Source organism: Esox lucius, chromosome 17, assembly GCF_011004845.1.
Source record: "Esox lucius isolate fEsoLuc1 chromosome 17, fEsoLuc1.pri, whole genome shotgun sequence".
Classification (NCBI taxonomy): Eukaryota; Metazoa; Chordata; class Actinopteri; order Esociformes; family Esocidae; genus Esox; species Esox lucius.
Window position 1 is genome coordinate 26,931,323 of NC_047585.1, and position 60,982 is coordinate 26,992,304.

At 40.4% G+C, this 60,982-nt stretch overlaps 3 protein-coding genes across 3 annotated transcripts; 2 read left to right on the plus strand and 1 right to left on the minus strand.

The window, feature by feature from the left end:
• The first annotated feature begins 10,894 nt into the window (after positions 1–10,894).
• On the plus strand, positions 10,895–15,540 carry LOC105017140 (G-protein coupled receptor 61). Its single transcript, XM_034287072.1, has 2 exons — positions 10,895–11,277; positions 12,489–15,540. The coding sequence occupies exon 2, from the start codon at positions 12,691–12,693 to the stop codon at positions 14,086–14,088; it is 1,398 nt and encodes a 465-aa protein (XP_034142963.1). The 5' UTR covers positions 10,895–11,277; positions 12,489–12,690; the 3' UTR covers positions 14,089–15,540.
• A 2,946-nt stretch (positions 15,541–18,486) lies between these two features.
• LOC105017141 (guanine nucleotide-binding protein G(i) subunit alpha) lies at positions 18,487–32,477 on the plus strand. The gene is made up of 8 exons (XM_010881510.3): positions 18,487–19,331; positions 21,104–21,146; positions 21,361–21,502; positions 21,768–21,925; positions 27,469–27,597; positions 27,796–27,925; positions 30,241–30,394; positions 30,977–32,477. The coding sequence occupies exons 1-8, from the start codon at positions 19,214–19,216 to the stop codon at positions 31,165–31,167; spliced, it is 1,065 nt and encodes a 354-aa protein (XP_010879812.1). The 5' UTR covers positions 18,487–19,213; the 3' UTR covers positions 31,168–32,477.
• Positions 32,478–47,515: 15,038 nt separating this feature from the next.
• LOC105017142 (guanine nucleotide-binding protein G(t) subunit alpha-2) lies at positions 47,516–55,831 on the minus strand. Its single transcript, XM_010881512.3, has 9 exons — positions 55,464–55,831; positions 51,118–51,160; positions 50,628–50,769; positions 50,276–50,433; positions 50,002–50,130; positions 49,729–49,858; positions 48,912–49,065; positions 48,614–48,820; positions 47,516–48,425 (listed from the first exon to the last, which is right to left on the minus strand). Exons 1-8 carry the CDS (start codon positions 55,579–55,581, stop codon positions 48,630–48,632), a joined length of 1,065 nt encoding a protein of 354 aa, XP_010879814.1. The 5' UTR covers positions 55,582–55,831; the 3' UTR covers positions 47,516–48,425; positions 48,614–48,629.
• Positions 55,832–60,982: the final 5,151 nt, after the last annotated feature.

A 60,982-nucleotide genomic window follows, 5' to 3' on the forward strand; every position in this document is an offset into this window, starting at 1 on the left:
GAATATAGACAAATAAAATTGCACCCTCTGACTTTACAGCATGTGGAGACAATATTTTTAAGTTAATAAAATTCTGATGTTTGCAGAACTTACTGGTTTAGGGCTAGCTAAACACACATATTTTCATTACATACTACTTAAATAATTGAGAAAGCATACACAAATAGTTTCAACCAGATTTGGCTGTATTTTGAAGTTTTGCTTTGCATAGTACAGTGGTCAGAAACTCATGGTTGCGAAATTCCTATAATATTCCCAAACTTGAATGAATTGGGATAACTAGAAAACCTGGTAACTTTCAAAGTTGTGGAACACTACTTGCAAAATAATAGGTGAATCTGTAGAGATATTTTCATAAAATGTTATTTCATATTAACCTGATGATGAGTAGACAGAACGTCTCATGTGATCTCTTGCATATCAATTGGGTGTTAATGAAACATTTAACCAGGGCTCATATAATTTTCCCAAACAGTCCAATTGTCTTAGATTTTTCCACATTTAATTGTTAAGAGAGACTGATGAAGAATAAGGTACACAGTTTGGATTTCTATGTGTGTCAAGGTCAACAGCTGTGATCAGTTTTTCTTCTTATTATACTGATTAAGAAGCAACATTGACTAAGAAGCAATAGTTTATTTCATCTTGATTTCAGAATTACCTGTTGCTTGTCCTTGAATGCCTTGGGAGGATGAGTGAGCTCATAGATAAGGGAATCCTTCGACTTCAGTGAATATGCTGAGTAATGATGAATAATGGCTGGGGGAGCGAATCCCAGAGGTTTGTGAAAAACATTGATGGAAGATTCAAGAAGGATCCATACAGAAATAAGCATAATGGGAGGACCTAATATCATTGTATTACCATACTGTAAAAAAATGTGTGTTTAAGGTTTGGAAGTCAGTTGTTCACAAGTTCCTGAGTTTTTGTGTTTTCCACAACAAATCCAGTTTTAGTTTTGATGGAAGTTTGCTGGGGTTATCGGTTTGCAGTGTAGTTTGACACTATTTGAAAGAAAACATTGTCTTTTCTTGTGTTGAGCAGTATTGTAGCTGTCAGTTTAACACTGCCAAAGTCAAACCAAAGCGTAAGTTTAGGTATTTTTCCGAATTATTAAGGATAGGCTTAAGTTTCGGTGTAGTTTTTACTTACATTTTACAAGTGCAAGTTTTGGGTAATCTGTTCCCGCTTGTACTAAAACTGTACCTAGAAGATTTCTGTACTGAGCCGTGAAAGGGGATTCTAGTCTTTATCTATTGTCTGGTACTGTATCTTGCAAGTTTGGAACTGTTGATCTGTAGTCAACAAGATCGAGTTAATCTCAGCCTATGCTGCCCTTCAAGGCCCTTGACTTTGAGCCCTAATGGAGACATGGATCACTTGAGAAAACAACCCAGTCTACAGCTGCTCTCTCTTCATCTATGTTTTCCCATTCTACCCCCCCCCACCACCACCACCTGTCTTTCTATTTCACTATAATGGGTAGCCTAGGCACTGCAACTAAATGGGTGAGCTTTGGACAAATGCCAGACTGCTGGAGAGCAACACAGTATCAGTTTATGATTAGCAGACATTGCCAACAATAAAGTGAGGTGGAGGGATCTAATGCTGCTGCAACAGTTTTCCATGACAGCTACTGCTGTTACTCACGTTTCCCATGGACAATGTATATGATCACATGAAAACATTATGGTTTACAGTGCAACTGAAAGACTTACCTTTCTTAAGCCAGGTGGAGCGAGCCAGGTGTTGGTGAGCCAGATGGAGCGAGCCAGGTGTTGGTGAGCCTGAAGCACAGCAGCTTTATGTGTAGTACAGTCAAATTGTAAGTCACCTGGTTTAATTTGCGTGTGTCGTAGAGGTACACATTATTCTGCTATACCAGCTGAACTCAATGACAACCTGGCAGCGTCTGCTGAACTTGTTATGCTTGAGTTGTTTTTGACTGATATGACACATGATATCATATTGTTTGTTCTTATAGCTGCAGTATATTACTGGACAGGCCACTGTACAGTACACCAGTGAATCATGGATGATATACTAGTTGAATTTCTCTTTGGAAGAAATGACTAAGTCAAAACAAGTCCAGATTAGGTTTTAATAGCGGAAGACTCTGAAGGAAGAAGGAAGAATGGGCAAATATTGTACAGTCTAGGTGTGCGAAGTCAGTAGAGATGTATTAAAGAGCTTCATGGCTGTACTTCAAGCATATGGTGGTTCTACCAAGTCTTAACTCAGGGAGATGTTCACTTATCCAAATAGGTGATTTTACTGTTTTATTTAATTCATACATTTTCAGAATTCTTTAGAATTTATTTTCCCCTTATATTGTATCTTACTGTGTGTAAATAAGTCTGATTTAATGTGTTTTAATTTCAGGCTGTGAGGCAACAAAAGGTGAACTCTTTCAGACGGGCTGGTGACTTCCTATACCCACTGAATTCCCACACCAAAAAAATTGGTGTATAATTGCCAGAAAAAAATAAAATTATTCTATGAACATTGTGGTTCGAAAGAGTACAGATACCAGTAAATCAGTATGAAATGCCATTTGTCTGTTTCACAGCCTGCTCTGTTCTCTGAACGGCATGATGAATATTTAATGCTCGGTGTGTGTGTTCTATATGCAGACTTACCGCCATCCAATGCAGGCACTGTAAAGTCTTCAAGAAAAGACTGCTCACAGTGGGTTAACAGTTCATGACATTTCAAACAGCAACAACATTTGCTGCACTCAAAATGACCACACTCTCCCCAACATCACCACTGTTGAGAGGATATGCAGTGAAAGCCAACAACAAATTAGCAGCGATGTTTCGTGCAGGTCCTAAAGAGGAAAGGGACCTGTTACACAGTCAAAGTTTGAGTAGCCCACAGATTCAGAGATCAATCAGCAGATGTCACATAGTGCTTTTACAAAACACCTGGCCTTAAAATCATCTATCTTATGCTGCGACAATATTTAAAACAATATTGAGAAACAAAAGCTAGCATTTTAATTGTGAGAAAGACAATTCATTGAAATACAAATGATTGTTTGACTGATGAATGATAAATGCAGAAAGTAAATGTTAGCTTTTATGTCAAATATAGCCTGCCTTCAGAAGAGGAAATTATTCATGTAGGGGTTTGGATTCAGGAGGAACCGCAACAGTTTATTTGTTTGATTAGCTGACTTTCAGACTCAAAATCTCCATAATAATGTTGAGTTGATTAAATTGCCTCTGTTTTGAATGAGAATAGTAAAACATTCCTTAGGAACATTTTCAGGGATTTATTAAACCCTAGACTGAACGTAGGGGAACAGTGCACCATCTACTGGAGGTTGAAGGATGTTGGTCTGCAAGCTGTGTTTTTGGACTGGATTTTTGCACTTGCGTTTTTAGAGTGTTTTTTTTTAAATAATTTATGGGAACATTTTAAGGCATCTGTTAACTATACTATGCATTCCTAATAATGAATGTTGTTGTCATACTTTACTCTGCTTTCCCCTGGATATATATGGCACTGCTTGACCTCCCAGACCAAGAACCTGTTCTCACATTGTATTATTCATATTATTGAACACATATACAGTTACTGGACTCCGCTTCTTGAAAAAAAGACATTAACAAAAAGCATGTTTAAAAGAAATTTACCAGCACTTTCTGATAATCAAAGAAAGTTGATAATGTGTTCAAATTTGTCTGGGCATATATCCTATTTTATGGAACCAGCCAGCTTGAGAGAGCAGAAGTTCCCAATCTCTACAGGTTGCTTCACAGGTTAAATATGAAATGTTTTTTCTCTTTTGAAATGTAAGATTAATTATATCAAATTAATAAAATGTTGCTGTTTCCACTGTACATCATGTAATCAAGAAATGCATTTAACCTCCCTGGACCGAAAGAGACACCTTAATGGAAGATTGCAGTGAAGAATTGTTCACTTGGTGGATAAATCAACTGCCACACAGATTCAAGCAGACCTTCAGATGCAAATTATGACAGCTTCACACCATCTGTAGCCAACTTACTAAAACAGGGTTGCATGGAAGGAAACCCAGAAGGAACCCACTGCTGACAAAGATATTAGAAAGTCAGAGCTCAATTTGCCAAATCACACCTGATCAAGCTAAAACATTGTGTGAGGAGATTAGACCAAATTAGAGTTTTTAGATAAAGCACACCATCTTTATGTTTCAAGCCTTCCAGGAAAACAACCTAACAGTCAAACATGGAGCAGGTTCAGTGATGTTTTACGGTTGCTTTCCAGCCTCAAAAGTGCCTTGAATATGTGCACTGTATCATGAAATCAGGAAAATACAAAGGCATTTAGGAGCTCTGGAAAGCTGGGTCTCCGCCCAAAGGTCATAGGTCTTCCGGCTAGACAATGACCCCAGGAACACTTAAAAAAAGCCTCCAGGAATCTTTCATGACGAAACACTGGACTGTTCTGAAGTGACCGGCCACGAGTCCAGATCTAAATCCCCTTGAAAACCTGTGGAGAGATCTGAAAACCACATATTGGCACTGTTGAAACCTTGGAGAACTGTAGCGGTTTATACAAGAAGAGTGGGCCATACTGCCAGGACAGAGGTGCTGCAGGGAGTGCTTGATCGAAGTTATTTTGGCCAAAGCCTACGCTACCAAATATTGAGTCTAAGGTATTAATACTTTTGTCAGAATGTATTTTCTCATTTCTAAATATGTATTAGGTTCTTCATTAAAACCAAAGGTTCTGTAATATTTAGAATGATCATTTGCAATGATAACGAATTGTGGATTAATTTGAATACATCTTTTAGAATTTCGCAAAGATAGATCAAACGCTTGATGTAAGCAGCGGTGGCTTCAGGTCAGCAGAATTCACCATGCCCACGAAGGCATAGAAGTATGAGAAGAAACCTTAGGACATCGCTCTGGTTAACCTGTTTAACAGATGCAATTGGATAGATGCTGCCTTGTATGTGAAGTAAGTGCTGTATGTGCTCAGCTCGTCATCCTCAGAATCACAACTAATTATTCCACGTTCCAACGGCTAGTTATTTCAGAACCCCTTTGGTCTAGAACCCCTTTGGTCTGAATGATTTACTCTGTTGTCAGCTGTTGCCCTGCAATTCCCACATTGTGTGTACTTCACATGGGATGACTGACCTCTTAAACCAGACAAACTGCTTTTTGGGAAAGAAGAGTGGCCAATAGACTGTGAGGTAATTGCAAATGGAAGGGTTGGGCTCCTTGGGGTTTACAAGTCTCAAGAGTAGAGCTTTATGACATCACACATCTGATCAGATTATGGCTGGTATGGAAAATGTGTGCACTCCCCTCTCCCACTGCTGTCTAATACAATGTGCAGTGTATCCATTTTCCATGTAATGATGACTTGCCCATCCCCATTACTGAGACACCACTGGGTGCAGCTGCAGATCCCTGGGTAATACTGTAAGCTCTTCTAATAGCAGTAATTAGCCATGACTGACAGGCAGAGGGGTAATATTAGGACCAGAGACAGAGACACAAAATGACTCTCCCTCTCTTTCCATTTCTTTCTGTTTTTATGTCTGTCCATTTATCTCTCTGTCAGTCTCTCTCTCTCTGCTTGTGTGTCTGTCTGCCTGTCTCTGTCTCTCTGTTGGTCTCTCTTTCTGTCACTCTTTCTGTTTCTGTTTCTCTTTCTGTCTCTGTCTGTCTCACTGTCACACATAGAAGACACAATGCATTGAGTTATACTGATTACATTCATTTGAAAACTCTATCAGTAATTTCTCCAACCTTCTTTAATCTGTGCAGTACTGAGGACATTCTTAATTGAGAACTGAAAAAGAACACATTTGAATGAGTTTCTTTAATAAAACCTCACTAAAATGTAAATTATTAATGACTTCTGAAGTATTTAGTATTCAGATTTGGGAATCAGATTACATCAGGCACTGGTTAGAGGAAGCTTGGAACACAATGTTAACCTAGTAATGGAACACTCTTACAGTCACAACAACAGCCAGAGAACTGGGACAGGGGGATGTGTTATTTTTCCGTGTATTAGTATCAGCAGAGCCAAAGTATTGTTCCCATCCCATAAGTGGTTTTGGCAGCAGCATGGTGGAGGGAGGGGCGACACAACACTCAAGTCCTGGAGTTTTACTATTCCCTGGTAAATAATGGATGAGACTGGCTGATCCTGCCTGTGTGGTGGCGATTATGCTGGCCCTGTGAGTGGAATCATACATCCCCCTGACCAGCACTCCGTCAGCTAAATGAGATGGGACTCAGAACACTGTGCTCAGCTGCTCACACTCATCTCTATTTGAGGGTATCTGGGTATTTTAGCTGGACATGTTATAAATGTTTGATTTAGGTACTATTTCGGATGTACTATTCCTACAGTATCCCATTCATTATGATTACGAAATGATTATCTATGTTAATTGTCTGCAATCATTTTTCTGTATTCAGCTAACACAAAGAACCACTCCAGTCACATTATCATCCATTTGAAATCTCCTTCCAGCTGAAAAGTCTCACTTTGCAAAACAAGTGTTGGTGCAGAAGATAAAATAAGACTGATTTTAGTCAATTGAATTAGACAGAGCACCTTAAAAATAGCCATGGCAGCTTTTTTAGTATGCACATATCACATTCAAGAAAAATGGACCTAATTGGCTAACTATACTTTGTTGTGTTTTCCAATTTGTTTTGGCTTGGATACCAAAGCAAACAAGGACTTTGAATTAAAAATAGATAGATTTCATGCATCTCAATCCAACATATCGAAACCTTGGAACTTTGAAGGTTCTGTCTTTACAAAGAAAAAATTCAGCCCCCCTCACTTCACCTTTTGTTGTGTTTTATAACTGATTACATTAATTTTTTCAGTCAATCTCCACAATATACCCCATAATGACAAAGTGAAAACACACAGTGTCGTAGCGTCACTCCAACAGACCCAGGAAACATTTCTTGGTGTTGGCCGTGAAGCTGGCTCATCGTAGATCCTCCAAACCCAGGTGAGAGTGGTGTTACACCCAGCTCCCAGCACGTACGATGATGGTGCTTTGGGTATTTGGTAGCTCTTGACTTTGATGAGGTCCCAGGTTCTCCTCATGGCGACCTCCTCCCAAATGACGGTTGCAAGGGTTCTGACATGGGCCAGGAGTTCTGGCGCTTGAGGAGCTTTACATGGTATATTTTCTTTCCGGACCCGGAAACTTCACTCCAAGATGGTGGTGCACACCTGTAGGAATAAAGAAATGTATTCACTTGGTTTAAAAAGAAAACAAATACCCACGATCTCACAAAACGGATAAAGGTTACCAGTCAAAACAAACAAATGCTATCTTGTAAACTAACCTCTATTACTCGTTCTTGGAAATAACTGTTTCATTATAGTGAGAAGACAACAGTCTTCAAGAATTAATAATAATTATTATTATTCATTTGTAAAACCACAACTACGTCAGGTAGAAACAAATGTGACAGAATATGAAAGCTACAGTACAGTATTGTTAGTTTTCACCTGTGACTTTCAAACACTGTTTTCATCGCACAAAATATTTTTCCAGAATTTGTCTTCTTATAAAATCATCTGTTGCACAACATTAAGTGGATCCATGGAGCACAAAGGTGTTAAAATGTTTTCTCTGTGGTAAACACAAGCTTCAGAGGAACTACTTGACGGCAGGCATATCAATTCATTATATTAATGTAATGTGTTCAATTACTGATAAAGCATGAAAATATGAACATGTAGGAAGCCCATTTAACATAGTGGGTCACTTTTTTTACTTTTGTGTTTTTGAAATCCATTGTTATATACATAGTAAAACAGTTGTATATATGAGTTTAGTACAAATCAGAAGTAAAGGACACTGACTGGTTAAATTAAAATAGTAAAATAGGTAAATATTTCATTAATAAAACGTATATTACAATCATAACACCCATGGAGCCATCCTTAATGCATTTCACTGCTATCACTGGCAGCCTTGTGTTAAGTCATACAGTTTGTTTATATTATTATTTAGCATTCTATTCATGCTTTTGGAAAAGACAATGTTATTGGCAAATGAAAAGACTCCATGAGTGCTTTTTTGTAATTAAGGTTATGCTCAGTTCAGATGTTGGTATTTTTGGCTTATAACATTATATCTATTTATTGTGTGCATTGGTGGTGTGTTGTCAAGGAAGCCAGGGGGAGGTACTCATCTTGGAAGAAGGCAGACCATCTGTCGCTAAACATCATAGACCTTTGCTGTCAAGGTTTCAAAAATTCCAGCCCTGTTTGTCCCACCTGAACAGCCTCGGGTATCAGTGCAGACTGGTAGGTATTTGGAATTTCAGCATGTTCACTGTCTAACAGTGCATGGCCTCCAGATTATATGCTCGTCTATGAAACCAAGAAAATGCAATTTTAAGGAATATCGATAATATCACTCAGCTATGGTTGGGTCAGCAGCACACATGCAAAGCAACACAAGAATGAGGAGATGCCTAAAACCTGCACTCTAGCCATCCGTCCTTTACACAAGCATACATTTTCTCTTTTAAATTGCTGATTGTTTCTCAATGGCAAAGTTCATAGGCTAGTGATTCCCAACTATACCTTCTTCATTAAGCTCCTAGAGCTCCTCCATAGTGGTAATCATTGAGTTCACACAAGACACAAAGGAGAGCCACCCACTTTGATTTGGTTACATACAGTAATTAACAAAATAGAAAATTAGAATATCTCAATATTAGATTTACAATTATAAGTTTGACACTTTGTGACTTCATTCATTCAGACTTAGAGATGGTTTGGGTTCAGTAAACCTCTTAATTTCATTGAACTGAACTAAATCTTAATGGCATAGTTCAACTGCCTAGAATCCACATTCCCAAAATGTCTGCTCTGCTTCACTTTCATCAATCTTCATGAAGTATTAGTGCTGGTTGATGGTTTGGAGACAGAGGGTTGTGTGTGTGTGTGTGTGTGTGCTGCTGACAGAGTTATGGTCAACAGTAAGCTAAGGCCACCTCTCTCCCTGACTCCTTGGCAACCCAGATCACACAGCCTTATCTTTCATTACTTCAAAGGACCACCTTTTTATTTATGATGTATCATGGGGGGTGGTGGATGGGTTTCAAGTGGCAAGTATACATACTTGGTGTTTAAGGCGTGTGCAGAAAATACTATGAATACAGTGTTTCTGTATGTTTATAAACATGGACTCTATTTTTATGCTTGTGTGAACAAGAAGCGTGTTCACTTTTATGCATGCATAAGTCTTGTGTTTCATGCATGCCTGAACTGTTTTTCTGTTTGTGCAGGTTTGTGTTTTGGTTATAAGTGCTTGCAAGATTGTATAAGTGCAGTTCTTACTTGTGCGTGCGTATTTATGGCTGGTTATTATTGTCTGTGGGGGCTGCAGGGTTAGTGCGCTGCCCTTTGCTATTTCTGAGTGGGAATGTGGAGTCTATTTTCAAGGTTGCCATGGAAAACCATTGTATTTGCAATGGCAGTGATTGGTGCTGCCCGGCAAGAAGGAATCTGCTATTTCTGTCATTAGTCAACCACCTGACACACACACACACACATTCAGGCATGTTCAAAGGCAGACACACATGAATTCACACAAAGTGTATGCATACATGCACACTCATTTGGATATACAAAACACTTTCCCTGGCAACTAGCCATATTTTTAAAATCTAATTTCCCATCTCTCTCAGCTAACAATATACTAATTGCTAAAAAAGTCTGTGTCTCTAAAATAAAACCCAGTTTTGCAGCAGGGTTCTGGGTGCAGCCTGCTGGTGTGTCTGAGAGGACACAGTATTCCGGTCCAATAAGACTTATTTCGTGTTTAGACGAGTACAACCATCATCTGATTATTAGATCACATTATCATGTTAACATCAGTTTGACAGTGAAGAACATTATGATGCATATCCATTTTGATGTCATCAGAGGATATGACGCTGACTACTATCTGATCATTTCAAGTAGGCCTGTATGAAACTCAAACATATTTAGACTCTGAACCCAGCAGCACTTCATCTTACACAAACAACACCAGAAATAGTAAATCAGCATATTTATACAACCTTTGCTGGCAATGGACTGTCATCACTGTTATTACACCAGCCAGAAGTAGATAACTTTGCGACTTCCATGAAATACAAATGCATGTATATGATCACACTTGTATCACTTTTAGGAAAAGCATTCACAAACCAGAGAGCAGCGAGCTGTAGGTAGTATTGCATGCTATAGGCCTCCATAGACACTGGAGATGATTCTGGCAATGCAATGATAGGGACTTTATATGAATACGTCCATCAGCCACTGTCTTCCTCATTTCAGTGAAGATCACGTGGCAAAGGGGACTAACGCTGCTGTGTTATCCCAGTATGTCGGTCTGGGTGGACTGGAGGATGATGCCTCAGCACGAGGACTTGAGGTGATCGATACTCCTTTGTCTCAGTTACAACCATGATGTGAGAGGGCACAGCAACCTTCACACACATTACTTTCCCATCTGTAATTACTGAGCGATTACAAGACAGCTATAGTAAACTGTTTACGGTTGGCATTGTTCTTTTGTGCCACATTATGAGTCTGACTGGAATCTACAACCAAGAGGGCACAGCAAAAAGGTCACTGGAGGGTAATGGTCAAATACTTTTGGAGTGTTTGAAGTAATGTGGTGTTTACTAACCCCAAAAAGAATAACATTTCCCAGAAAAACTCAACTGCAAGAACAACTCAACAGTTCATTCCCACGCTGTTTTCAGCTGCTTAGCTACATTATTCCGCAGCTTACACCAAAACAAGACAAGAGCCAAGGTGGCACTAGGACCCAGCAGACCGAGTGGCTCTAGTCCTGAGCTTCTGGCTCCCATCTCCATCTCCGCAGTCACCTGTGTGTGAGGTGTGCAAGGCAGATAGGGAGAGGGTGAGCTCATGTGTGTGTGTGTGTGCGCGGCGCTGTGTGTTGCTGTGCGTGAGCACAGTTCACATCAGCAAGAGGAGGGAGACACCGTTTTCCTATTCTTTCTCTCACTAATCTCCTTGAATGTATCTCTGTCAACACAGCTACAGTCACCTGGAGAAGAACAGAAGGAAGAGGCAGAGGAGGGGCAGAGCGGCGGGCGGATGAAGAAGGGGAGTGCCTCAGCAGCAGTCGGCATCACACACAATGAGTGCTGCTAACTGATGTCCACCGTGCAGCCCAGCACGGGGAGATAACACAGCCACTATCACATCCAGGACGGACAGCAGGCTACGGCATCACGCAACCTGCCCTAAATTCAGGTACGCCGTGGATCTGTTATCTCGTCCTGACTGGTCGGTCTGACACCGTCCATGGCTGTCTTCCTTGCCTGAGGAAACATGATGTGATCAAATGTTGGGAAATGGTGATGTTTTTACGCATGTAGGGTACAAGACCATACATGGAATAGATTTGTTGTGATGGATAAAGGACTGGGGTCTAAGAGACACAGGGCCCTAAAATGTAGCACGTTTGTCTGTAACGCAGTGTTATGGTTGTTTGACAGAAATGGATCCTAGAGTAGGAGGAAAAGCAAGCAAGCATACTGTACGCTGAATTGGAGACAGTCTTGATAGAATGGAGATGATGAAGAGGAGTGTTGGAAGGGAAAAGAGACAGGAACACATCGAAAAGAGGTCATTCTCAAGGCAATCTTCCAGGTCCAGGGCTGTGTTGCCGTCAACGGCATATCATATTCTGAAAGCACAAAAACAGCATCCCAAATGGAGGCGCGTGAGAGGGTTCCTAAGACTTGCTAAATGAACACAATCCCAGACATTAGTCGGCAACTCAACATAACAACAGTGTTTGAAGCCAACAAGTATAGTGATGAATCAATAATAGAGAGGTCCGGTTATAGCTGTAAGTTTCACAGTTGAGGGATGTGGGTGTGGTTAAGGTTGACCGGTAGCCTCCACTTCCCTCTGAGTGAGGGTGACTCTAACGCACTTTCAAACTGTATGTATGTCGCTGCACAAACAGTATGATGGAATTATTCCACTCTGAGGTTTATTTGGGTAAACAAGAGTTTAAGAAACACTACATGGACATTGTGATCTGACACTGAACAGTAGGTATGAAGCCGCTTTGTTGTTTCCTCTCTTTTTCAATCTCAAAAAAGTGAATAGGATAGCATAGAGAACACACTGCAAAATGTCCTCTCCTTGAATCAGGAATTAATCCCTTCAGACACTGGCTTTGGATTAACATATTGGCTTTGCATTAGCTCTCCACAGATTTGAGTTGATAACAATCTTAGAAAATGTCACCCTTCTTAAAGTAACTGAAAAGAAAGCTTTGACAATTTTGGTTAGGACTATCACGTAAATCTACGTCCTTCAATAACCCACAAAAATTGGGCTGTAAGCGATTCCTCATTAAACCATCAACATAAAATGTTTCTACTATCCTTTGTCAGCCAATGGGAATTTTAACCCTTTCCTTCATTCTATCTATGTCTCTCTGTTCCTAGGACAAGGCCTGCATTGCTGAGAAAATTAAGGCAGGTTGAGTTTTCCCAGGGTGAGCCAGGTACTCAGGTCTCCTTTGCAGAGCTGTTGCTGTCTGACCTCCTCCCAGAGTGGGCTTCCGCATCCTGGCCCCACCCGCTGGCTGTGAAGGATGGGTAATGGGCCTGTGACTGACACCGCCTGCCTGCTTCGTCCCACCCTCCAATGGAGCCGTTGTGGAACTCCTCCCCCCCCGTCCCACAGCCCAACACCTCTGCCTCAGAGTCACCCGAGGGCATGGCTCTGTCCCAGTCCCTAGCGCTGCTCGCCATGCTGCTCATGGACCTGCTGGCCGTGGTGGGCAACGGCGCCGTAATGGCTGTCATTGCCAAGGCCCCACAGCTCCGGAAGTTTGCCTTTGTCTTCCATTTGTGCCTGGTGGACCTGCTAGCGGCCTTGGTGCTGATGCCCCTGGGCATGCTCTCGGGCCGGGCCTTCTTTGGCGAGGCCCTGTGCCGGAGCTACCTCTTTCTCAGTGTGTGCCTAGTCAGTGCCGCCATCCTCTCCATCTCTGCCATTAATGTGGAGCGTTACTACTACGTCATCCACCCCATGCGCTACGAGGTGAAGATGACCCTGGGCCTGGTGGCCTCGGTGCTGGTGGGGATATGGGTCAAAGCCCTGGCAATGTCTGCCCTGCCCCTGCTGGCCTGGGCCTTACAGGGTGGGAGGACTTCACTTCTGGAGGGAGCTGGTGTTGGGGGAGGGGGTGTCCCCTCACCCCCTGCTCAGGGTAACAGGCGCTGCTCCTTGCACTGGACGGGGGGTGGTTCGAACCGCGTGGCCTTCATGGTCTTGTTCACACTGGTGTATTTCCTGTGCCCGCTGCTCGTCATCCTGGTGGTATACTGCAGCATGTTCAAGGTGGCACGGGTGGCAGCCATGCACCACGGCCCCCTGCCCACCTGGATGGACACGCCCCGGCGGCGGCGCTCCGAGTCGCTCAGCAGCCGCTCCACCATGGTGACCAGCTCAGGGACGGGCACAGGGACCGGGGCGGGCCGAGACACCCCCCAGCGCACCTTCGGTGGGGGCAAAGCGGCAGCGGTGTTAGCAGCAGTGGGAGGACAGTTCCTGTGCTGCTGGCTGCCCTACTTCTCCTTCCACCTGTACTCAGCTCTGGCCTCGAGCCCTCCAGCCACGTTAGCCCCTTTGGAAGAGGTGGTCACCTGGATCGGTTACTTCTGCTTTACCTCAAACCCATTCTTCTATGGCTGTCTGAACCGGCAGATCCGGGAGGAGCTGGGCAAGCATGTGCCTTGCCTGTTCCGCCGGGCGACAGGGGAGGAGGACCGACTGCCCAGCCGTGAGGGATCTATAGAGGAGAATTTCCTGCAGTTCCTCCAGGGCACTGGCTGCAACCTGGATCCCCAGGACTCCCACAGCACCTCCAGTCCTAAGGGAGAGGCCTGCCGGCCCCTGGCCCAGTCCAAGCCTCAGTCACCTCTGCCTCCACAACCCATACCCATGGACTTCCGCATCCCAGGACAGATTGCAGAGGAAACAGCAGAGTTCCTTCAGCAACACCAGATAAAAAACAACCACATCATATCAAACAGTTAGATTTTTATAAATTTGAAGAAAGAACCTACAACCAGAATAACAATTACCAGAGCAAATTAACCACTCTGGCTGATATGACAGCGTATTTAAGGGATCATTAATTCATGAAGATATTTGTTTATTTTATTTAGTAGTCCACTGATAAAAACATGAATTGCGTTTTTTCTCTGTACTGAAAACCTGATTACACTTTTTTCAGAATTAATTATCAGTGGACTAATCAACATAACTTAAATATGTTTTGAGTGAACTACCCATTTAAGATACAATGTTTTTATCTGTTCTGTTTGATTGCTTTCTTTTTGACAATTAAAAGCTGTGCAATGGGAACTTGACTCACTGTTTTAGATCGAGATTTTGTCCTGAATCACATTTTGGAGTTTTACTTTCCATTCTGTAAAGGGTACAATATGTAATGTACCATTTTGTGTAATGTGCCCATTGGACTATCTACAAATAAATGGTGGGAACATACCATTTTTGGAAGAACAACAATTGGCACAATTCAGCTGCAGAGATTCTGACAGGGTAATATTGCCAGTGATGCTACTATGTGTGTTGTTTGTTAGAATGTGTTTTAGAAAAGTAATTATTTACGTACCTATTTTTATGTTACTTTGCAAGTAATTGCTTGAACTAGTATTTCATTTATGCAGAGATATTAACACTTCTGAAAATGTCCTTTTGGATTTCAAATGAACAAGAACTTGAGCAAAAACTTTGTCAGAGTCTGTTAGCTAACTCTGCCTCTATTCGCCCTTCCTTAAACAAAATGATGTAGTCTGAATTTCAGAAGACATCCACAGATAATGTATCCTTGTCCCAAATGAATAATTTAGATCAATAACTTAGCTTACATACATAAGCTGCAGAACAAAGAAACCAAGTCTTGCCAATAAATGTTGACGTATTCTTGACCCCTTCACCTCTACAGACCAAGAAACTGAGCAAGGGATCATAATGTCTCTATGATAAAGATGTGCCTTTTAGAGATGATGACAGAACAACAGTACTGTACGGTAACAGTGCAATGGTTGTTAGGATGAGGCAGCTACAGTTTGCCAGGAAAGAGTAAAAAGTACAATGGGTCAGCCACCTGTTGATGACAGGTAAGCCTCTGGGCAGATACCCTCTCTCTGGTGCTTTTTCTTGACACATCATCTGTGTTTTCCCATAAGCATGCCAGGTTTATTGTGACCAGTCAGGATGTAATTAATACTTTATTTATTCAACCAGAACTTCTTCTGGTCTGTCAGAAAAGTACATTTGCCTATCATTTATCAACAGTTTTGATACTTCAGTACACCTCAAATTTTCATGGGCAGGTGTCCAGTTTAGGTGGGATATTTTTTGTTAATCGTTGCACTATATTAGATTTTTATGGCTGACGTTTACAGATTTAGGTGTGTTTTATGTTTGATAAAACCTAATAGTGAATTCAACTATTCACCATTTAAGAATTGTAATACTGCTAATCATTTATTATTATTATTACTATCACTATATAGTATTATTGATAACTGTAGCCTATCTTTTGTAATTATTAAACAAAAGACAATGGTGTATTCAAATTGTATACATTATAACTTTTCAGTGTGTGTTGATTAGCTTTGCAGCAGCAGGTTAGGGAATATAATATTTTTTTTACTGTCCAGCTCCTCAGGGTTCTCTACCTCAGATACAAGATTTACTTAATTTGCAGAAAAGATTTTGTGTATGTCATGCAACACATTTTTAACTTTAGATTCTTTCTGTGTCTGGACAAGTCCAGACTGAAAAAAGTTGTCCTAACGTGTCTTCGTCTGAGATGCTTTAGTGATAAGACGTCTGCTTTTCGTCTGGTCTCTCCAGTGTCAGATGGTGAGGGGATGTAGAATTATTGGAGCAGTCCAGGAAAGTTCTGGCCAAATGTAGATATCAGCCCATAGAAAATAGAGATGGTTTGTGCAAGAGTAGGTCTACAACATTAAAATTACTTATTTTCCTTCTGGCTTCAGACTAATTCATTGACTGCTTTAATACATCCTTCTTCTTCCTCAGATGTATTTTGGTCTAAATGAAGGGTGAACCTTATTGCTTTGATTTCCCACTGAAAGTGAATGAGAGAGATTAATTTCAAAAACACCGAGTCGACATTTCAACTTCAAAGCCATAGTCGGTGATCTGACCTTCAGGTAACCGAAAAGAGAAACAGTCACTACAAAGGGCATGAAGCTGTAGACACATTGAAATGTCACTTATTATATTTTGAAAGTGACGCAGGTGCAAAAATATTTTTAGCTTGATAGTTGTGTCTCCATCGGGACATTAAACAATGTAATCCATGACCCTCTTCTTGATACCTGTAGCTGCTCTGTGTGACATGCTTTGTCTCTACTGTCTTGTCCCTGTTGTCTATCCCTAATTATGTTAGTGACATGTTGTGTCGCCACCATGTTGTATCTTTGACGTGCTGTGTAGCACCCATGTCGTGTTGTTGTCATGCTGTGTACTTCAATGTATCATTACCAGGTTGTTTTGCTGCCATGTTGTGAGGTCTCTGTTCAGGTAGTGCAGTGGGGTTGCGATGTGCTCAGTTTATTTACAGTTGCAAAGCGACTTCTGTCTTTGATGTCCTTTTTAATTTAATTTTTTATTCCAGCTCGTGTACCCAGGAGGCTTTCTGTCAGGCCATCACTGTAGCTCAGAATGGGTTTTTAATTGACTTGTAAATCGTTTAATAATAATTTCAGACAATTTATTTTTTTAGCTTACTACAAATGTACAGCCTTATGCCGAATCTTGAGAGCAGGAAATATTATACTATTCTTCACTTAAAATGAACACTAGAGTGAATATACTCAAGCACACTTAACACTAAGAGCTAAATCTTACTCAGTTCAGTGTAATACTATGGTAATGTGTTACTATGTTATTACAAAGTTTCCCCCGACCATCTTGCTGCAGTGTGCACATGGGACATTGACATTAATGGTGGAATTCAACAGTCCTTGCATCACACCTCATCCTCAGCAAAGGCCCTCAGTCAACCCGCCCCCATCTTCTCAAGGCTCTCCATTCCCATGGCAACATACTGTGTAACCACAGATGGTTTGACAAATGTGGCAGTGTTCAAAGTTTGAGGATCAAAACCGTAATGTATTACGGGTAAATAACAAGACAACAGTAAACATGTTTTCCCCCCACGAATAATGCACTGTCAAAAAATGTTGGGAAATCAGCCATAAAAATTCTCCAAAAACCTCAGCTATGTCAAGATCGAAATGAGAACTCAAAGTTTATAATGGAAATACCATGCTAAGTAGGGAAAGTATTTACTTGATATATAAGCCCAATTTAAGTTACTCATAAAAGTATGCATTACGCACAACACTCATAGAGAGATTTTGTATATATTGTTGTGCCATTGTGTTGTCAGTATGAATTTTCTCACCAATATATTGGCAGTATTTGCAACTTGTAGCATTTTTTTATTTTACTTAAATTAATAAATGTGCCAGACCAGGTCAATGTGAATATTTGGTGGTCAATATTGGCCATTTTGTCTGAGGTAAAATCTGAAAAATATTGTTTGAAGCCCCCTTTGTCCATTGATGTGGTATATCATGTTTTGTGTCATTAAGTGCCAGAGGATTCACCTTTTATGTGTTTTGAGAAATGTTTTGAAAATGTCAAGTCTGCATGGAGGTTTCTGCACATTCGTGAGCACATCGGACAATGATATAATAGAAAATAAGCCCAGGTAGATTTTAATACCTACCATAGCTCTATCAATTTTTTTTCATGGTCACTACTGTAAAGTTAATTTTGCATTCATTGTGCTGTTTTCATCTGGTCCTAAAGTGAAAACCGGCATGAACCCCTGTTACAGTGGGCTGGATTCAAACCTCATGCTGCAGCCATACATGAGCACCATCTAACTGCTGCCCCATGCTCATCTGTTTATATTGGAAAGCCTCATGGCAAAAATAATAAATAATTGGAAAATTATGTAATTCTGATTGTAAACAATATTGAAAATAAATGTGTGCAGGCACAAATTTGTCCAGTTAAATAGGTATTCATTTGAACTTGCACATGACAATCTAACATAATGGTAACAACCTTGTTTGGCTTTACATAAGAGATAAAATAAATAATAATTAATAATTACTACATATAAAAAGCCTAATTATTATATAGACAAAATATTAAAGTCGATCATTGATAACCTTACAAAAAGTATATAATGAACTGCTGTACGCGGATCGAATTTGGACTAAATAGGGTCAAATTAGGAAAGACCATTATGCTCCAAAAGTACTGAACTCCTTTGGACTTCATTTCCCATAAACCCCCGGAATAGTTTTCCAAGATTCTTGCGTCACATGACGCTGAAAGTAAAAAATGTTTGCCCATCTCTGCACATATAACCTTTTTTTTTTTGCTGGCTAGATAGCTATTCCATTGTAGTAGGACCAGTAAGTAGTTTAACAACCAGGAGTATTTAGAAGTGTATTAGTATTATGAGTTCGGTTAGGGTGTTGATTGTGTTTGGATTTAGTAAAGTTAAAACTCCGCTATCCAGCTCCATTTTAAACTTTTTTTTACTTACGGCGCAACACGGAAAGAACTTGAAGCTATACAGTTAGCTAGCTAATGTTAACCAGCTCAACTTTACCTGCTTTAGTACAGTATCCTAACATTACACATTTATTGTAGTTTATTTACTGTAGTCACTTTTTTAAACTTTGCTAATTTCCTGTTTCGTATACATGTTGTATGTGATTGCCCCTTCTGTCAAAAGTATTTCGCTTCCTAGTTACATGTGCATGTTGAAAAATAACATTTGCTAGCTAAAGCTTGCTGGCCAACGCCTTTTTCCCCTTCCTTTTTCTTGTCATGCTCGTCGTCGCACACATTTGAAAATGTGTCGTAATTGACCAACGTTATCTAGCTTGGAATAGTATTCCGCGTCAAGGGCTTGACAAACAGAACATTTGTTGTGTATAATTAGAATGTCATCCCTTTCTTTTTACTGAACACTTTCCTATTTCTGCATTTGGACAGCTTGTCAAAACCTAGGTAGCTTGCTAGCAAGTCAGTAACAACGAACGGTAGATAGGGTTTACCTGCTGGTATCAAAATGGGTTGCACGCTCAGTGCCGAAGATAAAGCTGCGATGGAGAGGAGTAAAATGATTGATCGCAATCTGAGAGAAGCTGGCGAAAAGGCATCAAGTGAAGTCAAACTGTTGCTTCTAGGTGAGTGTTTGTGCGTGACTGAAATTGGATCCTAAATTATATTGTCTTATCGAATTAAACTATTTTTATTGTAACATGATTGACAGTTATGTCGATATAACGTTGTTTGTATAATTCTAGAATTTAAGCCATTAGGAACATTTAAGAATAAATTAAATCTCTTAAGTTTTTATGATGATTATCCTGATGTTCAAATTCTCTGACCAGGTGAAAGGCCCGAAACAGTAGGTGGGGTTGTGGGTATAGGACGGTCACAATTACTACCTGCTGGTTCTGAGATGAGTCCGTAAAAGTAAACAGGCCACGTTATTTAAAAAACAACAACAATATAATTAGAAACACGATAGTTAATATAGCTTTCTGACAGAAATTCCTTTAAATAAAAATAAATTGTGTGATAAGCAACTTTGAAGCCAAATTTGAATATGGGGAATGACATTTATTTTCCTCTTTCCTGATCCTGTCAGGTAGTGTGAGGTAGTGCTTCAATGATTATTTGCATTTGTTGACTACGTAAAATGTTCTGTTAAAATAAATGTAATCACCTAGCCATTTCAGTATCTTTTAACATACTTTACAAACTCAACTCTGGCCAGTTACCCTCAATCCTCTCACTGCAAACCTCAAATCAGGGACTTATTTAGACATGGGATACCAGGTGCCCTTGAAAATGAGGTAGAACCGAAACCAACTGACTCCAGACCTTGTTGGGTAAGAGTTGAATACCCCTGATATACGATATAATTTACTTTTATAATATTTTAGACACAATAATTAGGCTACCTCTTCACCTCATGTAGTTGCTACATTGAAGATTCTCCATCTCAATCTGTTTTTATAACTTATGTGTAGATAATCGTGAAAAAGCATATACCTAACAGATAGGGCTGCAGATTTGGATAAAATATTGAATCGCGATTTCTTTGAAAAATATAGCAATTACGGTTATGATTTGCGATTTTGCGATGTGTGTAAACAGCGTAGATAATTTCACTTAAAAATAGAGATCATAGCCTACATACTGTGCTATTAAACTGAATAAAAATCAAGTTAAAGTTCAGTGTTTTCTGTTTTACACTTATTACCAATTTGAAGTTGCAGCCTGTATCGAACTCCATTTAACTGCTCATTTAATGCAATGGCGTTTGCTATGTTTGTGTCGTGCGGTAGCTGGTTAGGTATATTTTCTCCCATTTTACGTTTGTTTATAGGCAGTGACATTGAAGCCGAAACTTTTAATACCCATGCTGTTGTGTATGTGGGACAAAATTAGTCTAGGTATTTAAGTAATCTACAAAAATACCTCCAGCACCCGCAAGAAAAACAATTACGGACGTACGATGCATGCCCGTTGCTTTGCTTGAAGCGCATATCATTCACCTTGTTTGGAGCTGAAAATTTAGATATTGCACATGTCAATATAGCAATTTCGATTAATTGTGCAGCCCCTACTACCAGAATGTAAAATAGGAAGCCTAGCCTCTGTTGGTTGCCTAAAATGTAAGTGCTACCAAGCATTAAACTATGAAACAGATACCAGCAGGGAGTCTTTATTTTTACTGCATATAGTCATAGCTCACTTGTGACTGACAAACGTGTGCATGTTGTCATTAGATCACATAGAGATGCATAAAAGTATTTTAGTGGTAAAAAGTAGCTAGATGAAAATAAGTTAAGCTGACAGCTCAGTTTTATTTAAATCTTGTTGAAGTTAGGGTTTTGAGTCCTGATGTTTTGCATTTCTCCTTTGCATCTAAACGTTACACTTCAAGGTGCTGGGGAGTCTGGAAAGAGCACCATTGTAAAGCAGATGAAGTGAGTACATAATATTTCAACAATTTAGCATACTCTCACAAACAGTAGTTTAAACCTATTGACTGAATCTGACATATGCAATGTTCCATAGCAGCTAAGATATTATCCATGTTATAAAGACCAAGATAAGGCTAGTTGTTGAGCTGAAGCATGAGAGACACGAGAGTCTACTACATCCTGAATCCTGGCTCATGGTAATCTTCTATTCCCCCAGAATAATCCATGAGGATGGGTACACACAGGAGGAGTGTAGCCAGTACAGGGTGGTGGTTTACAGCAACACTATCCAGTCCATCATTGCCATCATCAGAGCCATGGGCAGGCTTGGAATAGACTTTGGGGAGACGGCACGTTCAGTGAGTCAGTTTGACGGGACCTTACATTTGAGTGGTTTTACACCACTTTCTGTTGTAATTTAAAAGTTTCAGTTTTTACCACTCCGCTGTATATTAAGAGCATGCCTTTATTACCGTTTCTCTGTAAAATGCCTTAAGTTAGTTTACTGTTTGATGCTATGACTACAAGGCATTACATGCTCATAAAAGAAGAGGGTACGAATTGATCTGGCACCGTTGTTTTTTGATGTTGGTAACTGTGTGGTGTGCTTGAATCTGTTTCCAGGACGATGCCCGACAGCTCTTTGCCTTGGCCAGCTCTGCAGAGGAAGGGGTCATGACCCCTGAACTAGCCGGTGTCATCAAGAGGCTATGGCAGGATGCTGGAGTCCAGATCTGCTTTGGCAGGTCCAGAGAGTACCAGCTCAACGACTCAGCTTCATAGTAGGAGCTTTTAAAATCTCTCTCTTAAAGGTGCTTTTCGGTCACATTGCCACCCTTCTGCATTGCCAAGCTCCTCCAAAAACACACTGTTAATAAAAACACATCTATCCTTGTCTCAGACCTCTTATCACAATCACAGTCAGAGAAAGGCAAGTATTATATCATCCTGTTAATTATGTTAACCAATGGAGGGAAGTTCTCAGAGCCTCAAACTGATTTTTTTTTGGGCTCACCAGCCAGATTAATCTACCTGCCACTCAGGTTTCTTACTAGCCAGTTACCCCCCTGCTCATGACGGTTGGCTGCTTTCCTTCTAAAACCATTTTTCATGAGGTAGATAGCTAGCTAGTACCAAGCTAGGTAATTTAGCTACATAGTTGAGATTGTCTGTTATCCTTCCTGCAGCTACCATGGGAAAGTGAACATTCAACCAGAAGCAGTTGGACAACAGCAGTTTTTCTTTGTTGTTGAAAACAAAGCCCACTGACGTCTTTCAAACTTGGCACTATGGGAATTATGTTTGTGTAATCCCATAGGAAGTGTGAGAATTGCAGAAACACTGCAAAAAGCCACCAAAAAACGCTCAGCATTTCTCTGTTCTGGTTGGTTGTACCACAGACTATAGTCCCGTTAAGTACAGCCAGTAATGTTTTTTTTTAGCAGTAGGCCTACTGCTCTAACAACGTTGGGTACCTCAGTCGAATTGGTGTACTTATGTATTTTTGCGTTGTGTGTTGTTGTGAAATTGATCTTTAATTGAATTCAAGGTTGCAAAAAATATTAAAGCATTAAAAGAAGTCTTAAATTTAAGTTGCTGAAACCTGCAGATAATGTACCCTGGTCACAAAACCATTTTGCATGTACCTTTATACCTAGTGAACAGAATGCTTACACCTTTATACCTAGTATTCTGTTCACCTGTTCTCCCAGGACTGTGCTACAAAAAAAATATTTTAACTTGACATGGTTTATTGTTTAACAGAATAGGCTACTGATCTTTAGTTGTTTATATCCAAAGGCCTTCCTTTGATTTTGCAACCATCTTTCCCTTTAGTTTTCAGATTTTACATATAGATCATGATTTTGTTGATTATGCATTCTGATTAAGTCCTACCTTTATTGCATGTTTTGACTTCTGCTGCACGTTGAGTAGCCTATCAATCCCTTGTCCATTCTTCCTGGGCTATCCAAATATGTGCCAAGCCAACTGTACTTTGTTAGCTGGAATGATCTTTATCTAGCTTGGTAGAGATACTCGCTTTTCAATCAAACTGAAAAGTTAGTCTCAGGACATGGTTAATTCCATTAGCCTTAAAACACTTGTAAATTCATGGTGAAAGTTTCTCTGATGTGTATGGGATGGTGTTTCATATCTAGGTGCAGTCACAGTTTTCTGTGACACTGCTCACTATAATTGCAGTATTGTTAAAATCTGTACTGAAGTACTGATACACACGCCAAGTTTTATATTGAAAACCCAATTTTTTTTTATAGAATTAGCAGTGCTATGCACTTTTTGTGTGCATAAACATAAAAAGAATAACATTAATGTTAAAGATGGCACCATGTGGCCATGAGAGGTAAGTGTCCCTGATGCAGGTTTTAATGAACACAACCTTAAGCAAGCAAATCAAATGTGCATGTAAGAACAATAAAAATAGTTCAACATTAACGCTGGCCCAGGGCCCGTAAGACTTAACGTTGGACCAGTACACAAAGACAGTCCCTGGCCAGTATGGGCCATGCTCAGTTTCCACATTCAAACTCATAGTTATTAAAACACTTGCATGTCAACTTTGTCACACTTGTCGCTTCAAGTCTTGCTTGTTCTCACATTAAAATGTATTTGGCGTTTCTTCACCCCCCTCGGTGTGCAGCGCAATACCTGTCCTTGACCAATAATATTTGATGGTTCGTCTGTTTTAACCAATCTTAGGTCATAGTGCATTCTAAAGCCAGAACCAAACCTGCTCTAAGTCCCTGCAGCTTGTCGTGTGTATTGCGGCCAAACAGGATGCTAACAACCCTACTGGTGCACCAATTAATGTTTGCCTGGTCAGAATGAAAGAGGTGGCGTGTAGCCAAATTGAAAAACTAATTAGACCGCTTACCATGTTGTGGAGATGGAGAACCCATTCATATGTCCATGACATTGGAATATAAATGAAAAAGTCAGTTATCGCCACCTATATTGATAGTTATTGTATCAATGTCATTCACGAATGAAAGAAAAATTAACATTGCTGTGCCATGAAATTCAATAGCTTTGGCAGTGTAAAGTTTATCTTCAGTCTCACTAGAAATTGCTCAATTCTTATGACTGTTCCAATTAATAAGTTAGCCAGTAATAGGTTTATTAGTATCAACTAATAAGCTGTTAAAACGGCCATTGGCAAAAGCCACACAGTTCATAGATGCTATTTGTGGTGGAGGTAAACCTAATAAGAAGCGTTAGTCAGTTTAACACAATGCTTAATGGTGTCTTGCGAAAATATTCTAACTTAGCGTAATGTTAATGTGTGACAAAATGTTCTAATGTCGTGATGCTATACTGACATTTGGCAAATGTATAGCTTGGTGGTGTAGTGGTTTAAGATACTGCTTCTCCCGTGGGAGACCCGGGTTCGAATTCAGCGAGGGCAACAACATTTATCACTTTTAATTGTGGCCCGGCTGAACAAGGCTTGCCTGTTTTTTTTTAAAACAAATGATATAGCTTTGCTGTTGCTTGGCAAAAACATGAACATTGGTGTGTTCACCAGTAAAAATAAGAATTATATTTAAGTCGCCAGCATTTGTTGAGTAACAGCAAAGTAACTATGTTTAAAAAGATTAGGCATTTTACAGTAGATTGCTAGTGACAGATCTCAATGATTCCCACAGTCATCGTTTTCAATTTTGAGGCGTTTTAACAAGACATTTCTAAAAATACTTTTCTGTGCCTTGGTGTTATATCCCTCTACAGTTGGCAAAAACACAAACATGAACATAATATATTATTGCATAACCCTATTCAATGTATACATTCTATTTGAAAGACAGCCTACCACATGTAGCTGATTTGAACTGGTCACCTTTTTACACTGTTTATTAAAATCTGTGAGCAAGGAATGGTTTTTAGTGGAGCAGTTGGGAAACGCTTGCTGCAGTGGAGCAGTGCGCAACAATCACTCAAAAAGTAATGTGCAGGTTTTCTGACAGTTCAACTCTGTTTATGTACTCTGTCCATTTTACCTGGCAGGAAAATCCCTATCTCCCATCTTTCAAATCAATTTTACAGTAGCCTACTATGATTCAAACTTGGGTATGGTTTAGTATTCCCACCATGTAAAATAATTTCTTACATGGTGTAATTATGAGGCCAGACAGCCTTTCCGAAGAGCATTGCATTGGGGGTTTTGTGGTTACCTTCAGTTTCAACTGATTTCAGCTTTTGTAATTTACTACGAAATGCAAAATTCCCCTTTTAGGGATATATTTTTGATTATACATTATTGTTATTTTAATTAATCAAACTGCAAAAAGTCAGCTGTTTGCATAGATTTTCTGGAGACTCCTTGTTTGAGACATTCCTGATACCAGTTACAGCATGAAATAAGGAACTGTGTAATAGTAGACTCTCAGTACAGCTATTGCAACACACTGGTGATGAGATAAGGACATGAGAAGGTCCAGTCCCTAAAGGCAGAAACCGGTTGCCATCACTTTGAGTATTATGGGTTTTTAGACAAACGTGACAGACTATATGATTATGTGCACCCTATGAATGGGTCATTATGGAAATAATTTGTAAATTTACTGTGTTCCTTCGCAATTGCTTTATTTCTTCACTCGCTCTGTTTTGTTCACATCTAATTGAACCAATAACAGACTATGTAATTTTATCTCTGACATTTTTGCAATTTAAAGCAACACTATTCAACAATTGGCAATTTATGGTTACTTACTCATTCTTTGTAGTTGCCAACTGTTTAATCCTACGCCTGTATACAGGTTGAAAATTGCAAGTAAAACACTCGTGGTCTAAATTGTGTAGTAACGTGATACGTGACATTGGAGCACAGGGTCTGATTCACTTCACAGTATAGGTTGACTGACCAAAAGGTGGCCATTCGTTGCATAAGCATGCTGTATAGCTCCTTGTGGTGGACTCCTGGTTGGTAAAATGTCATAACTCAGCCTAGTTGGCTTGGAGCAGGATGAGATTTCTATTGATATTTTAGTTTTTCATTAAAAATAATGAGCATAACATTTTAATAATGTGTTTTGCTTTTTTATTATGGGGTATAGTGTATAAATTGATGGCAAAAAATTGATTGAATCCATTTTTGCCTGGCCGTGTAAGCGAGCTGGCCAAGAAGAGTGAATGTCTCTTACTGAGTGACTGACTACTGGTAGAGAAATAGTGTAGTGGTAGAGACGCGGACCTGCAACCAATAGGTCCCGTGTTCGAAACTCTTCACAGGTGAAACAAATTAGGATTTGGTCTGGATAGATAACTTTGCTGGCTTCAACCTACAGTAGCTGTGTTATTGTAAGCCTAAAATACAATTATTCAATGTTATATTGTGACTTTTTTTGGGTGGATTTTCGAAGTACGTGTCCGTGCACGCCTTTTGGGTCAAGTTAGACCAAAACTTTGCAAGCTACAACCTTCAGTAGCTACGTTATAGCTAGCCTAAAATAAAACGATTCAATGTTATATTACACCTATTTCTGGTGGATTTTCAAAGTATGCATCCGTACATGATTTTTGGGGGTAATATAGGCTAGATAAAAGACCCTTGGGCAGTAAAAAGAGTAGGGGTTTTCACGATTCTCTCGACTTTTCCCTTAACAAAAAAAGTTATTGTCACCTATATTGTTAGTTATTGTATCAATGTCATTCACGAATGAAAGAAAAATTAACATTGTTGTGTCATGAAATGAAATAGCTTTGGCAGTGTAAAGTTTATCTTCAGTCGCGCTAGCAATTGCTCAGTTCTTATGACTATTCCAATTGGTAAGTTAGTAGATCTAGTAAACCTATTACTGGCTAATAAGCTGTTAAAACGGCCAGTGGCAAAAGCTGCAGTTCAAAGATATTCTTTGTGGTGGAGGTAAACTTAATTAGAAACGTTAGTTAGTTAAGCACAATGCTTAATGGTGTCTAGTGAAATATTCAAACTTGGCATGATGTTAATGCGTGACAAAATGATCTAATGTTGAGATGCTTGACACTGGGCAGATGTATGGCTCTGTGGTGTAGTGGTTAAAGACACAGCCACTCACGTGGGAGACCCGGTTTCGAATCCAGTAAGGGCAACAACTTTTAATTGTGGCTCGGCTGAACTAGCCTTGCTTGGTTCCTTTTCTGGTTAATTAAGTATATTAAACAATGTGTAGAATGTGAAGGGGTCTAAATACTTCCCAAGGGCACTGTAAACTGCCATATTAACAGGTATGAATCTGATTGGTGCAGTATCAGTTGATAACAGTGCTCAGTTTTCCTGTCTGAACCTGTCATACTTGATTCAAATTACATTTCTCCTCTTCCTTCATAGTTACCTGAATGACCTCGACAGGATATCCCAGCAGAACTACGTGCCCACACAGCAGGATGTCTTGCGTACAAGAGTCAAGACCACTGGTATCGTGGAGACACATTTCACGTTCAAAGACCTGTACTTCAAGTCAGTAAAACGGCACTCATTGTACTGACTTGCACTAACAAACTCTAAAGCCCTTTGTTGCTACAGTTAATGATTCACTAATGTTTGTGAATCACTCTATTTTCCTGTGATTTTTCTCTCATTTTGATTCCCTTTTTGTGTCCTCTGTCTTTTCCTCACTTCCTCATGTAATTTCTTCTCGTCTCTTTCTGGCCACAGGATGTTTGATGTGGGAGGTCAGAGGTCTGAGAGGAAGAAGTGGATCCACTGTTTTGAGGGAGTCACAGCCATAATCTTCTGTGTAGCACTCAGTGACTATGATCTGGTCCTGGCTGAGGATGAGGAAATGGTGAGTGTGACGTGGCTTCAAATCTAGATCTATAGTACTGTTGTATTTGCGTTTACAGTTTAGGTTTTTAGCTGGCACTCTTAACTAAAGCAACTTAAATCATTAAGTGTATACATTTCATACTTGTGCTAGTCCCCTGTGAGAATCAAAACCAAAACCCTGAAGTTGCATTCAGAAGGCTGCTTCTCGAGTTCTACCAAAAACTAAGAGAGCTGATTTTAAAATACTACAACTACTCATCTATCAGTCACTGAATGCTTTAGGGCTGAGTCACATCTCAGACATCTCTTATTATGTACCCTCTAGACCACTCAGGTCATCAGGGTCTGGTCTGCTAACTGTTTCCAGAGTAAGGTCAAAGGTTGGTGTGGCAGAGTTAAGTCATTATGCTGTACATACAGTGGGGAGAACAAGTATTTGATACACTGCCGATTTTGCAGGTTTTCCTACTTTCAAAGCATGTAGAGGTCTGTAATTTTTATCATAGGTACACTTCAACTGTGAGAGACGGAATCAAAAAAAATCCAGTAAATCACATTGTATGATTTTTAAATAATTAATTAGCATTTTATTGCATGACATACATATTTGATCACCTACCAACCAGTAAGAATTCCGGCTCTCACAGATCTGTTAGTTTTCCTCAAAGAAGCCCTCCTGTTTTCCACTCATTCTGTATTAACTGCACCTGTTTGAACTCGTTACCTGTATAAAAGACACCTGTCCACACACTCAATCAAACAGACTCTAACCTCTCCACAATGGCCAAGACCAGAGAGCTGTGTAAGGACATCAGGGATAAAATTGTAGACCTGCACAAGGCTGGGATGGGCTACAGGACAATAGGCAAGCAGCTTTGTGAGAAAGCAGCAACTGTTGGCACAATTATTAGAAAATGGAAGAAGTTCAAGATGACGGTCAATCTCCCTCGGTCTGGGGCTCCATGCAAGATCTCACCTCGTGGGGCATCAATGATCATGAGGAAGGTGAGGGATCAGCCCAGAACTACAAGGCAGGACCTGGTCAATGACCTGAAGAGAGCTGGGACCACATTCTCAAAGAAAACCATTAGTAACACACATGGATTAAAATCCTGCAGCGCACGCAAGGTCCCCCTGCTCAAGCCAGCACATATCCAGGCCCATCTGAAGTTTGCCAATGACCATCTGGATGATCCAGAGGAGGAATGGGAGATGGTCATGTGGTCTGATGAGACAAAAATAGAGCTTTTTGGTCTAAACTCAAACTCGCCGTGTTTGGAGGAAGAAGGATGAGTTCAACCCCAAGAACACCATCCCAACCGTGAAGCATGGAGGTGGACACTACATTCTTTGGGGATGCTTTTCTGCAAAGAGGACAGGACGGCTTCACCGTATTGAGGGGAGGATGGATGGGGCCATGTATCGCAAGATCATTGAAGATGGGTCGTGGCTGGGTCTTCCAGCATGACAACGACCTGAAACAGCCAGGGCAACTAAGTAGTGGCTCCGTAAGAAGCATCTCAAGGTCCTGGAGTGGCCTAGCCAGTTTCCAGACCTGAACCCAATAGAAAATCTTTGGAGGGAACTGAAAGTCCATATTGCCCAGCGACAGCCCCAAAACCTGAAGGATCTGGAGAAGGTCTGTAAGGAGGAGTGGGCCAAAATTCCTGCTGCAGTGTGTGCAAACCTGGTCAAGAACTACAGGAAACGTATGATCTCTGTAATTGCAAACAAAGGTTTCTGTACCAAATATAAAGTTCTGCTTTTCTGATGTATCAAAATGCAAATGAATTACTTAATCATACTTACTTAAATGTGATTTTCTGGATTTTTGTTGTAGATTGCGTCACTCACAGTTGAAGAGTACCTATAAAAATTAGACTTCTACATGCTTTGTAAGTGGGAAAACCTGCAAAATTGGCTGTGTATCAAATACTTGTTCTCCCCACTGTAGTTGGAACAAACTGTAGGACAGAAAATCTTAGACTTGCTCCATTGACCAGTTTTAGATGCCTTTTTTAATCTTTTAGTAATCTTTTAGTCATCTTAAATGTGACGTTTTGTTTGTATGCTTTGTTTTTTTTAATGTTAAATGTATTTCTACTATTTCTATTATTTCAAATTTTTTTCTAATGTCACGCACTTGCCCTGTGTATGAAATGTGCTATACAAATAAACTTGCCTTGGCTTGCCAGCTCCTTCCTCTGCAAATGCAGCGACGCCGGATATTTGCATGGATGTTGTGATATAGCATGTATTACTGGTCTTATCAAACAGGGTTTGAAGTACATTTTCATCCACAAACTGACCCTGACAATGGTCATCTCTTCATAGAACCGTATGCATGAGAGCATGAAGCTGTTTGACTCCATCTGCAACAACAAATGGTTCACGGACACCTCCGTCATCCTCTTTCTCAACAAGAAGGATCTATTTGAGGACAAGATTCAGAAGAGCCCTCTCACGATCTGCTACCCAGAGTACTCAGGTACGGATTTATTGTAGGGTTTAGTAGTACATTTTAGAGATGCCAATAACATCTTTAGCACTTTACAAATTGGTTCTACAGACCGTACTCGGGTATGTCTTTAAAGAAAGGTTTATTAATAGGCTTTACAGACAGTACTCAGGTACATTTTTATAGCTGGACATAATGTTTTACCCAGAGTACCTTTGTAGATCTTTGTTTAATATAATACATTCTTTAGAATGTTTACATATAAAAGCCGATATTCAACAATATTGGCAACTATAGAATAGCATATAACACAATTTCCTGTGAATTATTGTTGTGATAGTTACCACAGTGGTGTGCATTTGCACCCAGTGGATTCTGGTTTATTGAGATGATGCCGGAGTCATGAGTGATACCTCTGTTTGGAAATATTAACTTGTGCAATATGGGAGGAGCCTCAGGGTACACTTTGGTGAAGCAGGAAATGAGTTTAGCAAGTATGAGGTCGGTAATAGGAAATGTCTAGTTTGCCCAAAGCAATGTATTAATTTGAAGTAATTCGTATTGTGAGACTGCATGTAAATGACATTGAAACAAATTCCTGTGCAACTTTAGGTCCAAATGAATACAAAGAGGCATCAACATACATTCAATGTCAGTTTGAGGACTTGAACAAGCGTAAGGAAACAAAGGAGATCTACACCCATTTTACTTGTGCTACTGACACTAAGAATGTGCAGTTTGTCTTCGATGCTGTCACTGATGTCATCATCAAAACCAACCTGAAGGAGGTTGGCTTGTATTGAGACTCTAGTAACATCTGTCACTCATCATAGGGCTGGAGTGTGTTGAAATCCTCTTGTGCATTTACAGGTATGACTCATTACCATTTTACAGTCCACATTTTGGTTTGACAATTAGAAAGGTTTGATGCAGAAGTAGGTTGGGTTATAGTTGACCAGAAATGCTCAAATTTATTTTGCCAGGGACTGGTGAAGCAATGTCTCCTTCCTCTAGGGCCTGCTTGGTTAAAACAAATATTTCCCTTTTTCAACTTTTTCAATGCATTTGTTTTTAAATATGTACTACCGTAACGCATTTGATTGATTTAAAATATTAATAACGTTGTACCTCAAGTTTTTTCATAATTTTCTTAGGACGCATTGGGGATTTCAGAAACAATTGTGATGATACTTTTGAATTGGGCTAGTCCCATAATCTCAATGAACACACTTAATTACACACCCCAATATATCACATTATTTCAACCAAATTTAAAACAGAGATTTAAGCTTTTGGTTTCTAGTGATCAGAATGGTATTGGGCAGTTCATAAAAATATTTAGGAAAATCAAGTAATAATGGAGTGTTTAGAAAGTGAGACTTGCCTTTGCTTTAGACTTTAACTTTTTAACTTTTTCAGAACGTCTTACCTTTAATTAACAAGATCATAGTGGCTAGTAGCTACAATCTTTGAAAGCTAGATACAAATACAAAGGAGTAAAATAACAGGTGCTCTCAAACCTAGGTCTGCAAACTAAAATGCATTGCAATTAGGACTTTTTTGTGAGGGACAATTACTCACCGGACAATTACAATGCCAGTCCACAAACTCTATTAGACAATACTGTTGCCATAATGTATTTTAAATCCTTGGATATTTCAAGAGAAAATTACATAATGCACCTATGTGCTTTCACTTTTCTATACTTCTTCTGTTATGGATTCCATACTGTAGCTATGGACTGACTTGAAAGAATGTGTTTGATATGCCTGTTATTTTTTATTATTAGCATATGTTTTTGATTGTTATTAGCTACCTTTCAGAAATTTGGGGTCTCTTAGAAATGTCCTTGTTTTCTATGAAAGCATACATGAAATCAGTTTGAATAGCAAATAAAGCAAAATCAATATGAAATAATCATTGACATAGTTGGAAATTATGCTTTTAATTAAAATAATAACTGTCTCCTTCAAACTTTGCTTTTGTCAAAGAATCCTCCATTTGCAGTAATTAGTCTTGCATACCTTTGGTATTCTACTTGTCAATTTGTTGAGGTAATCTGAAGAGATTTCACCCTATGCTTCCAGACACACCTCCCACAAGTTGGATTGGCTTGATGGGCACTTCTTATTCACCGTATTGTCAAGCTGCTCCCACAACAGCTCAATATGGTTGAGATCCGGTGACTGTGCTGGTCACTCCATTATAGACAGAATACCAGCTGACTGCTTCTGTAAACAGTTCTTCTATAGTTTGGAGCTGTGCTTTGGGTCATTGTCCTGTTGTAGGAGGAAATTGTCTCCAATCAAACGCAATTTACAGGGTATGGCATGGCATTGCGAAATGGAGTTATAGCTTTCTTTCTTCAAGATCCCTTTTACCATGTACAAATCTCCAACTTCACTATTACCAAAGTACACCCAGACCATTACATTGTCTCCACCATGCTTGACAGATGGCGTCAAGCACTCTTCCAGCATCTTTTTATTTGGTCTGATGAATGTTTTTTGTGATCCAAACACCTCAAACCTAGATTTGTTTTAGATTAGTCTAAAACTACTTGCTAAATTGTCCTCTTGGTCCCACTCCTCTTTCTATTCTGGGTAGGGCCTGTTTGGGCTGAAGGGAATAGTACACAGCGTTATACGAGGTCTTCAGTTTCTTGGCAGTTTCTTGCATGGAATAACCTTCATTTCTCAGTTCAAGAATAGCCTGACGTGTTTCAGAATAAGGTTTTTAACCTACTTTTTGACCCCAAAATTGCTGATGCTCCAGATACTCAACTATTTGACAAAAGGCCAGTTTTAATCGTTTTTAATCTGCACAACAGTTTTCAGCTGTGCTAATATAATTTAAAAAGCAATTTCTAGTGATCAGTTATCCTTTTAAAATGATTAACTTGGATTAGCAAACATAACATGCCATTGAAACACAGGACTGATTGTTGCAGATAATGGGCCTCTGTATGCCTATGTAGATAATCCATAAAAAATCTGTTGTTTCCAGCTACAATAGTCATTAACAATGTCTACACTGTATTTCTGATGAATATGATGTTATTTTAATGGATGAAAAAATATGCTTTTCTTTCAGGAACAAGGACATTTCTAAGTGCCCCCAAACAGTAGTGAATATGTGAAACATTCTAGACATTAGGGTTTTGACATTCACTTTAAACAGTTGAGATTAACAATTATATTGTAAATGTTAAATAGGGATCATAATTATTTAGTATTTTCTGAAAGTTTTGATAAATATTTTTCTTACAGTTTAGGGAACTTTGTTTAATGTAAATTGTATTTGTGAAATTGAATGTGTCCACTAATGTTATTCAGTATTCCTTATTTTCTGTCAGAATTGTATTTCATCACTTGTAAGATCTTTACATCAAACTGAATAATTATACTGGCTGTTAGCTGGCTGTACAAGATTAATTTTGAAAACCCAAAATCACTTGATGTTTTAAAACCACTTTTTAAGGTGAACTAATCTAAAGAACATTGCAACAGGCTGCACTGCAGAGATGACCGAAATGCAAAAAAAGATTCTAGTCAAAAATGTATATGTAACATCTTGTAACATTTTCTTGGTGTGTCAATTGAGGTGAGAAATGATGGTAATCAATTGGACCCAATTTGTGATTTTCTTGATTCACCTAATATTTTATAGATATAGTACCCAAAATCCTAATGTATTCTTACAATTGCAGAAGACAAGAATCAAATAAAAATGTAAAATATTTCACCAACCAACTTCACATATCCCTCTCCAATGGCCAGTAAACAATATGTTCTCTGTGTCCATATATTATTACACTGCGGCTAAGATTTTTTTTCTTATACATTCTTGTGATATTTGTGATAGGTTCCCCTATTCAAAGAAATTTTCACTAAACTTGATTTTGTGGGATTGCAAAGGAAAATGCATATGCTCTATCGCCACGTGTAGATTTAATCAATTTCTGCATCCTTCTGGATTAATTCATATACTTTTTGTTAGGTAATGTTTATACTACCTAACATTGTTAAATTTACCATTTTGTTAAATTCAATTTGAAATTCAATCATCAAGGGCTCCAACTGACTACCGGTTCCTACCACTTGTCAAACAAAATGAAGTTGGCAGATGGTTTGTGTCTGTGGGCAGATTTTCCTCACTTTCTAATTTTGTGTTTACACTCAAGCCCCACTTAAAATATGTGGGATCATCCCCCCATAAACTAACTACAGAACCAATTTTAGAACAATCTTAGAAGTTGGCTTTGTCAATCCTCTTGTACATTTTGAGGTGGAATGACTCCAGCAGTATCTGTGCATTGATTGCCATGCTCTTACAGCTTGGAAGAGAGAACTAAAGAGGGTGAGAGGTAGAGCCTCATGCTTTAATGCTCCTAGGTGGTTCACAGTTGACCCACAATGCTTTTTACTTTCTGAATCTGTCATATATGAGTCTACCTTTAAAGAAAGAGCTTTTATCATGGTTGCGTTGACTTGGACTATGTTGCCTATTTTCTATGTTCATTGTATATAACTATTTTGGGGTAACACTTCTGTTGTCAAGTGCCGAAATATCCATCTGTAGATTCTCTATATGCCATCAGTAACATTTCACTTGTCTACTTGCCATGACCCTTACCGTATAACCCCAACTTTAAGCATTATAACAGTAACTTTAACAAGCAATTTATCAACAGATAGTCACACCGTCAAGGAACTACTGCATCAGATCTACAGGTGGACATTGGGACTGTCAATATGAAGTGTGACCCTATTTTGTATAAAGATTATGGTGTTAAACTTCAGATATTTGCTTTATTATGAACTGAAAGTATTTGCCTGGAATCCATTTTAAATGTCCCTCCTTTTAAAAGTGCTCCTTGTTTTCTTTTTCTTTTTTTAAAGTTAATCACATTGCCATTTGGACATTTACCAGTTGTCTAAATTGAACACTAGGAATGTTCCTTCTTGAATTAAAAAGAGTTGCGGACCAAAATTGTCATTAATTATTCAGTGGTTACAGCTGTCGATTTTAACTTAGGTTGGAGGGCTTGGTTTAACCCTTTCAATATGGGGTTAGATGTAAGGGAAAGGTGTTCTAACTTTAGCTTTGAATAGCAGAGAAATAGTGGATAAGGTCATACTGTTGGACAAACTTGTTTCTTGCTTCAAAATGCATTAATGCTGCTCCATGTTGTGGAAATCACTAAATGGGAATGGCACAGAGACACTAGTTTCTTTTCACAAGTAAAACTTTATTTAAGATTTGCAAACCTGGATCAGTTAACAACAATCTTAGCAGAGTCAGTTCAAAAGCTCTCCGTTGAAGATTGAGCTCAGCCCTATATACATTCAGTACAGCTCACTGTGTCCCCCTCCTATATATGGTTAGTCTACATGTCTCACCAGCTTCTCTGTGAAACTTTGGCTTAGAAAGATAACAAGATGTTTACAGCCCTTGAGAAGTTCAGACAACATTATAACTATCTGTTGTAGGCACAGAGCCGAAACACACAATGGCCTTACTAAATGACTCGATTATACTTAGAATAAGCAATACGATATTATTGTACTATAGAATAAGAACAGTTCTACCACATTCCCTCCTTTTGAGACTAAGTCTCAACAAAAAGACATGTTAAACAGTACATCTAATGAAAAACAAAACAGTAGAAAGTACATCATACATTCCAACAAGAGCAACATATTATTATCCAAAAAACCATTCTCCTACAATGATTCATCATTAAACTAATATTGATTAGATCAACAGTCAACAAACTTGTATTAATGCTGTTGGTCCCTCGAGGTTCTCTGTTGTTCCCCCCAGCCTCCATGGTCCCGATAAACAGCAATACCGACGATGAAGGCAATGAACGTGACCTTCAGTAAGCCCTCCATGCTATTCCAAGGCCATCGTGGTGGTCGTCATCCTGGCATCAGCTGAGACATCATCAGGTTCGTATGGCACCTTCCTGCAGTGGCTGGCGTGTACCTACATAGCTCTCTCTGCAACCTTAACGGCCGTCTGGGTGATCAGTAGCACCTGGTGTGGTCCCAACCACCTATGCAGATGCCAGTACTTTCTGTGGAGGTCCCTCACGACAGCCTAGTCACCTGGTTGGATCTTGTGGAGGGGTCCTCCTTTTGGCTCATGAAGGGCTGCTTTCACCCTAGGAAAAATAGACTAGGGCGATGCAATAACTCACCATCTCGTCGTCGCAGCCGTGCAACGTCAGTCTATTCTGTGGGAAAAGAGTGGTGATCATCCTTATTGGTCTGCCTGTAATCACTTCGTGAGGAGAAACACCCGTGGTGCGATGCTCTCTCCCTGTGGTACATTAAGGCAAGTGGTATCACTGTTACTCAGGACAACTCAGCCGTGAATTTGGTATTTAGAGTCTGATTAGCTCTCTCAACCTAGCCACCACTGGCTAGATGATAGCTACAATGTGTACAATGATAGCTAGATTTAATTTAAACTTATTTACAAAATGGGAGCCATTGTCTGATGTCAATTTCGATGGTAGGCTGGGAATAATTTCCCGCATTAAATTCTTTGCGACAGCGATGGCTTTGGCATGTTTGCATGGAAATGCTTCTACCCACTTAGAGAATGCATTCACCATTACCAGGCAATATTTGTATCCCTGGCATGGAGTCAACTCAATGAAATCTATCATCAAGTGCTCCAACTGACCATCAGGGCTTGGGTGGGTCGACATAGGCATCAGTGTGCCCCTACCCACATTGTTTGTCATACAAATCACACATTTTGCACAAAAAGTTGTGGCATATAGGGAAAATCCTGGTGCAAACCAAGAGTTATGTACAATATTCACAACCCCTCCATTGGAAACATGGTCTTGGCCATGTGCCAACTTAGCAAGGTAGGGGTAACAGGAGCGAGGAAGGATAGGGAGGCCATTAGGACCAACCCAAGGCTTCAGCTTCTGGTCAAATGACCATTTCAACAGCTTCCAACGAGAGAGTTCCACAGGGTCAGCGCCTGATTGTAAGTCAGAAACGTCATTAAGAGAGAAAAAAACATCAGTTTAGAGACGGAATTAGAGGCGTTAGTATGAGCCTGACATTTGCACACAGAAATGTAGTCCGGTAGTAAGATAGAATGCAGTAGATTAGCAACTAACCTAGGGTGACTGATTGTCTTACCAGATGCTGTTAGGAACCCACGCTGGCGCCACAGAGTAACAAAATCATGCACGACCCTGAAGGCATATCTATTGTCTATGTAGATATTAACAGACTGATGTTGGGCTAGAATACAGGCTCTAGTGAGCGTAAACAGTTCAGCTGCTTGAGCAGATAGGTTTGAGGGTATTTTCTAACACTTTCAACAACCTCTAATGCTGAAGTGATGGCATATGCTACCAAGGGCTCCCCTTTGGGGGAACACTGGGCTGAGCCATCCACAAAAAACTCAAGATCAGGATTATCAATGGGTGTGTCTGAGAAGTCGGGTCGTGGCTTACCGACTTCTTCCACTATGGCAGCACAGTCGTGAGGGTCACCAGAATCTTCTGTAGGCAAAAGAGTAGCAGGGTTCTGAACAATGCATCTCTTTAGCATAACATGAGACATTGTCAGGAGAATGTTTTGGTAGTGCATTAACCTAGCAGGGTGCAAATGTGCTGTCTTAGCCTGTGAGATGAGAGAATGAACAGCATGCAGAACATGAACAGTGAGGGGGCACATGGCAACAATATCTGCACAAGCCAGAACAGCCTCAGTAGCTGCCACAAGTGCCCGTAGGCAGGAGAGAGACTAGATCCAAACGCTTGGAGTTGTACGCCACTGGCAGCTGCTTCCTACCGTGGTCCTGTTTCAAAACAGAAGACATGAACATTTTCACTGACAAAGAGGTTAAACAGCTTTGCATGATCTGGTAAATCTAAACAGGGAGAGGTAGACTGAGTGTTTGAGACAATCCAGGGAAGTCAGTCCGTCAGTGGTCCAAAAATGTTGTCCTTCATTGCCATTTTGTGGTCATGAATGAGATCAGACAAAGGCTCTGTGATTTCAGCAAAGCCTGGAAGCCAGGCTGTCCAGTAGCCGGCCACACCCAAAAGGCTCATCATTTGGGCTTTGGTTATTAGTTTGGGGAGTTCCAGCACTGCTTTAACATGTTCTGGACCCAATAATCTACCGTTGGGCGTGATGTCATGGCATAGGTACCTAACAGATGTTCGACGTACTTTGTAGCCATTCTCAGCTGAGAATTCCAAGAACCTTCTGGTATAAGTTTCACAATCCTTCGGAGTCTCCGAGTACAAGAGTAAATCATCAACATATTGAATGAGTTTACTTCCTGCCGGAGGTACAAGTGCTGCGGAGAAGACAGCCGGAGACTCAGCTTACCCCTGAGGGAGGACGGTCCATCAGGTCCATCGTTTCCCACCAAACGTAAAAGCAAACCATTATTGAGATTCTATTGCCACAGGAATACTGAAAATGCGTTAGCCAAATCAATAACTGAAACCCAATTTGCGGTGGGTGGGTTGAATATTAGACCTTGACAGGGTTGGGAACGAGAATGTATTACATCATTAACAGGTCTAAGAGCTTGAACAAATGGCCAATCTCCATTAGCACTGGTAGCACAGGTAGGATGGCACTGTTACATGGAGAATCAGGGCAGAGTATTATGGCCCCCCTCACTTCCAGGGAATCATGAACAATAGCAATCCCTTCTTCAGCTTCCTTACTAAGAGGGTACTGGGCCCTACTGGGCCTGAGTGTGAATTTGGGTGTGACCGTGAGTGGCTGAACGCTTTTATTTTTCCAATATCAAACTTATGCTTAGCCCACAGTGAGTCAGGAAGGCCCTGAACAGCAAGGAATCAACAACTGGTAATGAGACGATCTGCAATAAAGGCATTGATCTGTAAACACCATGAACACCCCTCTCGGCCTGGGCAGCCCAATAGAATAGAACATACCAAACATGCAATGTGGGGAAGAATTTAGAACAATCTTTCATGATTATCCAATCATTCACGTCCGGCACAGTTTCCAGCATGGGGCCAGCATCCTCCCAGTTAATATGATCTACCTTTGCTATTGAAATGTAGGCTATCCTATCAGTAAAGCCAAACAATGATCGTTGTTTGCTTATCAATTGGACCGCTAATACACAGTGGTCTGGTCCTATATACACATTCCTGCATATCACAGCCTCAGACCCTGGTTTGACTAGCCATTTCTTCTCGTAGTTTAAGTCCCGAACCAATGGGGAGAAATGAGAAGTGCAATGCAATCCCGGGTTCAGGCAAGACCAAATCATTTTGTTTCCAGAAAGGGCGGACAATGGAGTAGATTTCACCAAGGCGCATATGGTCTGCATCTGGTGGTAAATCCCATGCACAATGCCAATCTGGACCTGTCTGATTGTCAGACGGCATCAATATCTGACAGTCCTCCTGTGGCTGTGTGATAATCAGACCATCCGGTGCACAGGTAACTTTCATGCCCAATTTGCCTATTAGTTCTCTGCCAGCCAAATTGTAGGTAGATAAAATTAATTGGTGCCAATTTGGAATACCATCTACAGATAAAGGCATAGTTAATGACTCAATCATCTCTACACCAGAAGCACCTACAGGGCGCACAGTTTCACTTGACATGGGAAAATTCAACATGGAGTCATGCGTGATAACAGACATTGCAGCACCAGTATGTACTAGAAAACTTAGGTTCTTACTTTCGATCAGAATGGTAACACAAGGGTTATCTTTGGCCTTGGTATATTTCTTAAGGAACTGCTTCTGCGAAAATGTCAGCTGTCTCTCCTACACTTCAGTCATCCTTAGGTTTATTGAGTGTGACATTGTGTGGTGGTCCCGACACCCATCCGCCACCCACAACTTCCTGTCTCTCCGGTTCAGGGCACCCTCTATATAAGTGACCATATTTACCGCAATTGTAATATGACTGATCCCTTGTCTGGTCCCCGCTCCGTCCCTGTCCACCTCTTCCTGCCTCGTCCTCCCCTCTGATTTCTTCCCCTCCTTTGAAAACCACCCGTTCCTCCCCCCTTTCCGCTGAATTGCTGACCTTGTCCCTGATAATACATGAGCTGAGCAGCCTGGAGCTTGGTGTTTTCCTTTTCTTGTTTGGATATAGCCTTGTTATCAGCGGACTGCTACTGCCGTTTTGCATGTTTACAATGTTCACAGTCTGTAGAGGTACTGTCTCCCACCCAATGCAAGTGAGTTTCACATTTTAGCTCAAAAAAAGGCCATGCACCCGGGCAGGCCACTGTATTTCCTGAACCACTTCTCCAACCTGTCTCTGTAGTCTCCCAGGGATTCTTTAGGACCCTGTACACAACTGTGGATGGCAGCCCAATCAGTCACTGTGGGGTGGGCAGTCTTTATTCTCTCCAGGAGAAGAGTGAGTTGAGTTTGGTATGCCCTCTCTGCGGACCAGAGAAGGTCCTCATTGAACCCCTCCTGGACGTCTGCCCAGCGTAGTTTCATCCTTGAACGCGTGATGTGTGCATTCTCTGCTCCCGACAGCTTGTACAGGTACACCAACTTGATCATGTGAATCCCAAACTCTGCTGAGTCCTTGGTGGGATCTGGAAAAGGCATTTCATTAGCAATGTCCTTCAGTTCATCCTTTTTCCAAGTCTTTTGGATGCTGACCTCAGGCATCCATTCGTTAAGGCCCGCCTGTCCTTGGGCTGGCCGTGGCTGTGGGTTAGGGTAAGCCACCAATGGAGCCAGAAGGAAAGCCTGGTCAGGGTTGGCTGATCGTCCGGACCTGGTAGTCATGGGAGCTCATCCGTCACTTGTACTCAAAACAGATGATAACACACACAAGAATAATGTTTTAGTTTAGGGAGATATCGTTATTTCCGCATTTTTTGTTGATTTTAGTTATTTTTTTCCGTAATCTTTAATGTATACATATATGCCATGTCATAGCAATTATTTTGTCTATACATGCATCTAATATTCATCCTCGTTTCCCAAAAACTGTTTACTGCGCAGCCTGTTCCACGAGGGGCCCCACAGGCCCGAACAGGTTTTATTAAAAGGTCTTTAGAACCTTTTCCCCAATGGAGTTATTGTAAGAAGAAACTCAGTCTCACCCTTTTTATGTTCGGGATGCCGTATCCATCCACTGACGCTCCCTTTCAGGTCCGAGGCGGGTCCCTTCTGCTCCGGCCTAGACGGAATGTGAGCTCCCTGAACCACTCTGTTCCACATGGTCCCTGCGCGCAGTTAACCTTGGAGTCCCTGGGAACGATTAGTGAATGGAGTTACCTATCACATCCTCATCGCCAAATTGTTGTGGAAATCACGAAATGGGAAAGGCACAGAGACTGTAGATTATTTTATATTTTATATTGAATAAAGTAAAGCTTTATTCGAGATTTGCAAACCTGGATCAGTTAAAAACACTCAGCAGAGTCAGTTCAAAAGCTCTCCATTCAAGAGTGAGCTCAGCCCTATATACATTCAGTACAGCCCACTGTGTCCCCCTCCTATACATGGTTAGTCTACATGTCTCACCAGCTTCTCTGTGAAACTTTGGCTTAGAAAGATAACAAGATGTTTACAGCCCTTGAGAAGTTCAGCACTACAGTTATCTGTTGTAGGCACATCCTGTACCTACAAGTGAGCAGAGCCGAAAGACACAATGGCCTTACTAAATGACTGGATTGTACTTAGAATAAGCATTATGATATTATTGTACTATAGAAGAAGAACATTTCTACCACATCCACAACAGCTTTTTGTTTCAGTATAAAAATGCATGTTAAATTGTTAAAATAATTTCAAACCTTAGTTTTCAAACTTAAAGTAATTCTATTTTTAGTGTCTTTTACTGGTTGACCTTATTGGTCTCAGAGTCATGTTTTGTTCCTTCAGCTATAACATTATGCCCACTGACAGGTGAAGTGAATAACACTGATAATCTCGTCATCATGGCACCTGTCAGTGGGTGGGATATATTAGGCAGCACGTGAACATTCTGTCCTCATAGTTGATCTGTTATAAGTAGGAAAAATGGATAAGCGTAAGGATCTGAGTGACTTGGACAAGGGCCAAATTTTGATGATTAGGGTCCTGGGCTGCCAAGGCTCACTAACGCACGTGCGAAAGCTGTGTGGTCCATTCCAACAGATGAGCCACTATAGCTCAAATTGCTGAAAAGGTTAATGCTGGTACTGATAGAAAGGTGACAGAACGCACAGTGCATCGCAGTTTGTTGTGTATGGGGCTGCGTAGCTGCAGACCAGTCAGGGTGCCCGTGCTGACCCCTGTACTGCCGAAAGCACCTACATTGGACACGTGAGCATCAGAGCAATGGAAGATGATGGATGAATCACATTTTCTTTTACATCTGTGGATGGCCAGATGCATGCACGTCGCTTACCTGGAGAACACATGGCACCAGGATTCACTCCGGGAAAGAGGCAAGCCGGCCGAGGCAGTGTGACGCTTTGGGCAAAGTTCTGCTGGGAAACCTTTGGTCCTGACAGTTATGTGGATGTTAATTTGACACGTAACACCTACCTGAGCATTGTTGCAGACCATGTGCATCCTTTCATGGCAAATGTATTCCTTCAGCAGGATAATGCACCCTGCCACAAAGCAATAATGGTTCAGAAATGGTTTGAGGAACACAACGAGTTCAAGGTGTTGACTTGGCCTCCAAATTCCCCAGATCTCAATCCAATTAAGCATCTGTAACATGTGCTGGACAAACAAGTCCGACCCATGGAGGCCCCACCTCCCAACTTACAGGACTTCAAAGATCTGTTGCTAATGTCTTTGTGCCAGATACACCTACCAGCACACCTTCAGAGGTCTGGTGGATTCCATGCCTTGACAGGTCAGAGCTGTTTTGGCAGCAAAAGGGGGACCTACACAATTTTAGGCAGGTGGTCATAATGTTATGGCTGTTCAGTGTATACTCAACATTTTATTACTTGATTAAATGTGACCTTGTTTTCAGTAGCTTGTTTTTAGGCGAATCAGTGTAATGTTGTAAATATATCTATGCCAAAAAACATCATTCAGAGTTTTCCAGATCTTAGATAGTGTTATCCAGAATTAGTGACCCTCTTGGTTGATATTAGATTGTTTATCAGATTGATCTTACCCTCAAAATTAGCTAAATCTAACCATTAATTTATATAAAAATGTTCATGTTTTGCTGCCTCTGTATTTAATAATTAGTGCTGTTATCTTGGCCAAGGGGTACCCTAATTATTCTAATGTTTGATGCTTTATATAAGCTCAGTAAGGGGAGACCATTTTTGACAAATCTTCAGATCTTTCAGAGCGTTTTTTCCTTGCATTTAGATTCCTGTCCAGCTCTCACCAAACAGGTTTATGGAGTTAGGAGTTGGGTGGTCATTGCTATGTCTTAATTATGTGGTCCGTTTGGAATTTTTGTGTGTATCTGGAGGAAGGCTCTGCTTGACGATCAAACAACGAACCAGTTTTAATCAGACAGATTTTCTCGTACATGCCCTGGTAATTGTAAAAGATTACACTCTACAGCCTTTCCAGAGAATGGTGGGATAAAACATCCATTAAGTAGCAGTTCTGTGGGCGAAAACCCATTGTTAATAAGAATGGTTAGAAAAAAATTGCCTGATTTGTTAAAGCTGACAAAGGCCAGAAATACTCAAATAACCACTCTTTACATCAGTGTTGTGTAGAAGTGGATCTTTGAATGCACAGCATATGTGAAACCCTACTGTGGAAGTGTCATTGGTCAGGTTGTGAATCTAAAGGGAAATGAACATCAATTATACACAAGTAATAGATTAAGTAATGACATACATATTATGAAAGGGTACAAAATAATATTTAAAAAAAAAGTGTTTGGATGTTCCAATAAGCACCGTTAGATCGATAATCAGGATGCTCTATCACACAACCCAGGCACTTCCAAGATGTATTTATACACAGACACTAATTGCAATTTAAAAAGCCACAGGAGTGGGAAATTCACCTTTAATTGCCATTTTCACCTGTGTGTGTCACCTTGTGTGTCTATAACGAGGCCAAACATTCAAGGGTATGTAAACTTTTTTGATCAGGGCCATTTGGGTTATTTCTGTTATCATTATGATTTAAAAAGGAACCAAACAACTAAGTGATAATAAATGGCTTCGTATGATCACTATCCTTAAATAAAATACTTTTTTGCGTGATCAGTCATATTTTCAAAAACTTGCCCAAATTGTTACTATTTCTTCCAGGGTATGCAAACTTATGAGACAACTGTGCACTCACCTAAAGGATTATTAGGAACACCTGTTCAATTTCTCATTAATGCAATTATCAAATCAACCAATCACATGGCAGTTGCTTCAATGCATTTAGGAGTGTGCTCCTGGTCAAGACAATCTCCTGAACTCCAAACTGAATGTCAGAATGGGAAAGAAAGGTGATTTAAGCAATTTTGAAATTGGCATGGTTGTTGATGCCAGACGTGCCGGTCTGAGTATTTCACAATCTGCTCAGTTACTGGGATTTTCATGCACAACCATTTCTAGGGTTTATAAAGAATGGTGTGAAAAGGGAAAAACATCTAGTATGTGGCAGTCCTGTGGGCGAAAATGCCTTGTTGATGCTAGAGGTCAGAGGAGAATGGGCCGACTGATTCAAGCTGATAGAAGAGCAACTTTGACTGAAATAACCACTCATTTCAACCAAGGTATGCAGCAAAGCATTTGTGAAGCCACAACACGCACAACCTTGAGGCGGATGGGCTACAACAGCAGAAGACCCCACCGGGTACCACTCATCTCCACTACAAATAGGAAAAGAGGCTACAATTTGCACGAGCTCACCAATATTGGACAGTTGAAGACTGGAAGAATGTTGCCTGGTCTGATAAGTCTCGATTTCTGTTAAGACAATCAGATGGTAGAGTCAGAATTTGGCGTGAACAGAATGAGAACATGGATCATACCTTGTTACCACTGTGCAGGCTGGTGGTGGTGGTGTAATGGTGTGGGGGATGTTTTCTTGGCACACTTTAGGCCCCTTAGTGCCAATTGGGCATTGTTTAAATGCCACGGCCTACCTGAGCATTGTTTCTGACCATGTCCATCCCTTTATGACCACCATGTACCCATCCTCTGATGGCTTCTTCCAGCAGGATAATAATGCACCATGTCACAAAGCTCGAATCATATCAAATAGGTTTCTTGAACATGACAATGAGTTCACTGTACTGAAATGGTCCCCACAGTCACCAGATCTCAACCCAGTAGAGCATCTTTGGGATGTGGTGGAATGGGAGCTTCGTGCCCTGGATGTGCATCCCACAAATCTCCATCAATTCCATCAATATGGACCAACATTTCTAAAGAATGCTTTTAGCACCTTGTTGAATCAATGCCACGTAGAATTAAGGCAGTTCTGAAGGCGAAAGGGGGTCAAACACAGTATTAGTATGGTGTTGCTAATAATCCTTTAGATGAGTGTATATAGATTCTATAAATCTGTATCTATCATATAATTCAAAAATCAATATATGATATTAATTACAGTGTTCCAAAACGTATAATTTTCCAATCTATAATTCCCTACAGACAAGGATGGATCTACATACTATGAGGCCCCTGGGCACAGGCATCTTTGGAATCCTCCACAGCCCCCACCCCCAAATTAACAGTGTTTGCACACAAAATGTCTGATATTAGTGGGACTTTTCCGTAATATCACCTGTCTTGCTTCTTTAAATTTTTTGAAATATAGTAGTAACAGTGGCCGACCATATTTTTCAGCATAATGTTTGCACAACTTTCCTGGTGTTAGGAAATGTGCAGTAATTATTTCAAGTCATAATAATCTGAAACTTTAATATTGCCTAAATGTTTAGAAAATAATCCTTTTTTATCAAGTTAATATTAAGGGAAAATATCACAAATTACATTTAGCAAACACCTAAATGATAACTCTAAACACCAATAATAATGGTCAATAATATTATTGCTTATTAGTATTCGCTCACATTCATGAAAATGTTGAATATAAATTTACTGTATATATTACATGATAAAATAGATCTAATATCCAACACAAGCTGGTAGTTAGAGGCTATATAGAGGTGTAGGTTGTGGAGGAGGGGCCTTAGTATGGTTTAAAGTCCTGGTAAGAGTTGAGGTGGATCCGGGGCCCTGGTATGGGTTGAATTGGAGTCTAGGGGCCCTGGTATGGGTTGAATTGGAGTCTAGGGGCCCTGGTAAGGGTTGAAGTGGAGTCTAGGTGCCCTGGTATGAGTTGAATTGGAGTCTAGGGGCCCTGGTATGGGTTGAAGTGGAGTCTAGGTGCCCTGGTATGAGTTGAATTGGAGTCTAGGGGCCCTGGTATGGGTTGAAGTGGAGTCTAGGGGCCCTGGTATGGGTTGTGGTGGAGCCCTGTTTGTCAGGGGGGCACTTGATGAACTGAAGGATGCACATATTGAAGCACTTTTGGTCTAGCTACATTTCATAGTAAATTATCTCAAGGACATCGGAACCTTAGCGGCCTTGGGGTGCCTTGTATCCCGAGGACACTAATAGTCAGAGGCCGTTGGGCCCTGGCCCCATTTGCCCGGTCCTTAATCTGGCCCTGCCTACAGGTGAGACAAAGTTGTTGGTTGATAAGCTGGAGGGCTGCATTTGAATCCTGCCCGTGATATTTTGCAGAACTTTGCAAGCCATTCTAAGGAACTAATAGCTGTTCAAATGAACGATAAACTTGAACAAGTCACTCAATAGTCTATTCAACAAATGCTCAGTTTTCATATAAAATGGCCTATGTGAGTATCAACTTAATCAATAACCAGTTAACCTAATTCAGCATAGGAACTTGGGTCTAGTTGTCAATAAAAAATCTGTCTATAATGCTGCCCGTCTTGATTTATTTAACAAACCTTTATGACTGATCCACAGACAACATAAATGGAGCAAACGCATCGGAGTGCAATATTTCGGAATTGTTTCCTACACAGGAGTTGGAATTCAGACATGACTTTGACTGTTGATCATGAGAGGCGAGAGAGGGGAGGTATGTACACATTTCACGCTACTCTTGGCTCTTCTTTGCTGATTTTGATCAAATCAATGCTTTAACAGCATAATGTAAAAAAAATAAAATAGGAATGATAACATAAGTTAATGGCCATTTCTATGTATATTTTTTATTTTCAGTGTCTATCTTTCACAAGACAGGTCAGAATTACAGATTAATTTGTCAGTAGTCAAACTGAAGTATTACATGTACATCACTAAGCATGTCACTGATGTTGAACATTTTTGATACATATTTGAATATGAATATATATGGTCCACTATGCTATTGTATTTACAAAATACATTGCTAACTTGTTTTGAGGGTACTTTTTCTTAACTGCCAGTTTAGGCCTGGCTGTTTGAACTCACTGATCCAAATTGCTAAGGATTATTTTTTTTTTTTACTGTAGTACATATGGTGTAAAACAGTTGCTAGGCATATCCAAACAGAGTTCTAATTTGTGTTATTTAGAACTACATAAAATGTTTATAAATCATGAGACAAGAACAATGTTCCTGGAAAGGAATTCACTCTGACCGTGTTGAGTAAGATGGATAGTCTCAAAACGTATCCTTTTAATAAATGTATCAAATGGAGTCCATAAGCAGCTTTGGACACGCTTTCCTCAACAAAAACCAATCATAAAGAGCCAGAAATAACCCTGAATAACTAAGAACATTTCTATATAAACATGTCAATTCTGCTGTTCTTCTGACTTCTCATCCACTTTTCCATCTAAAGGTGATCCTTTTCCACATTGTCTCTGGAAGGGGCATTGTTCGATTAGTCTGACTAGATGTGTTGCCTCCCTTTGGAGTAATTTACGGGCTGTTTCTTAGTATTTGCATTCATTACTCATCAGTTAGGGAGTTAGGAAAAAAGGAATGGGATAGTGTAGAATAGAAGGGTCTGAAGGGTCTTCTGGCGTGACAAAACCTTTGCTGTGTCTTCTGTTCGTCCTGCTCAACATCAACATGACCCCAAATGAAAGGGTGAGGGGGGAAAGAAAATCTGGGAAAAGAAACAAAAATAATAATGTGGTAACATCATCATTGAAAAACAGTAAGATGCTGACAATTTCCCCTATTTTTTTGAGTCAAGTGTATTTGAACCTTTAATGTTTACTGGAAGTGTGCTTGTGTACAGGCCCAGTGTCAGTTTGAAAAACAAATAAATAAAAATAAATAGAACCACTGCACCTCTTTGTGTATCTGCTTAGAACAGACCGCAAGATTTTAAGTTCTCTTTGATAATGATGTCCGTGACGGCTCCAAACACAATCTCAACGTTCTTTGTGTCCGTTGCGCAGGTCATGTGGGAGTAGATTTCTTTGACACCCTTCTTCATGTTCAGGTCCTGAAACTGCTTCCCGATGTAGGCGCTGGCATCATCGTATGTGTTAGGACCTAGAGGGGGGGGGGTAAACAGGCAGCGGTTCCTACTCCTTCTCTATTGAAGATTATGAAAATGTCTGCATCTTATTGTGGTTTTTCTTACCATCGTAGTCTGGGAAGCAAATGCTGAGGTGAACCTTCTTGATCTTCTCCTCGAAAAGATCCTTCTTGTTGAGGAAGAGCACAATGGAAGTGGTGGCAAAGAACCTGTGGTTGCAGATACTGTTGAACAAGTGAAGAGACTCGTGCATACGGTTCTGTGGAGAAGAGGAGGAAGTTGTTCACGTCAAGCTTCACTCAGATAGATTTAAACAAAATAGCAAAAGGGCATGATATTTGACTATGGCACTCAATGTGTAATGAAAAGGACCCCCATGGTATAAAGTCTGATACTCCACAATGTTCAGCCAAGCAGCACCAACCACTTAAATTACCCAGTTCATAATAGTGTACTAACTGTACTTGTTTGTCTTCAGCAAGGACACAACAAAATGCACACAAGATTCTCTACATGTGTTAAGAGTTTGAATTTAGGTCTGGCAAAGGACTTTGAGGTGATAATGGAATAATATTCTTCACTCAGTAATTTGGAAAGTTTAGCATGTGAAGGCTATTTGGGACTGAGTAATCCAGGTCATATTCGAGAAATATTGGAAAAAGAAATCAAGTAAATTGTACCGAAGTACAAAATTAAGTGCCACTCCGAGGGAGTTCTCTCTTGTTATAGAAAATCCCAACTTTGACCAGCTAGTGAAACTGTCTGAGAACAACTGTGACCAGCTAGTGGAACTGTCTGAGAACAACTGTGACCAGCTAGTGGAACTGTCTGAGAACAACTGTGACCAGCTAGTGGAACTGTCTGAGAACAACTGTGACCAGCTAGTGGAACTGTCTGAGAACAGCTACAGAGATATACCCACCACTTCATCATCCTCTACAAGCACCATGTCATAAGCACTGAGCGCTCCACAGAAGATGATGCAGGTCACGCCCTCAAAACAGTGGATCCATTTCTTTCTCTCCGACCGCTGGCCGCCCACATCAAACATCCTGTCATAAGAGAGGGTTACAGAAGGGAGATGTTAGATATGGCTGCACTGAGAGAGTTGTGCTAAATCACATGCTACAGGAAAGCATGTGATACATACTGTAAAGCTGTACGGGAGACTGCTATTGATCTCTTGTCGCCTTACCTGAAGTGTAGCTCTTTGCAGGAGAACTGCTCTTCTATTATACCGGTGGTCTTGACTCGGGAACGCAGCACATCCTGCTCGCTTGGCAGGTAATCAGCCTTTGTGATTCTGTCCAATTCAGTAAGGTAACTGTTGAGCAAGACTTTGGTTTAGCATACATCCGCTGCCCCAACTTACAATCACACTTGACCTGCACCGTTAAAGACGTGACCTCTCAATGTTCTGAATGATAAGACTATGACAGGCTATGTATGACAGGTTCTGTGACACTCACTAGCCGGCAGAGTCGTTGAGCTGGTACTCCGCTGCTCTCTCGTAGGAAGCCTGGATACCACTGTCAGCCCACAGCCTCTTGATGACATCGGCCAGCTCAGGGGGCATGGTGCCCTCTTCAATGGAGTCTGACAGGTTGGACAGCTTCTGCCCATCTTCCTGCACCGTGAAGTCAACTAGTTTGTTTTTGCTGCTACTTGATCATTTCACACGCTATTTACCTTAACATTTCGGTTGTTGTTTCAACATGCGCAACTACTGATTTCTGCTGATGTCTCAGTGTCTTATCAGTATGTCTCAGTGAATGTCTGTTGTGTGGATTTGAATGGGTTGGAGATTGCAGTGAGACTCACACTTCCTTTTGGTGACCCAAAATCAATGCCCAGCATTTCCATGCCTCTGACGATGGCCAGGGCAGACTGCAGGATGTTACCATATATGATTGCCCTGAATTCCAGTTGTTCTTCTTTGGTATAACCACCTTGATGGAGAATTCTACCCAGGAAAAGAAGCCGGTTGTAAATCCAGTTTCAGATAAACCTTAATAGATATAATAGATATGGTACCAACAACCACTGCCTAGTAGGCAGGGCTGGTAGAAGGCATACTGCGTTTTGTTTAATAGTCATGATGGGTATATTAAATAATATGTACTTTGTAGCCTCCATAACCTTTTCTGTAACAGTCCGTTTCTGTTTTCTCCTTATGATAATGAGCCATACACTTAGTCCAACTTTTAAAACACATGCTTTCCACATTGAGTATTTCAACAAGGTTCTCTGCATGTGATGGAGGAATGAGAGATGCAATGTGTGTCAAGGTTGTTTATCCTGTTATACTCACTTCATCTGCTTGACAATTGTACTCTTCCCAGACTCACCAGCACCTGTTAAAACAAAATAAGATAAGTTACAATGGACTTATTCTCCCTGTTGTTCATTTAAGAGAAATCAATGGCCTAGATGTGTAAAAATATCTATAATGACAGGACATAGTAAAAGTGGAACCTCAGTTTTTGCCCATATCTTCACTTCCACCAACATCTAGTCCTCTCTAGACCGTGTCTGGTCCTCTCTAGACCGTGTCTGGTCCTCTCTAGACCGTGTCTGGTCCTCTCTAGACCGTGTCTGGTCCTCTCTAGACCGTGTGATGAGGATGCTTTGTTACTGCATGTAATTGTTAATTTCCTACTGTGAGTTGAGTCCAATGCCCATGTTATGGGGTAATAAAGCAATAAGGCACGAGGGGATGTGCTCTTTTGTTAATATAATACAGCTAAAATATGTTTTCGCACAACACAATGCATAGTGTCTGAAAATAGCACTTAGCTGTGGTGTATTGTTAATAAATCACTATCATCTGAGGTGCATTATTGCCAAAATAAAGTGGTTACCAATCCAACCTAACAGAACATTTTTTATTTTTGTCATACAATGTGGTGTACATTGTCATTTATCAAGGCTTTTAACCAATCTAAAAAATTTGGGTTGGAACCATCTAGTTTATCGTTTCTATTTCACACCAAACCCACATCCTGGTTCAACCCTTTGTTTGAATCGTAACAACAGTAATAGCAAAGCATGGTCAGTGACAAAACAACAGGATATATTACACAAGAAATGGGCCATAAAGCAGACTGGTGAGCAGTGAAGTATGACATAATACTACTAAGATTCACTTCCTTCTGAGTATCGAACAAGATTGTCAACACATGCTGTGTTGTAATTCTCCACGTCACCTCAAGGGGCCATTGATGATTCTTTAAAATGTTCCATTGGGCGTATTTGAAAAGGTTGATGCCTAATGTGATTGACATCTGTCCCAATGGTTTAGCTGAAGACAGTGACCTCATTAGCTCAGGGCTAAATGGAGGGATTTGAGAGGCCTTGGGTAAGGAGGCCTGGGGTTGAAAAGCCTCTCAGAGGATCGTCCAATAAGTGAAGACGTCACTGTGGAAATGTCAGTCCAGGAGGAGTTGTGATTTTTTCATCTTTTAACCAGCTCCTGGGATAGTGTCCTCTCTTTTGGTTCTCTTCCATAACGTCGGCCAGTGGGCCTGGGGCTGTCCTCATAGCCTTATTTACACATTTCTGTATCTCCCGCATAGTTTTTCTTTTTCAAAGGCATGCCTGATATTCCGACATAGGGCCATTCCTTCAAAGATAGGCCTACTTTGCCATGTCTTGAAATATCTCCAGTAGAATGTTCTTTCTGAAATAAATACTAAATAATACTGGTCCAAACGTAGCTGTCAGTGGTTGGACCAGTATTATTTAGTATCGTCCATTCTTCTTGATTTCATGTCAGTTATCACAACTGATTAATTTTTGCACTCTTCTTTTCCTACTAATGTACAGGTAAAGCTTTAAGGAATTAACACAAATCCTTTTTAACACATGTCTCTACTAATCCATGCTCTACTTGTGCCTCTTTGATGTAAGCAATTGCCTCTAGGGCATCAAGGTTTCATGCTGCTCAAAAGTCCACATTTTTCTCCATCTTTTAAATAACATCTGCAACAATTTCTAACTCTAATGCACAAATCTTGATCACCTACTGTACATCTTGTTCAAATAGAACAATATAATAGGTTGATATAATAGGCCAAAATGACCCATTGAACTAGGGTGCTGCCTTCTGCCAAGTTCAACTTAGAACCTTAGCTACTACATTGTTTAACATCAGAAATCAAAACCTCATACAAACCGTCATGCAGAAATATTAACAAATGGTGTAACTATAAAAATCCCACATTCACATTTAGTGAGGAGGGTAAACAGATGAGTCAAGGGTTTTTGTGTACAGGACACTACATCTGCATGTATAATCAAGTGGATGTCCTGTCTTCGCTATTATCAATGAATGTTGTTAATAGGATGATCTATGGCCCAGATAGTAATTGGTTCCTGTAATTGATCCTAATGAGCTTCTGATGCTGCTGGCCCTGATCTGATGGTTGACCTTTCTGTGTTTCTCTGGTAGTCCTCTGATGTCTTCTGATGCTTCTGGCCCTGATTCGATGATTGACCTTTATGTTTCTCTGGTAGTCCTCTGAAATCTTCTGATGCTTCTGGCCCTGATCTGATGGTTGACTTTTCTGTGTTTCTCTGGTAGTCCTCTGATGTCTTCTGATGCTTCTGGCCCTGATTTGATGGTTGACCTTTCTGTGTTTCCCTGGTAGTCCTCTAAGGTCTTCTGATGCTTCTGGCCCCTGATCTGATGGTTGACTTTTTTGTGTTTCTATGGTAGTCCTCTGATGTCTTCTGATGCTTCTGGCCCTGATCTGATGGTTGACTTTTCTGTGTTTCTCTGGTAGTCCTCTGATGTCTTCTGATGCTTCTGGCCCTGATCTGATGGTTGACTTTTCTGTGTTTCTCTGGTAGTCCTCTGATGTCTTCTGATGCTTCTGGCCCTGATTTGATGGTTGACCTTTCTGTGTTTCCCTGGTAGTCCTCTAAGGTCTTCTGATGCTTCTGGCCCCTGATCTGATGGTTGACTTTTTTGTGTTTCTATGGTAGTCCTCTGATGTCTTCTGATGCTTCTGGCCCTGATTTGATGGTTGACTTTTCTGTGTTTCTCTGGTAGTCCTCTAATGTCTTCTGATGCTTCTGGCCCTGATATGATGCTTGACTTTTCTGTGGTTCTCTGGTAGTCCTATAATTTCTGCAACCTTTTCTTAGGTTGGAACTTGTTACAGAACTGCTGTATTGCTCAGTATCTCTATGTGGCCCAGTCAATTAAACTTTGTCATTGGCCCTTAGTTAATATGTGATGAATCATGTTGGAGAGTGAGATCATGATGTAAACTGGTGCTCGGGAAATTATTACAGGGAGTCTAACGGAGTCTAAGACAGGAAAGAAAGCATAATTGGGTTACCATGATCCTATGGGAAAAGCTGCCTAAATCCTGCCGTTGAACTCTCACAAAACTATTTATATCTAGAGCTCATGGCAATCTACTGCTCATTAATTTACATTTGGTATTGAGGGAAATTCTGCATACAGTATCTGAGGCCACCTCTAAAGACAGTCAGAAGCCAGGCAACATAAAGCTCTTCTAATGCTATCAATCAATAATCTAATTCCTTGCTGAAAATTGCTATAGATTTCCCACTTGCCAAACTTTTCAAACAATGAAATGTCTATTAAAGTAACAAAAGGCCACAACTTTCCCTTTAGTAGTGATATATCCACATGTTAAATTTTAAACAATTTGCTGCTAATAACTTTATAGTTGCTGAAACACATTGAATGACGTCGGACACTATACTTCAGTAAGAACTAATACAGATGTTGTCGTTATGAGAACATTTATTGTTTTAGTCTGCTGAAATGGTATTTACCACCTCTGACCCCACATGCCCTCTGATCAGTCTTGAGATAACAGCAGCAGTCAATCTGGAGCTTATCTGTTTTAATATAAGCTGCTTGAAGCGTGACTTGCTTATCTGTCTGCATCCAGGTCGTGTTACAGCAACATGTCAATTAACATTAAATGTGGAATTACTGTAAATAGGCGAAGGCAGAACATCAATGTAGAACTGACTATTACCTACTTAAATATAACTAATTGTTAATGTCTTGCAATATATTACTTATATATTGCAAGAATCCTGATTGAATAGGCTTAATAAGTTTAGATTGTTTTTGAATAAACAAAACAACACACTGAGAGAAGCCCATTGCAATCCATATTCTGTTGATTTCAGAGATGTATCCTCTAGACTCCAACTATAACATAACTTCTACAGTCGAGGCCCATCAATCAAGAGATCATGAATGACTGTTGAAGAATTTACAATAACTCACACAAAAATATTCAGAACTTCTCACATAATTACAACTTTGAGGTTTGAATGGCTGCCTCATGGCAAAACCAAATTCCTCTTTTACATGCTGTACACCTAAAAATATAAATTACTGTGCAATGTTTCTACCCAACTTTCATTAGAACAAAAACAATATGACTACTTCTCCAAAAACTGTTTCTTTCTCTTCTCTAACCAACATATTTCCTTCTGTTTCCTAACATGAGATGCATCAATAGAGTTTTTTTCTTCACACTGCTACAGTATGCCTCCTTTGCGGATCGGCCAGGCTAAGCTCATCAAACCATAAGCCAGATGAGGGTCCCGCTCTACTTGTCTGTATTTTCAGGAGAAGGCTGTACAAGCACCGTCGCTCCTTACCAAGCAGCAGCAGCTTGACCGTCTTGGATTCTTTGTCTGCGTCTTCCTGCAGCTGCTTTTCCAGTTCCTTAGACTTGGCGGCTAACGCCTTGTCTTCGACACTTCCTCCACTTCCCATGTTGAACTCTTCCTCACTTCAGGTCACGATCCTCTGTGGTACGGAAGTGCAGCCGGCCGCTCCCGGCGTCTGAGGGGTGCACTGGAAGACAGGCACAGAGGGAGGTAGAGGCGGGGGGCTGGAAACAGTGGGGTCCTGGCCTCAGTCCGTGGTCGGTGGCTGGAGGAAGAGGGCTCTGGAGATGTATACTGGCACGGAGACGCACGGTCACTGCTTGGGAACTAAGAGATGCCGTCCTCTCCCGGGTGTTAGCCCTCCCTAATTCCCTCGACGTTAAACTTGACGCTGTGCCATCAAGTTGGGATTGGACAGGGCTTTTTCTGTCGTTCCCATGGGAACCGATAGATCCGATTAGAATGAGGCATAGGGCAAAAGTGAAGGGTAAAAAAGGCAAATGCCACAGAGCTTGTAAAGGGATGGTGGATTAGAAATCGAGACGGTCTGGATAATGAAAGTTTGCATTATTTTTCCCTTTAACGAGTTCAAGCTCTCCTGGTTTGTCAAGAATGGCTTAAAAAGGGATGTTCTTGATTTTCTCATTCAAATTTCAAATAAACGTATAGCTTTTGGGATTTTACCGTTGCACTTCTACCGCACTGAGATTTTTGTACTTGAAAACACATTTTCTCACCGTCATGTGACCAAAATTAAAATCTTACAGCTTTACACTGTTGCTTTGTGTCTTTACTGGCATAGAATGGAGAGCTTAACAGGCATCAGGTCTTGTTACCTGGCGCAGGATGAGGATGAGGATTGCAGGCAGTCATTAAACAATAGTGTTTATTTGCCTTACCCTACTGCCCTCAGATGTTGAAAGAGACCATGTGAACTAATAGTTTGCACACATCTCAAACTACTGTCATGAGTCAGAACACTTTTACAATAATGAGAAGTTTGCTACTAAATCACAGACTGATATTATTGCTTATGGGCACTTTGGCAACAATGTACAGTTAAAAAGTAAGAAGATAATTAAATTATAGTAAAAATTGTAACACAAGCAATGAAGACAGTTCATTAATGTATATGTGCATTATGTACAGTACAGGACTGTAGAAAATAATCGAACCACCTGAGAACATTGTTTAAAATTATTTTTCTGTGCAATACATTATTTGTTCCTGCTATTTAAACAGTAATCATTAAAATAAATACAAGAAAAACGTTAATAAATGAAGAAAATCCAGTGAAGCACTTGCTCAGTCTCTGGCAGTTTCATCTCGCACAAACCTACACACTTCGACTGTGAGAAGAAGTCTTACAAGGAATTGCCTTAGACTGTAGGGTGTGTGGTAGCTAAGAAACAATTATTTTGTAAAAGCAACAAGTTGAAGAAATGGGAAGAATAGTTTCTTAGCTGCAACATGTCCTGTAATACAAATATGTCATCTCTCAGTTGAAGGATGTACTTTGGCGGAAAATGTCTTCTCATAGGTTGCAGACAGCTTTTTGAGTTTTTCTTTTTGCCATCTCATTACATATCAGTTATCTTTAGGACAACACAATCATTTCTTGTTTTTTTTATTGTGTTATTTATTTATTCTAACATTATATAGTGTTATTACTAGCAATTAAACACTTACTGCCCAGAACAATTGCTTTAAACTATTTTCTCAGGTGGCCTAAGATGTTTGTACAGTTCATATAGTATGTTGTATGTAACATATTCAATTAATTAAACCCTCAATAATGTAAAGAGCTAGCTTGTAATGTCTCACATTTTGGATTGTTATGAAGTGTGGAAAAGCAGAGTACCACAGATTTTGGCAATTGCTGACAGGTGAATATTATCAGTGTCTTGTTGGGGAGGATAAAAGCTCTGGACAACCGAGGCTGAAGGGATGTGTCGTAATATATTAATGTTTATAGTGAAACTACAAACACCTCTTTTATTTCCCTTCCAGAACTAGTGAGTTCACCAAATGGTTCAGGGATCTTTGTGTATCAAAGCTGCCGTCAAATTTGTTGAGTATCTTTGTTAGAGTCGGTTCCACAACAACAGTAGAGAATTATTGATCAGTTTAAAGACTTTCTGAACAGAAGAGGTGTGATTGTTGGTGAATTTCTTTTTCACCAAAACGGTTTCAAACTGTTTTGCAAACAGAGGTTTTCATTGGCCTCTATGCTTGTTTTTTGGGACCCCCTGTAGCAGCCCAGGGAGCCTTATGGACGGCGTCCTTCTCATTGCGGAGACTACACAGCTCACACGTAAGCTACGGCTTGTCATTGCTGTGTGTTATAAGTATTTTTTGGATGGGATGCAAGTTTCTTTTTGAACTGCCTGGATGGCAGACGGTAAAGTCTGCAAACAATCTTTTACTTTCCTAAAAGAGATCCTCATAGTAGGCTGCAGACCTTTTTTTTTTTTGCTCTCATCTATATCTAAATATAAGGGATATCCTGCTGTCAAATGCCATTGATACAATTCTTGCTTCAAGGTGTTTTTTGGTGCTTCAGAAGACTGATCTTGCTCTCTGTAGCTAATGTCCAAATCAAAGGCTGCAGGGATAACTCAGCATGGCACCTGTCTAAATGACTGTTGTCCAGTAGCATTTTCATCCGTAGCCATGACATTTTATGAAAGGCTGGTAATGGCTTACAAGTGTGAAAAGCCTGATCCAGATTTTGAAATTAAATGGAGGGCCACATTTGTTTTGTTATTTTTTAATCCTAAACGATTTGTAGGCCAGAAAAAGGGCAGCCATTAAAACATTTAGGTCCATTATAATATCTATATAATTCAATGTATAAGAATGGGCTGGTGAGTTATGTTTTACTCCCCCTCAAAACTATTTTATTACCTACTGCAGGCCAGATGCAATTGCCTTGTGGGCTGGTTTGGGGCTTAGTTTGCTTACCACTAGACTATGTAGTCTCTCAATAAGTTGTTGTGCCAGCACAAACCGCCAGAACAGCTTCAATTTCATACCCATCAAACCATTCAGTGACCCTTCTTGTCCTATGAATGAATGCATCATCATCCTGGATGACTACCAAGAATGAACCCTCTTTCAAAGTCACAGAGATCCTTTCCTTGTGCCATCTTGATCTAAAATGGAGGTCAACTGGGCCTGCTCAGCATTTGTACATGTACAACACAGAACATGATAGGACGTTAATTGCTTAATTATATCATGCAGTACACCTGTACGGAAGCATAAGCATTCATTACGTTCCTCTAAGCTAAGCATTTTTGACAATTAATACCCTTGCTGTTATTAAACATGAGGATTGACAATACCATCAGCAGGTGTTTTCTCATCAGCAAGGGGATTCAAAAGTCCACATCTAAAAATCCACATCTAACCCAGAGTCCAAAAATAGTCTGTTGAAGATTGTAGGTCTTCCTGCAGGAAGAACACGTGACAATCCTTGAGTGGCCAGAGAAGAATCCAGATCAAAATCCCATTCATAACCTATGGCAAGAGCTGAAAACAGAAGTTTGTGGAGGGCAATTCTCATATATTGACACATTTGAGCAGTTTGCTGAAATGCCAGTAGATAGGTGTAGCAACATTATTGCTAGCTAAGCGCAGCTGTAATTGGGACTTATTTTGGTCAGTCCAAATATAAGCTCTGTGTTGTAAGTATTTTGTTAATGCTATTTGTATTTGTTTTCACATTTAAATAGAAAACTTACATCTGCTAAAATTAAATTAAGTTTTCCATACAATAAGAAGGTGTTGAACCAAAATAATTTTCAATTTAAACATATTTGAGAAGTAATAAGGAAAAACTGTAGCTGACATCACATGGTCTAACAGGTAGAAAGAAGTGGGTTGCTGGGAAATTAAGCCCCCCAAACACTTCGGAGTTTAACATGAGGCTAATCTGGGCATTCTCCAGCTCTGTAGTCCCTTTCTAAATCTGACCCCTCAAGCTTTGACTCTGTCCTTCCTGTTGCATCCTGGGATTGGCCTGGTGCAGCTGATCTGTTGACAAGATTATCAAGAGGCTCCTTATAAATCTCGGGCCAAAGCTTAGGCCAGCAGATGGCCAACTACTGAGAAGGGTTCTGGTTGAAAGGTGGTGAGGGGTGGGGGTAAAGTGCTGTTGGGACAGCAGCTGGGAACAAGGGTAATGATACCACTCCGCCCCCTTTCAGAATAGCAAGCCACTGGCTCATTTGACTGTCCAGTCAGCCGCTCGGACCCTTGATTAGGAAGTAAGAGGGTGATTGGATAAGTGCACATCCAACTGTCCTCAGGACACTGTTCATTAAATACTATAGTTAAACTGAGGTAAACACTAGACACATTTACAATTAATTCCCATAAATTAAAATAAAGAGTTAAGTTTGTGTAGGCTACAACATAAACAAGACAGTACATAGAAGTCATCTTGTGTGTATTTGAATGCGTGTGCGCGTGCGTGCATGTGTGTCTTTGGGCCCTACATGTCTGAGTGAAATGCCAGGGAAAGTGTTACAAAGTCTCAAAGAGGTTGACAGAGATTAAGTAAATTAGTCCATGCGCCAGTATTTCACACGTTTCTCGTTTAGGTTGGCAAAGTCTAACGACTAATTTTATTAAGGACCACGTGTGTTGGTTATATTTTGGTATGTAACCCAGATTTCGGGGGCAGAGATTGAAGAGGAACCAGGACACCGAGTTCCCTAATTTCCTCTGATTGGGGCAGACCACTTTGGTCCACTAATTGCTCCACTGCAGCCAGAACAAATAACCCAGTGATAAGTCTCTCTCTGTGACACCCTCTCCGCAGGTTGGGGGAGGTATGTTCACCAGAGTTACCCCGCCACATCATGGTGTCCTAGATCACTACACCATGATTCACGCTGAACAAAGAGTAGTTTTAAGAATGTTTTTACTTATACATTTGATATATCATGTTTTTTTGTTGTCATTAAATTCAATAAACCTCTGGCTCACACCTGATGAAGACTGACAAGGTCCAAAATGAAATCCCTTTTCACCCACATAACCCACCTAGCTTGTTGCCAGTGTTATATCACATCAGAAATACAGACCGGTGACAAATTATAGAAAAATCCTGAATAAATGAGTGGTGGAACCATGGGTGTAGCACAAAATGTATCGTCCCTCTACATAGGCGGTCTCTGAGGGCCAAGATTCAAACATTTTCGAGGGCCCCTCTACACATGAGGGCCCTATTTACTTAGTACCCCTTTCCCCCACGGTCCGATGCCACTGGGTGGAACAAATGCAGATGCTTCCATAGGTGTTCTGCAAGATACAATTAACATCCCATCATGCTCTGTGGCATGTGTAAAAATGTTGAGCATGCCCAGTTGACTTTGATTTTGTATAAGTGAAAAAGATCTTAGTGTCTATGAAAGATGGTTCATTATTGGGGCACAGATGGCAGGAGCTTCAGTTACAAAGACTGCTCAACTAACTAGTGCCTCAAAAGGAACAGTGAC

Excerpts from the sequence above, each read along its gene's own strand:
- LOC105017140 (XM_034287072.1), top strand. The coding sequence starts at position 12,691 with ATGGAGCCGTTGTGGAACTCCTCCCCCCCCGTCCCACAGCCCAACACC.
- LOC105017141 (XM_010881510.3), top strand. The coding sequence starts at position 19,214 with ATGGGTTGCACGCTCAGTGCCGAAGATAAAGCTGCGATGGAGAGGAGT. Across the intron at positions 21,503-21,767 it reads TTGGGGAGACGGCACGTTCA|GACGATGCCCGACAGCTCTT; the intron begins GTGAGTCAGTTT and ends ATCTGTTTCCAG. Across the intron at positions 27,598-27,795 it reads TTCAAAGACCTGTACTTCAA|GATGTTTGATGTGGGAGGTC; the intron begins GTCAGTAAAACG and ends TTCTGGCCACAG.
- LOC105017142 (XM_010881512.3), bottom strand. The coding sequence starts at position 55,581 with ATGGGAAGTGGAGGAAGTGTCGAAGACAAGGCGTTAGCCGCCAAGTCT. Across the intron at positions 50,770-51,117 it reads ACAATTGTCAAGCAGATGAA|AATTCTCCATCAAGGTGGTT; the intron begins GTGAGTATAACA and ends TTTCCTGGGTAG. Across the intron at positions 48,821-48,911 it reads TTGCTTCCCAGACTACGATG|GTCCTAACACATACGATGAT; the intron begins GTAAGAAAAACC and ends CCCCCCCTCTAG.